The sequence below is a fragment of the Hordeum vulgare genome, chromosome 7H (genome assembly GCF_904849725.1).
Source record: "Hordeum vulgare subsp. vulgare chromosome 7H, MorexV3_pseudomolecules_assembly, whole genome shotgun sequence".
In the NCBI taxonomy this organism is placed as follows: Eukaryota; Viridiplantae; Streptophyta; class Magnoliopsida; order Poales; family Poaceae; genus Hordeum; species Hordeum vulgare.
The window spans coordinates 590,159,746-590,229,865 of record NC_058524.1 but is presented as its reverse complement, the minus strand read 5'-3'; the positions used below and the strand labels follow the sequence as shown (position 1 = coordinate 590,229,865).

Sequence of the window (70,120 nt, the reverse complement as noted above, 5' to 3'; positions counted from 1 at the left end):
TTTAATTGTTGTTTTTAATTGTTGTCACTACAAATAAACTCTGAAAAGGCTGAAAGTTGGCATGGTATCATCATTTCGGCCATATAGCATGTGATAAAAAGTTGAGAGGGTTACAGCAAAGACTGGATGCACTTCGTATACAAACTCGACCATCTCCTTCGAAGTATGAGATTTTCGGACGAAAACTCATTTGTTACAATGATATTTCATTTTTTTAACTTATTTCAATTTCAGACTTTTTGTGCATTTAATATACACCATTCTGAGCCACAACTTCAAATTTCAACCCTTCCTTTTGCTACTTTTCATGCATTTAATGATTTTTTGAGCTAAATGACTCTGAAATTAAAAAGCAATACAAATGAAATACTGAAAAGGGTGAAAGTTCGCACTTTAGTTGGTAGAATTAGTTTTTCTATATTAAAAAGTAATTCTTTTTTCCACTTAATATAATTAACTTTAGTTTCTGTTGTTTGACAATAATTTTGTTTTTGTAATTAGTTAATATTACTTTATTGCTATGTTAGTTGTTTCTAATTTCATTAAAAAAAGGGTAGTATATTTGGTTTCCTCACATTTTTCTAATAATAATGGACACATTATTTATCAAATTTTCATTTATAGATTTAAAGATATTAATTATGCCATATTAAATGAATAAATGGCAAAAAATGAATAAAATACTATTATTACTTAATTGATTTTCATTGAAATTCAATATTATTATTAATAATTAATTAATTTTGAACTTTTTAGTTATTTTGGAGTTTTTGTTTTTAGCTTTTTAAGAATTATTTGAGTTTTTTTATTTTTTGCCTTTTTTGAAGTTTTTTGGCTTTAAAATTAATTATTGTTGTTTATTAATCATTGTTGTTTATTTTAATAATTGTTTGGAATTCAAAAAATTAAATTATGTGACAGCAAGACCTAAGGGTTAATAGGATTGATAACTTATTATTGTCAAGAAAACAACAAGTGGAGACTTGAAAACTAGTGGAGATAGAACCGGAAATTTATGCGTGCTTTGGTTGGATTAGTGAGAGGACGAGTGATCGTCCGGAAAGTTAGATGATTTGAAATGAGTGGAGTGAGTGATTGGTCGGGAAGTAAGACGATTTGAAATGGGTGCTCCATGCTGGAGCAGTGAGTAGGGGTGATTAGAGATTAAATTGTCAAATAATTCAAAGATTTGAAAATCGTAAAAAGTTAAACAATGAATTTATTTAAAAAAAAATCAAAAAATTGATTTTTTTTTAAATCTTTTAGTTCGGGCTGGTAACACCAACCGGGACTAAAGCTCCTCGAGCCCAGCAACCACATGGAGGGCCTTTAGTCCCGGTTCGTGGCAAACCAGGACTAAGGGGGGGGTCTTTAGTCCCAAGTTAATAGTCCCGGTTGGAGAATTGGGACTATAGGCCCTTACCAACCGGGACTATAGCCCCGTTTTCTACTAGTGTAATATAATAAGTACTCCCTCCGGTCATTTTTACTCCACATATAAGATTTGTTTATTGTCGAACTTCGTAAAGTTTGACCAACTTTTAGAAGAAAAAAATGTAAACATTCATAATAAGAAATCAATATCGTTAGACACATCATGAAATTAATTTTCATATTATGAATTTAGTATTGTACATGTTGATATTTTCTCATATAAATACGGTCAAACTTGATGAAGGTTCAATTCACAATAACTCTTAAATGCAGAATAAAAAGACCGATAGGGAGCACTACAATTGGTTCATGTCTGGTGTGTTGTTTAGGAAAGTCCCCTTAGTTGATGATCATCCTCAGGTAAAACTCAGGCTCATTAGCCATGTTCATTTCCCCAACCGCTAATCAAATACTTGGCTCCTAATTCATGTTTGAGCTTAGTTCCGTCTCCTTGTAAGATTCTTCTGTTGTATTCTTCATCCTAACACCTATCGGGGGAGTGTCCGACACATCAGACATGCTTAGGCCACCCAGAACACGTGGCAACGCCAAGGTCACGCGGTGACCACGCGGTTGGCATGCCAGTTTGTGCGCTCCGGAGTTGGGGCCCTCGGACACCATCCAAACCTCGACGTCTTGCCACCACACCATGTATCTCTGATTAAATGGATACTTATGTACATATAAATGATTTTTGCGAAAATAAAGAGCAAACTATAATGCACCTGCAGTTCAAATTTGACCCGCTTCCTCCTAAATCGGGGGAAAATTGTCTTTTTCACAAGAGGTGTCTAAAGATTTCGACACCCAACCATTTTTTCAATTGTACATTAAATATGATCTAATATTTTAGAAAAATGATTCTGTCCAATTTTGCAACAAATATATGGTAGGTCCTTCACAAAAAAACTTATTTTGGTCACTCGAAAAATGGAAAATGAATTTTCCGTCCAAAGAAAATGAAAAATTCCTTCGACAAAATTGTTTGTCATTTCAATATGCACCCTTGTGCACAATATGAGATCATTTGAGAAAACTACACCATGAATGTGTCCATAAGATTGATCATCTCGCTTGAAAGCTATGAATCTTCACACATGATAGCTCATTTTTTAGAACACTTTTTAAAGATAATTGTCGTATTACAAGTTTATAATTTTTCCTGGTAGCTTGGTCACATATAATGACATAATGCGAAGGTTTTACAATTTTTTTATTTTTTTATAATTTTGCATGCCCATTTCAAAATGCGGTCAAAACGACGAGCATGCCCGTTCCAAGCTAGTGGTTGAATCTTGATTTTTTTGGTGTTTACGTGATTAAATGGATAATTTTGTACCTGGAAATGATTTTTGCAAAAAATAAAAAGCAATTTATGATGCAACTGCAGTTCAAATTTGACCCGGTTCCTACTGAATCGGGGAAATTTGTCTTTTACACGAGAGGTGGCTCAAAGATTTTGACACCTAACCATTTGTTCAATTGTACATTAAATATGATCTAATATTTTATAAAAATGATTCGGTCCAATTTTGCAACAAATATATGGTAGGTCCTTCTCAAAAAAACTCATTTTGGGCACTCGAAAAATGAAAAATGAATTTTCCGTCCAAAAAAATGAAAACTTCCTTAGACAACATTGTTTATCATTTAAATATGCACCCTTGTGAAAAAATATGAGATCATTTGAGAAAACTATGTCATGAATGTGGCCATAAGATTGATCATCTCGCTTGAAAGCTATGAATCTTCACACATGATAGCTCATTTTTTATAACACATTTTAAAATTAATTTCCATATTACAAGTTTATAATTTTTCCTGGTAGTTGGTCACATATAATGACACAATGTGAAGGTTTTATAATTTTTTGATTTTTTCTGAATTTTGCATGCCCATTTCAAAATGCGGTCAAAACGACGGGCATGCCTGTTCCTAGCTAGTGGTTGAATCTTGGAATTTTTTTGGTGTTTATGTGATTAACATTTTTGCGAAAAAAGAAAGTCATATGTGATGTAGCTACAGTTCAAATTTGACGTGGTTCCTACCGAATCGGGGGAAATTTGTCTTTTTCATGAGAGGTGGCTCAAAGATTTTGACATCCAACCATTTTGTCAATTGTACATTAAATATGATCTAATATTTTAGAAAAATGATTTGGTCCAATTTTACAACAAATATATGGTAGGTCGTTCACAAAAAACTCATTTTGGACACTAAAATATGGAAAATGAATTTGTTTGATTTTGTTTTTTATTTTTTCCTCATAACTTGGTCACATATAATGACATAATTTGAAGGTTTTCCATTTGTTTGATTCTTTTTATGGTTGACCTGTGTTGTTTGCTGATAATTAACAAAGTTGGGGCGTGGTATTGAGGTTAACGTGTGAAGAATACTTGCTTATGATTGGATTGGACTTCTTTGATATGTCCAACTGAATTGCATATATGTATGGTGTTGTATTATGCTTATGCTACTTGTATCACCATGTCGTCTCTCTCTGGTACCTGTGTCTTTCTTTACTGTCTTGCCTAACCTTCTACTGATATGTATTGTTTTCTCACAATTAAGTACTCCTTCTATCCCAAAATAAATGCCTCAATGTTAATACAAGTTTGTACTAAAGTTACAAAGTTGAGACATTTATTTTGGGACACAGGGAGTATAAGTTAGGCTGCCATGTTAAGGCTAACCTAAGAACACTTGCTTATGAGAACAAATTGGACTTCTTATATATATATCCAAGTGAAGATGTATTATTACTACTGCAGTGAATTTTGTCAATGTGAGATTAGAACATGAGTGCCATCATTCAAATTATGGTATCATGTTCTCTCTGATAACTGTTGACTTGCGATGAATGCATTCTTCTATCCAGCTTTAGTTGTCATTCATTTTTTTGTACTAGCATTCAGCCCCTCACCAACTCGCTCATGATGCACGACAGCAAAAACGGGAAGAAGATCATGCTAGTCTGCATCATCAAGCACACCATGGAGATCATCCACCTCCTCACCAACGCCAACCCCATCCAGATCATCATCGATGCCATCATTAACTGGTACTAGCCTATCGATTTCCTTATCTCCCTCCTTGAGATAGCTAGTATTAAATGTTGCTAGTTAAATGGATGAGAGTGGCACCGCACTAACATTTCCTCTGTTTGAATGAATTGCAGGAGAAGGCTTCCTATGTTTCCAAGGGCGAGAAGCTCAATAACCGAGCGCACCAAGAAGATTGATGCCTACAACAACCCGCATAACATTCATCCATCCAGCAGCCTCGGGCCGACAAGTTTGCCCGCGTCCCTCTCATATCCTCTCCTCCTCCCATCACCACAAGCAAAGACAAGTGGGATCGAGACTAACAATTTTCTTAAAATTTACATTGGCTGAAATTGTAGCTTATCTCTCCTCTTGTTTATAAAATTGAAGTACATAATATAGCTCCTTTGCAATGTTGTTTGATTAAGTAACAAGTGTACAACGTCCCATCTCAGCAACTGTTTGATTTAGTAACAACAAATTAGAGAGGACAAGAAACCTACACAGTTGCTCGTTCTCTGCAATTTTTATTTATGGTGATCATGCCATGATGACTCGTTCTAGTTTATGAACTAATGTGGACATGAACCCAATCCTATATATGTACTAATGGCAGCGTTCAGTTCAACTTAGAGAGGTTATGGTGTTTCCTTTTTCTGCATATGTACATTTTTTTTCTAAAACTGTTGTTGTTTGTTAACTAAAAAATTGCAACTTATCTTAGTACTAAAACTGACAGAAAATCTGATGCTTATCTCACTACTTAAACTTCTACTATTTGTTAACTTCTGAAAAAATTGTTGTTGTTTCAACCTACTCTGTAGCTTATTATTGAACTAAAAACAGACTGAAAACCTACTGTGTAGCTTATTTCCTAGTACCGTTGAATGATGTTCATGTTGTTTTCTCCGTGTTGTGAGTGTATAGAGTTCTCCCTGGTGGGTTGTGTAATCAGCGTGCTATCTCAGTCCATGTATAGGTTCCAGTTCAGTTTTCTTGAGAGCTGGCATTGTACCGACCTCTGTTTCTTAGAGGTGATACCAATTTCCCCCACTATTTGAATAAAGTTCAGCCTTGGGCCTTAGAGAATAGTATGGTGTTGTACTTTTGTTAACTAGACAAACAAAGTTTTAAATTTGGTGAACATTAGGAGCTAACTTAGTTGTGCTCGATTGATGTCCTGCTAGGTGCTACTATTAATTGTTATTGTCATGATGTTGACACTGCTTAGAATATGTTCTGTGTCGTAATTCTAGTAGTATTTGTTGTCAAAAACATGGTTGTATTGTGAGCCATCAAATTCTTGGAGTCTTCTTAGAGCTTGTTGGTATTTACCTTTTTTCCTCCAATATAATGTTTGCCAATATTTACTCATGGTTGCTACTGTTATCTGTGCCCTCATGCTTCAGGATCGACTCATAGTTGCTTGTGTATTTGTTTATTATTCTGTTCAATATTCTTTTCCTAGCTGTTTTATGTAGGAGGATATTGCTTTCATTTTGAATTGACATCCATGATAATGATCATTTCCTCTCTTTTACAGGAGCTCTAGGCTCAAGAAGTTGAAAGAAGGGAACACTTCATCTTTTTTAGCTAATTATATACTTCATAGCAGCACTTTTGTAGTTGTTCTAAATTCCTGGATGATGTGAACTATGGCATGATTGTAATATATAATATACTCATTTTGGACATCATTTGTGAAAATTTGTGTGATTGGGGCTCTGTTGACCGAAAAATTGGTTATTTATTGCCGATATGTCGAAAATGAAACAAATACTATTTGGGCCCTAAAAAGGCCACAAATCAAACAATTCAAAAAAAATGAGCAAAATCGCTAAAAAATCAATTGTGAAAAGGTGAAGGTCAAGAAATTAAAAATACATAGCCTCAAAAAGAAATAGATCACAAAAAGGCCACGACCCATGAATAAAAAGGCTGAACTGTTGGGCCTCGCCCATGTAGTTGACCAAAATTGTAAGGAAAAAAACAATAAATAGGCTGAATTAATGGGCTTGGACCATATAGACATCGAGCTAGAACGGGCTGATTCTAATCAACGACCTTTTCAGTTTGCCACGTCGGATCTGACGTGGTGTGGACAGATTGCGAGTGACCAAAAAATTGGTCGTAGAACCAACGACCTTTTCATTTTGATCGTTATAGTTCATTAGAGACGGTTAGCTTTTGACTAACTGTTTTTGGTCGTAAAAGGTCACAAATGGAAAACAATGACCATTCGATGACTAATATTGAAGGTCAAAAGTTGACATATTTCTTGTAGTGCATCACAGTGAAGGTAAAAGCCTACATCCTCCTTGTTTGATATTGATGATGAACATGATCTCGATTACAAGGGTGCTCTTTCGATACCTCTAGTCTCGAAGGTTTCTAATTTTTCTATCTCTAATGACTCCCCCCCCCCCCTTGAGGTGACATGCCCCTTCTTATATAAGTTGAAGGGGAAGGCTTACATGTAGAGTCCTACTAGGGCTAGAACTAGTCTCTTTATCTATTACAAGCTGAATCCTAGTCTGGGTCTTGCTTCCCTTTGGAGGTAACTTCTCCTCTTCTTGGACCTTATCTGCGAGCCAGCCCTCGAGGCCTCTCTCTGAGCCGCCCTTCACCGGGTTGCACATTGAGCCTTAGGCCTAGTCGTCCAAGTCGACCCGATAAACAAGGTGACCTTACGAGCCGCCAAGTGATGGATCAGGTCATACCTCCTGGCCGGGTCAAACCATGAGGAATATCCTGAGGAGTAGGGTCTCGCGGAAAAGGAGAAGGGTCTCTCGTGGGGTGTGATTTTTTGTGTTGGGATCGCATGTTGAAGGTAATATGGTGGATAATCCGAATAACCACATTTCTCTCTCACATGTGACCCCGATATGAGAGAGCCTGGAATATTCGGACAGTTGGAATTTGGGAGCCCGCTAGCATCGGTTTGATGTCCGAACATGTCCGAACATACGGGGTAGAAATAAGTTTCAACCTTAGAAATGACCTTAATTATTTGTTTGATACATTTATATGCATTGTAGCCCGTGGCAACACACGAACGCTCTACTAGTACTACTTGCTACTGTACCCCATGACGGGAATTCTTGGAAATTGTTGAGCAAGGCAGATAATATTTTACGCATTTTGCGTCAAATAGGTGCTTTTCACGCACCCGAGCGAGAGCAGTGCTCTGAATGGGCCGTCCCAATTTTAGCCAACATAGCGTGACTTTTTCGGTTTTGGATGTCTAGTCTCTATCGGTATTAAAAAATTGTAGAACCTTTGTTTTGATTTTTTGTCAATTTTTTCCTATCGTCTCGAAAAGGTTTTTTTCTACCTTTTTTCTCCAGTGGGATTTTCCCTCTTCTTTGCGGGAAAAAATCAGAAAATTTCAATCATTTCAAATTTAATTTCTGTTTTTTATTTTTTCAAAAAAAATTCGAAAATGTCAACTTTTGTTCACAGTTTCCAGAAAATGTTCATAGAACTTAAAAAAATCATATTTTAAAAAACAAATTCAGAAATTCATAAAGTTTTCGGTTCTTTGAAAATTGTTTCGAATTTAATAATTATTCTTGTTATAATGAAACTAAAAATGTTCAAATTTTGCAAAAAACATTCACAATATAAAAAATGGTTTGAAATTTTTAAAATTGTTCACATTGTCGAAAACAATATTTGGTTTCTAAAAATGCTTGTAATTCCGGCCATACTGTACAGAGGTCGTCAAAGTATATTTTTTTAAATATGCTACAGTACACTATCTGTTTAAGTCATCTCGCTGCAGTACACTATTTGTTCACATCGTCTGGCTACAGTGCTACAGTATAAGGTGAGTGTGCTGGCTCATCAACACGCACAATGTGCGTTTCGCCTTCAATTTGACGAAAGTACAGATATAAATCGCCAACGGTGTGTGGGCTGAAAAGTGTCGAGGGCCCATTTGGTGAATGGTCGTAGATAGAGGCCCGGGCCCAGTTGGTGGTAAACGCCTAGTGCTCGCTCTGAGTCGTCTCAAAGAAAAAAGTAGTGCTCGCTCTGAGGGAAGCGTCGTCGACAAATGAGTGAGCAGACCGGACTGGCTGCCGCGGCCGGAAGTACGGTTACTGGACCAGGTCGAGGCGACGGGTGCTCGCTCCAGGCAGTCGGCGGAGAAGCGAGCGGCGGAGAGGCGCCGGCGGGTGTGAACCTGACGAGGGCTCCCCTTGGAGGAGCGGCGGCCGGAGCGGCCGGAGGTGAGGCGGCGGCGGCGGCCCGGAAGATCATTTATTTTCGACTCGGGTAATTTAGCCTTCCCCACACCACCTCCCCTGTTAGGGCCCGTCACAGTTTTACTGTTACTAGCAAAAGGGCCCATGCGTTACAACGGGAGAAATAAATACCACACGGCACACGCTCTTAATTTATAAAAAATGTTTATAATTTGAGAACTTATAGTTACGATACAAATAAAGATTGTCTTATCCTACAAAAATGCAGTTCAAAATTTCACAGGTCTTCTATTTTAACACGGCTTGCATGTAGATTTAATACGTACAAAGAATCAGTCAAGTGACCTTCAGTTTCATCTCTAATCCTGATTTTGTTGACGTGTTTACTCCCAACCCGGATGAGTACCGGTATGAAAGAAAGACGAATAATGACTTATTTATTAAGATTGCACCCTAGATAATATTTTTATTAAACGTTTAATAGATAAAATAATATCATATTTAAATTCTACATATTTTTATAATCAAATTCCATGTATAATATGTTAAATTTGGAGTTACGGTTTAAAAGGTATAAGTATTTAAAAAAATATTTAATATATACTACGAGTTTAATGTCATAAACAGTAAGGGCTTTTTTGTAAAATCACCTCGGTGGGTTTTCCGACGGAAGCGATAGCCTCTTTATTATTAGGTAAAGAATTAGGGGGCTGCTACGCGTCCACCGGCGGATGTTTAGTAAACATCTGTCATCTCGAGGACCATCCGATGTACGTGTACAGTCGTCCGATCTACACGGCTCGATCGTCTCCCGCATCCAATAATTCCTGAAACAAAGGTCGAGTTGCAGAAACAACAGTTGCGTTGCAGAAGCAACGACCATGTTGCAAAAATAATTCCTGAAACAACGATCGCGTTGCAAAAATAATTTATGCAACTCCTGAAACAACGGTTGCGTTGCAGAAACAACGACCGCGTTGTGAGAAACTGAAGAGGGATAAATGGAGAGGGAGAGGTAGGAGACGGGATCCAAAACTCCTGAAACAATGGTTGCGTTGCAGAAACATTGACCACGTTGCAGAAAACTGAAAAGGAATAGATGAAAATGGAAAGGTAGGAGACAGGATCCAAAAATCCAACCTGAAGGTACATTCGAACTCCTTCCACCGACGCCTTAGCATGGGGGAGGAGCGACGAGGAGGCGCGGGTCACAGCAGGAGATGAGGAAGCAGCGGACGCCATTGCATCGGGAAGAACTCCTCGTCTCATGGTACGGAACCCAGCTGCTGCGGGAGACTGGGAGTTGAGAGAGAGGGGGAGAGAGAGCCATGGCTGATTGGGGAATGGGATCGAGCCATGCAGTGGGACTGACTAGATGAGGATAAGGATGACTGAGACATGTGGGATCAGTTGTGCTAGATGGTTTCATAAAAAAATGATTGAGCTTGTACTGTACAATTTCGTTTGATCAGACTAGAGCATGCGACGGATTCCTTGCATGTATCAGCCGGTGGAAGCAAAAAGTTTCCCAAAAAATTAAGGGGAAAGTGGATATTTGTGTCAAGTTAATTGTTCGCCTCGGATAATCTTGGAGTCCTGCTAATTTTGATCACTCCCTAAAAAAACAAATTTTGATGAAAACTCGGTTTCCAAAGCAAAACGGAATAAGAAATTTGTTACAACTCCGTCATGTAATACAATTTGAAGTCCGATACTTCTGCAACATGAATTCTTCTCTATATATATTTATACATACGTTGAATTATTGCAGTGTATTTTCCTTGTTCAGGTTACGGCTTTTCATCACCATCGTTTTATGGAACGGACTTCAACCTACGATCCCCTGCTCGGGAGCTGGAGTATTATGGCTTCTGATGGAGAAGCTCCGACAAGTGCTGTCTTGGATCGGTTCCTGTCACATGCCTCTAGGTTGTATCGGGAGGTGGAGAACGTTCTCTGTGCTGGAGCAGCCATCGGTTTATGCTGGGCAGCATGGCGGTACTATGAGCGCATTGTGTGCCTGCGCAGCTACGGCCGTGACATGACCGGCAGCAAACAGGCAGTCAGCCCGGTGGTCGGCCGCGACAGAGAAATAGATCGTGTCATCTCCATCCTCTGCCGCAAGACCAAGAACTGTGCCGCGTTGGTCGGTGCTGCGGGAGTAGGCAAGACAGCCATCGCCGAGGGCCTTGCACAGCGCATCGCTGCCGGGAAGGTCCCTGCAGCACTTGTCGGGGCTCGCGTTGTGGATGTTGATCTCGGGGCGATGGTGGCCGGGACCATGTTCCGTGGCATGTTTGAGGAACGCTTGAAAGGCGTGATAAAGCAGGCGGAGGATTCAGGTGGCAAGATAGTTCTATTCATCGACGAGATGCACATGCTTCTTGGTGCCGGTGCAGTGAGGGGGGGCTGCCAGGATGCTGCCAATATGCTGAAGCCGGCGTTGGCCCGTGGTCGCATCCGCTGTGTGGGTGCAACGACTTTTGATGATTACCGTAAGTACATTGAGAAGGATTCTGCACTTGAGCGGCGGTTCCAGAAGGTGCACGTCGAGGAGCCAAGCGCGCAGGCCACCATTGCCATGCTGCGGGCGCTCAAGCAGCAGTATGAACAGCACCATGGCCTAGAAATCCAAGATGCCGCTCTTGTTGCTGCCGTGCAACTCGCTGGCCGCTACATCACCGGTGAGGAATTAATTTTGTTCCTTTTGTTTCCAGAGGTGATAAGTAGATGCGTGGACTCATCTAGTTTATTAGGAAGTCTAATGGAACATCAAGGGAAGAAAGAGGGTTATATATGATCTTTAATTGGTTATATGGTCAGATGTCCATTCTTGTTAGGGTCCACTAGCCCACATGCTAATTAAACTATCTGCTCAATTGTTCTGCTGTGCAATTGAAGGGCAGAATTATTGCATGAGACTGTGGAGCACCCATGTTGCAGCCCATGCATTCAGTTTAATTTGATTTAATTAATGTATGCAAATCATGTTTATGGTATTGAACAAATTCATGATTGTGTCAGATGCATCCATTAATGGAGCAGGTGCTTTCTTTCTGCCGAGTTGCTCCCATGATCGGCAAGAATGTATATATGTTGGAGTTAATTGACGGATTTTATTGGTGTCTATACTGTAGGTCGTCAATTTCCTGATAAGGCTATTGACCTGATTGATGAGGCTTGTGCCACGGCAGCCAAAACAATGATTGGAGTTGGCGACCAAGAAGAGAATGGTAACACTGTGCAGTGTAGCTCTAAAAATGCAGTGAAGGAGGCAATTGTTTGCCCTAATCATGTCGCTCAAGTAGGCATTCTTTTCCTAATGACAGTTTTGTACTGTTTCGATCTACAAGATATGCTTGTTATGCAAATTTTAACAATGTTATTTGAAGGTTGTGAGCGAATGGACTGGAATTCCTGTCACTGCGCTTGACCAAGAGGAGAAGGAAAGACTAATCCACCTAGCGAGCAGACTGCGGGAGCGAGTTGTTGGCCAGGATGAAGCTGTAAATCTGGTTGCACAAGCAGTGTTACGTTCCAGAGCTGGCTTTGATCAGCCTGGCCAACCCATAGGCTCTTTTCTCTTCTTAGGCTCAACTGGTGTTGGAAAGACAGAGATTGCAAAAGCTCTTGCTGTGCAGCTATTTGACAGCGAGAAGATGTTAGTTCGCTTTGACATGTCTGAATATGTTGACAGGGGATCCGTGCTGCGTCTCATCGGAGCACCTCCAAGGTTTATTTTGTATATCTTTTTGAACATGCATTACTTTCTCATATCATACTTTAATTTGGCTGACCATAATTGCTTTATTTGTTCCTTCTTAAAGCTATGAAGGCCATGAAGACGGTGGGCAATTGACGGAGAAGATCAGGAGACGTCCATACAGTGTTGTCCTTTTTGATGAGGTGGAGAAGGCAGATCCATCGGTGTTGAACCTTTTTATTCAACTTCTGGATGATGGTGTGTTGACAGATGGGAAAGGCCGGACCGTACATTTCAAGAACACCATCATCATTATGACCTCAAATCTAGGAGCGGAGCACCTAACAGCAGGAATGGCTGGAAAAATCACAATGGAGGCTGCACGGGATCTTGTGATGCATCAGGTTTGTGTATACAAGAGACTGTTGTTGTGAAGTCTCCAGTAGACGCATGCTGAATGTCGTGTACATTTGTTCTTGCAGGTCCAGAAACACTTCAAACCTGAACTTCGCAACAGAATGAGTGAGATTGTTATATTTGAGCCGCTTTCGCGTGAGAAACTGAAGGAGATTGTGAAAATTCAGATGAAGAGCATTGTCGCCAGCGTAGCTTGCAAGGGCATCTCTCTATCTACGAGCGATGCCGCACTGGACGTGGTTTTGTCGGAATCATACAACCCAGTAAGTGCAGCTTCCTTTCAAACCTGAGGCATCATTAGGCTCACGTTTAAGGTAACGATGTTTATATTTTTGTAACCAATCCATGCTTAATTTGTCCCCCAGATGTATGGCGCAAGGCCTGTAAAGAGGTGGTTGCTCAAGAATGTGATGACTGATCTCTCTGAGATGCTGCTCAGCGGACAAATCGGTGAAGGCTCTTCAGTCTCCATTGATGCTGACAATGACAAGAGGCTCAAGTTTGAAGTATTGAAGAAGGTGTCAGATCCGCAACATAAGAGTCCGACGGTCAAGCTCCCTGTTAACTGCGAGCCTGTGTAGCTCTTTTTATAGCACGGCGACTAGGTTTTCTGGATTTTCTGTGTAGTTTTTGGTTCATCAGTGTCATGTACTACATGAAAATTCAACGGAGTAAAGTGCACTCAGCCCTTATGAACAGGGTCTCCTACGTTGGAAGGAAAATGGTAATCTCAGTTGCGTCGTGGCCACTTTGTAGTTTGTTTAAGAAAAAAGGGTTCTCCCTGTTAGTTCGAGACTTCGAGCCTCCCCCCAGTTTCTACCATATAGCTAGCTGATGGCATGATTGGCACGTGAGATAGACAGACTGGGCAGATGACTTGGCTCAGAGCAGTACAAGTTCTTTGCCATCGTAGTTTATAGCAGTAACTGCTTCTTACATCTAACGCTAAAGAATATATCAGGATGTACAACAGTGCAACTTGACAATTTATCAGGAGTTCGAATGAATAATTTGACAAAACTGTGCAATCCATTTATCATCGATCCCCGGTTTGATCTATAAAAAAGTTATGAGCACACTAATGTTTCCACCGACTTGCATTCTACTCCCTCCGTTCCTAAATATAAGTCTTTTTAGAGATTCCATTAGAAGACTACATACGAAACAAAATGAGTAAATCTACGCTCTAAAGTGTGTCTATATACAGCCGTATGTAGTTCCCTAATGAAAACTTTAAAAAGACTTATATTTAGGAACAGAGGGAGTACATGTAAGTGTTTCAAAAGTTGAGTCCACTAATGCTTGGAAAAGTTAACTACTTTTGAGTGACTGTTTGGAAGAAAGAAAAATAGTTGGTCAAATTTTTCAACCTGTGAATCAAACTGTTCTCGGTTGACACATTTGTGGGATTAGAGTTAGACCACCTCAAGCTTTTGATATCCAGGAGGAATGGTACGGTGAAGGAGGAAATTCAGGGACCAGCTTTTGATATCCTTTTATTAGAATACTGTTAGGAAATCCCATGCACCTCAAGCTTTTCACCATCAGAGTGTACTCCCACAACTACTCCAGTAACTCGAGGGCCGGTTCTTGCAATGTGCCGACGGGAGCTGCCTTGAATTATTAAAAGATTGCTACTCCATCTATATATAGTCGGCATTCAATGCATTTTAGCCTCTTTTTTATGAAAAACGTTTACCATGTTCGGACGGATCGAAAGCATCCGTCATCTTCTTTGCATGATGCGCGCCAAAAGTAAGGCCGCACGCACCATTTTTTATTAAACACGTTTACGTAACAGAGGCTATGCTTCTGAAATATATACGATGTTACAATGACCTACGGCAGATCCATATTTTTCCAACAAAACATCTCTTACGGATTATTTCGGTAACAAGATTTGAGTTGAAAATAAAATTGCAACAAAACCTCAGTTGCATTTTTTTGCTACAAACATCTGCTCTAGAAATAATTCTGCAACTGAACGTGTGTTGCAGAAATAATTCCGCAACCAGAGACGTGTGTTGCAGAAATAATTTTACAACAAGATTTGTGTTGCAATAATGAAGAGGTGTGTCCGATCGCTCGATGCTGCAGATCTGACGGCTTGTGACCTGACTGGTCTTTTAAAAAGATAAGCCGGCGAACACGTAGCATGCCCCATTTATTATCTACTCATAGTACCCATTTTTTTCTCCTTTCATCTATACGTGAAAATAAATACTCTACTTGGCAGCAAGTCAGCATTGTACATATATAGCTTTGCAAGATTCATGCCAAGGCATATGCACCTGAAATACCATTAAGATTTTACTGCTCTGGTTCCTCTTCCATCCACAAACAACCAACATGTGTTCACTCATACCCAGATGTAATTTGTATATGTTACCCTTTTCTTCTCACCTACCTAGCTAATCATTTTTGTTCGGCATGGGAGGTATTGGGACACACAAGGGAGTCGTTTCCATGTTTTCTTACCGAAAAAGGCTTTTACCCCATTTTTTTATATAAAGCAAACCACCAGACCAAGAGTACAAGTATAAGACCAAATTCACACACACACATCCAAGGTAGCACGACATCAATTACGGAGGATTCTGTTGAGGGCAATAACTCAACAAGCCCTAAAAACAAAATAAGGCAGAGGGACCACAATAGAAACATCTAATCTGGCTCTTGAGGTGGCGGTGGGGGGCGGTAGCGCCAAGCGGAAGGCCATCGTCTGAAGATCTACGGTGATGGAGTTGATGGCATCCTGATTCTGGAGGCGGCTAAGTGGTCGCCAAAGCTACATATAACCACACATTTTGAACATCGCGTCGGTCGCACGTCTGAGAGGAACTGTTGAATTACAAGCTTATTTCGGACCATCCATATATAGCGTTCAAGCGAGGACCGCAATGGCCAGCCTTTGAATATGACGTCCCGAAAGAGGGGAAGCCTGGATCTCGGCGTAAAGGTCGGGTAGGTTAGTGTCACACCAACGCCCCCTAATGGTCTCGCGGAGACAAGTCCAGAGGAACTGGGTGGACACTCACGAGAAGAAGATATGATTTGAATCTTTCGCCGTTCCACATAGGGGGGCACAGCCTCGTGATCTGCAAAGTCGTTGGGTTCCGCACAAGGGCACACCAAGTTTAAAATTTTAGTTTGTGAAACTTGTGATTTTGTCGTTGGTTTGTACCAAGTTTTAGCAGTTGAAACTTAATGAAGTTTTTAAACATGGCAAAATTTATTCAAAAGTGATTTTTATTTCAAAGCCCTAGTAAGAAAACACTAATATGCCAACGGAAATTAAATTGACTTTGGTTTTAAAGATATAACAGGTCTACTATAAAATTGAAACTAAAAAAAAGTGGGTCGGTCGGAAATTGCTTTTGGCTCCCGAGCTCCATGGAGCCCTTTAAATTTGAAACTCAAATTTAATGAAAATTCATATTTTTACATTTCAAAAAATTCTGAAAAAAAAATACAGGGATAAGTGAAGGCGTAACACACATGTGTGTAAATTTTCAGAAAAAAAAATACATTGAAATGAGGGCTGTGCAAAAAAGACAAATCTGAGGCTTTTTTACACATGACACTATTCATCATTTCAGGTCATGAATTTGTCTTTTTTATGCAGATTGTATTTTAAGGTATTTCATCCTAAATTTTTGCACACATACGCATAACATCCTTCTTTACTTCCGTATTTTTTTTCAGATTTTTTTGAAACCAAAAAATTTAAATTTTGAATTATTCAAAAATTTCGGCCTCCATGAAGGCCGAGCTCCAAACGTCCGCACTCCGGGTCGGTGCCCTATATCGGAACAGTATATATTTATAGTCTCTATATCGTTTAGATTTGGTGCGATCTCAAAGGTTGCAGGTTTGGCTTGGTTTCTTTGATCGTTTGTTGGCCAATTCTATCACATGGTTTTGGATAAGGCTCGGTCGGGCTGCATCAGGAAATGTTGGGTTCCGTCTTGACTGTACCTTCCACCCTCGGCTTGCCAACGATGATGCAAAGGATGAAACTAGAGTCGTGACTTCAGAAGTCCCGAGACTTTTTTTAAGTCCCAACTTAAAAGTCTTTAGTTCCTACCCGTTTGTTTCCAGGGACTAAATAGAGACTATAGATCATTAAATGGCATGCAAAAAGACCATGTTACCTTTAGTAATGTAGTAGTAGTTATTAAATGACATGCTAAAAGTAGGGGCATTGTTGGAAAAAGTGTCAAAAAAGTCCAAAAAAACCCTTCCATAAGGACTTCTTCAAATAGTCCTAAATACCCCCTATTAGTCCCTAAAAGTCCCTCCTGTTTGTTTCATATGGGACTTTTTGGGACTTTTTTTAGTCCCTACACCAAAAAGTTCCTGGAAACAAACGGCCTTGGTATAACTTTAAGCATCTTCAAGTCAGTTAGGATTCTGCAATGTGATACTTCTTTCAATTGTTCCATGAAATAAGACTCTTCATAAGAAAAGAAAAAAACGACCAATTTCATTTTGTAAAGTTGATTTCTTAAACCCCCGTGGAAGGATCTGTCTGCGTAGACTTCGCAGCCTAGTCAAGTGTTTCAATTTATCAGGGAATGAGATTAGCAAGGGGGGGAGTACTTACCTCCATAGACTGCAATCCTTAGGATCAGTAGTATTTCTGTTCCTTCCAAATAGCTGAAACCATTTTTGCACCTTTCATTGATAACACAAGGGATTCTTGATAGATCCCGTGGATCTTAGGCTAGATGTGTTCGGATGATGTGGTAGATTAATTACCTTGTGATGAACTCGATGAGCTCCATCCAGAGACCGTCGTGAGGTGATGACGACGGTGGGGAAGGAGAGAGAGATGCGGTAGCGGCGCGGTGGACTTCCCATCGCTTCAGTGCATCCCTCTAGATCGGATTAGGGTTTGAGACTGGAAACCAGTGGTGGCGGCGAACCTCGTAACCCGTGCCATGGTCCCCACCTCCTCTATATATAGCACTGCGCGACAGGGGCCCACCAGCCTTACTTGGGTGGACGCCCCCGATCAGGGCGTGAGTCAAGGTCCAATGGGTCGTTGGGCCCATTGGGGAAGAGATGAACCTAACATTCTCCCCCTTGATCTCAACATATACTTTTAATTTTACCCGTTTCGTAACAGATCAACACATAAGGCATGTTTCATCGTCACGCCTCAATTGCCGATGAAATCAGACAACCACAATGTACCTCTCTATTTTGAGACAGATTCTTTAACCTTGGGCCCTTTATTGTCCGGAAATATTAGACTATACTATAAAAACCCACGTCGACTATGTGTTCTCCGAACACACTGGGCGGTAAGCCTTTGATAAGCAGATCTGCAAACACTTGTTTGTTGCTTTTATGCTTCAAGCATTTTTCCATAATTCCGGACTTTCTCCTTCACAACACATAACTCTTTGTCAGTGTGTTTGGCATCAACACTTGACTCGCTGTGAGAGGAGCGAAAGAACTTAAAATGGTAACCGTCATTGTCAACCATTATCCACTCCGGGTACAGGTAGCCTTAACCATGTTGTCCGTCCCTCAGCCTCATAGCAAGCTATAACATATCATTGCATCACATTGATGACAATGGTTTCACTCATTTGGAGATTTTTCACACAAAACACCGAGTATGAAAGTTAGCGACAATTGTGGATTTCGCTATACATTTCACAAGTCCTGCCTTTGTACTCATAATCTTTTGAGAGCACTTATTTCTTTTAGCATGAGGCCGATATCTTTGACTCCATTCCATTGATTTATCTATGGACTGGAAATTTCCAAAACAACCCGGATATATACGTGAACTGTGTCAGGGTAATATCTTGAGCTTCCAACAACTGAAGCATATGGTACCATATCCGTTTACAATCTTTTCTTATTAACTTTTGGAACACCATAGTTTCCACTTCCATTACCCTTGAATATAAGAACAGGCGTAGGTTTTCTCGTATGCATACTTTAGAGATCTTTCTTAGCATGTCCATGCGACATTCCTAATACCCCCTTTTATTCTTTTGAACTTTGAGGACAAGAACTTCTTTTCTCCTCCTGCAGTAGATTGACATCACCACTAGCAAGTAGGACATCATCCACATACATAGGAATTGGGAAACGAATTTCCCATTCTATAACTTTGCATGAATGCAATTGTCCTCTCATTTTCTTTGTACAAAATCTTTCGATTTAAGTCATGTTTTACGCATTTACATATTTCCTTTGGAGTCACATTTGCCTTGTAGACCCTTCATAAAGTCTATGTTAGTGAAATTCAAATGATGGAATTTCACTAACATAGACTTTATAGTAGTCACAAGTATCTGATTTTCACATTCCTAGAGACCATCAAAATCTCAGGTACTGGCACTTCTTTCATATGGGGTAGTCGTTGCTCTGTCATTGCCAAGAGGCAATTAATTATATAGTCACCCATTTCCAAAAGGCAATAGGTTTTACAGTGACCTGTATCACAAGATCCCTTGTAGAGCTAACAACAGGTGTTGTATAGGTCATACAACATGCTCCCCCAGATTACTCCATCTTCAGTGAAGAGATGGCGTATCTTTAAACTTTCTTCTTTATGACACTTTAAGCACCACTGTTGTATTCCTTAGTCTGCTTTCGGAACTATAAAAGATCCGAAAATACAACTATTTCTTTTCTTTAGGGGTATCATAATGACGGTATTCAGATGACTGTCGTACTCCCCTTGACAATCATATTTTTCATTAATGGATCACTTTAGATGCATAATGTGCATCACATCATCTAAAGTACAGAGGAGTCATGAAATACATTACAATGTATTTCATGTCTCTTTCTCCCCCTCGAAACGTGGCAAGAACTTTTCTGCCACAATTTCGAAACCCATTCATGGCTCTTGTGAAATGAGGAAACTTCGATTATCTAGCTCATTCATCTTATCACTTCATGTAAAATGAAGTTATAAGTTAACTAGTATGGGAGTACTTTTTCCTCATTTCATTTCAGAAACTCAACAGAGTTCTTTATCATTGCCTCTTTTGCAAGTCACACTTGCATATCATTCTTGTCTTTAGGTTCGTCTGTTACTTTTATCCTTTCTGGATTTAGTGATTGCATAATGACCGTTACACATAAGGTGTACGGTCGATACTAGGAAAGCTTCATAGCTACTCCATAGTTTTCTCCCATAGTGGGACACATTAACCGCACATGAGTCATCATAACTTTCTCCTGCCATACAGGATAAGGCCTTTGCCAAAATTTCTCCCGCCATACACGGATTGTTGACATAATACAATGTCAGCTTTACCCGGTTACGCAGGCATTCTTTCCAGACTTTTCCCGCCATGCGGGTAATTCCCCTTAAGGGACATAAATGCCATAATTGGCTCTTTTGACTGCATCAAATTCAGAAATAAATCTGAATTGTCTTTGACACACATGTTTGATCCGACGTTGGTCAAATTCAACATGCATGTTGCTTGTTTCATTTCAATCATGTTGACTGAAAAAAGGAGACTTCATCATAGAGAGTACATGAAAGACATTCGTCAATCAAGACTCTCAATGATTTATCTCTTTTCTTTTCTTGAATTAATATCCAAGAGTTCTTTTCTTGTGAAGCCATTCTTTAGAGAGAATTTATTCCCTCAAGTTATGACCTTTTTTTTCCATCTTTCGGGTCACTAGTACCCAAAACATTCGCTTTCATGAGTGAAGGCTTGAATAACTTTTAGTCTGAGAAAACTTAGCCAATAAACAATGGTAATGAGCATAAAAATAACCCTACGTTGGTCTGATTAAAATCATGCACATTAAACCTTTCTGGAATATTCTAAATCACCGTTGTGGCAGAATTAGAATAAAAAATCATTCTTCTGCATTAATTCCATATCAGCGTTGGGCAGAAATGAAAATAATGCATACAACTCATAAACAATGTGATGATAGTATTCTTATTGAACAACTTTGCTAAGAAATAATCATCATCATCATTAACCATATGCATTTCTTTATCCGTGTTCCGAAAAATTGATCACTTTGATACAAAATTTATCAGATATTTAAGCTTTAAACATAAGATGACTCATACAATTATAGTATTGTTACCATCAACATTGGTCAGAGAATAACAATACCATATTTAACTTTAAAACAAACATCATTCTATTGTCATAGCGGAAACTGTTTGAATCCTATTTCACCCACAAGGGAAAAACTTTGCTAATAACAGTTCTTCCAATTAAATTTTCCCGTTGGTTTCAATTTAATTGGAGGACTTAACCTTTTTACTTTGCAGCGGAAAAACGTGAATATAAAAAATCATGTACCTTTACAGAAAAATATTCTGTTAAAATCAAAGTTTCATGAACTTTATAATTACTTTTATAAAATCGATGAACTTTTCTTCTTCTGGAAATATTATATTTTCAAAAACTTTTATTTTTCTTTGCAGAAAATTTTTGTCACTATTACAGAAAATATATTCTATCATAATTAAAAAAATCATGAACTTTATAATCCCTTTTATAAAATTCATGAACTTTTCTTTTTTTGAAAATCTTTCTTTTATTTTCAGAACCTTTTATTTTCCTTTGCAGAAAAAATATGTTACTATTACAGAAAAATATTTTGTCATAATTAAAAAATTCATGAACATTATTAATGCTTTTATAAAGATCATGAACTTTTCCTTTTCTGAGAAAACTATTTTGTTCTCAGAAATCTTTTTACTTTTCTTTTCAGAAAAATAAATTAACAATTCTGTCTAAATTGACAAAAACTTTGAACATTTTCTTTTGTACTTTCTAATCATGTTTTCGTAGGAAAAAATTCCTAGAAAGAACCTTTTAAACCTGCCTTAATAGACAGAAACTTAAAAAACCCTTTAATAGAAAAAATGGCCAACATGGGCCGGCCTATGGCCTTTTTCCTCTGGGCCTGGGAGCCTTGGGCGCCCCCAGTCTCTCTGGCAGCCAGCGCTGGCGCCCCTCCTGGCGGCCTGGGCCAGCCCAGCGCGGGCGGCGCTCACTGCGGCCCGAAGGCCCGCCCTGGCCTAGGGTTTCAGCCTCGGCCGTCGGATGGAATCCAACGGTCAGGCGTTAGGATCGGCGCATCAAAAACCGAGGCAGGAACCTCTCCCGACCGAAACCCTAAGCATTTTCGTTACCAGTCACACCGCTCTCTCTCGCGTGTCCTTCTCCTCTCTGGCGTCGGCCCCTTCTCTCCCGAGCATCCCGCGGCCAGGAATGGAACCAGCCGCCAGCGGTGAGGTCTAACGGCCTCCCGTCGAGCGCGCCGAAGGTCCTCCCTCTCGCGAGTTGTTCTGGGGGAAGGAGCTCGCGTCGCTCCCTCTGGCCTTCGGCCTCTTCCTTGCGGCCGATGCAGGCCGAACGTATACTTGCGGCAGAGGACTTCCCTCGCGCGGCGGCTTGCAGGCCCTGCCGAGCGCCCTTTCCCCTGTCGGCCCGTGGTGGCACGGACTTCTCCCTCGCGCGGTGGCCCTCGGGCCTCGCCAAGAAGCCCCGCGACCGTGGCGTTCGACCAACGCCTCTTCCCCTTTCTATTTCAGAGAGAGACACACACGGTGCACCGTGGCCTCCCCTTTCGCCGGTGTTGCCTCGTTCCTTTCGGTGCCACAGCGGCATGGCCTTTGGCCCCGCCTCCGTTCCTTTGCCGGCGTGCGCGAGCACCTTCATGGTGAACGCGCCACCGTCAAGGGGCGCGGTGGTCGTGCACTTTTGCCCCATTTGGGGTTTTTCCTTTTGCGCCGTTTCACCTTTTGCGCCGTTGCCTCCCCTTCGCCGGTGGCGCGTTTCCCTTAGCGGAAGCGCGCCGCCGTCGAACGGCGTGGTCGCGGTGCATGTTCCCCTTCTTCTTTGCCTTTTTTTGTATGCCTTTTGGATCTCAAAGGATCCGATCTTTGCCTCCGAGGAGGTAGATTCTTCTTCCCCACACCTCGGCATGCCGATGCGTGTGGGGATCGAGAGGAACAGGCGCGGCCTTGCGGCGGCGCTTCTTTGCCGGATAGGAATCCGGTTGCCTGTTACTTGTTCTTTTTCTTTTCATCTAGTCCTTTGCCCTCTTATAGGGATCATATCGGGGAGGGGGAAAACTTTACTTGTACATTTTTCATCCGAAAACACATCAAAAGCCTCGTGGCTCATGATACCATTGATAGATCCCGTGGATCTTAGGCTAGATGTGTTCGGATGATGTGGTAGATTAATTACCTTGTGATGAACTCGATGAGCTCCATCCAGAGACCGTCGTGAGGTGATGACGACGGTGGGGAAGGAGAGAGATGCGGTAGCGGCGCGGGGGACTTCCCATCGCTTCAGTGCATCCCTCTAGATCGGATTAGGGTTTGAGACTGGGAACCAGTGGTGGCGGCGAAGCTCGTAACCCGTGCCATGGTCCCCACCTCCTCTATATATAGCACTGCGCGACAGGGGCCCACCAACCTTATTTGGGTTGGACGCCTGAATCAAGGTCCAATGGGCCGTTGGGCCCATTGGGGAAGAGATCAACCTAACAATTCTGTGTCTACGTGTGTTTTTGACAGGAAGGTGATCACGGGGCGAAACGCTTCTTATAGCATCATTAGCATCATCCAACAAGACGACTCACTGGATACAAAAAGAAAAGAAGGCATCTCCTGCTCCCACATGCATAAACAAACACCATCGATCCCCTATGTCTTTAATTTCCCATTTTTCTTTTGCCAATTAAGCGTTCCAGTTAAGCTCGTCGGCTGACAGTGGCAACGATGACATGAGCTGCTGCATCTCGAGGCCGAACTCGTCGTCCGTGGTGACGACAGACGACGGACCTGGCGACCCGACGTTGGCTCCGAACCACTCACCCGATATAGCCACACCAAACATACCGGAGGTCCCGTTCTCCGTCGCCCTCCTCATTGTCGGCTTGGCATCATCTGCATCAGGTCAATTGTGGTACTTGTTCCGTGGATTAACTCCTGTCTTTATATATGAATGAATTCAAACAAGAGTAGCGGGATGAATGGATGCATGCACTGACCGATGAGGAAGTCCCATTTCCCGCCATGGTGCGGGTCCTGGCCGCCGGGAGGGAACTGCGAGGTGACGTCGCTGTCGCTCACGCTCGGGACGCCGCCGTACATGAGATCGGGCATGGAGCCCGCCTTGCACACGGCATGGTTGGGAGTCGGACGAGGCGGTTGATGTTCGTCGACGCCGAGCAGCAGCGCCTCCAGCAGGCCGTCGTCGCCGCAGCAGCTCGCCGTCTCGATTTGGTTCGAAGGGAGCGCGCGCGGCCTGGTCGGCAACGGCGGGAGCCCCGCCGCCCTGATGCCGCCGTGGTGGTGATGGAACGCCGGCTGCGGGTGCGCGTGATGAGTGGCGTGGTGGCGCACCTGCATGCCCTGCATCTGGTTGAGGAGCGGGTAGTGTTGGTTGATCAGCGGCGAGGAGTGAGGGTGAGAGGCCGATTTGATGCACGGCGGCGGCCTGGGCGGCAGCGCGAACGGGTCCGAGAACGGCGGCGCCAGGGCGTTGCCGTCCGCGTCGGCGAACGGGTTGACGTTGTGGGCGCGCATGAGGGCGATCTCCCGCTCAACGTCCGGCGGGTAGAGCGACTGGCCGGCGCGCTGCCGGCGCTTGAAGCGCGTGTTCCAGTAGTTCTTGACCTCGTTGTCCGTCCTCCCGGGCAGCTTCATCCATCACACACCGCCATGCAACGTTTTGTCACTCGTCATCGATGGATGATCATATATACAACAGAAAATCCAAGGAAGAAGAAGAGGTTACGTACCTGTGATGAGATGCGCGCCCACTTGTTGCCGATGAGGCCGTGGAGGCGGAGGATGAGGCGCTCCTCCTCGGGGGAGAAGGGGCCCTTACGGAGGTTGGGGCGGAGGTGGTTGGCCCACCGGAGCCGGCAGCTCTTGCCGCAGCGTTGCAGCCCGGTCTCCCGGCGCACGGCGTTCCAGTTGCCCTCGCCGTGGCGCCGCACGTGGTCCAGCAGCACCCTGTCCTCCGCCTGCGTCCACGGGCCCTTCTTCAGACCGCCGCCGCCTTCTATTACCCCGCTCCTCGGCATCGTCGTCTCCATCGCCGTCGCCATCTCAGCCGGTATGTCGTCTTCGTCTCCCCACACTACCACTCCTCCTTCGTCGCCGCCGCGAAGTGTCGTCGGTGGTCCTTCTGGTCTTCTCTCCTCCCCTCCCGGACCGGACAAGAGAGAGGGGGGGAGAGAGAACCACAGGCGATATCGGTGGTCGGCGCCAGCCTATCTCAGCTCCAGCGCATGGCCCGGCCGGCCAGCCGGATCAAATCCAAATGGCAGCCGAGGACTGAAACGAACGAATTGGGCGTTGTCGATCGATCGTCTGCTCCTAATTAATAGACGACGGAGCGACCCGGTGGGAAAGGAAATGAAAATGATCAGCTCAGGTTCCCGGCGAGGGGAACGCAGAGAGCTGGAGCGCGCCCTGCCTGCAACCCGGCCGGCAAGGAGAGGGGGAGGCAAAATGGGAGGGGGCAGGCGGTGGGGATGGCGAGGGAGACGGGCGACGCATGCAGCTTCCCTCCCTCCCTGATCGCCCCGCCGATCGCTCGCCGCCGCGCCTATGCGATGTGGCGCGCGCGCCTATTAATGTGCCTCGATTGGCTCATCCGCATGCATCCACCTGGGCGCGCGCGCGCGCGCATGGCGATCTATCAAGTTTAGGCATGCTGCTTTGTTTAGGAGAAGCCAGTGGTGGACTCGTTCTCTCGCCAACAAGAGCTGCATTGGACTGGAAGCTTGAAATTATTTGTTTATCCTAACAAAATAAAAACACATCCCCTGGGCGGAATGTAGGGCGAGGAGCATCTCCAACTGCGCGGCGCATAAAAGAAAATAAACGCCAAAATAGCGTTTCAGACTCGCAAAATTTAGCGCGCCACAATAGCGCTTTAACAAACGTCGTAAAAATACAACGCACGTGTTTAGGCATAAAAAAACAAATACTGAAATTCAAATAATTCATCGGTAAACATTAAAAATCAAATACAAACTAACAAGCAAATTCAAATTCGTAAAACATGCTAATAAAATAAAGTATACCTAGACTCCTCCTCCTCCTCCTCCTCCTCGGTGTTGTAGTCCGTGGACGACGGAGTCGCATACTCCCACCCAGAATCGTTCGAGTTTCACGTCGTAACCGAGTTATTTATCTAGGAAATCGTCAATGTCTTGCGACGACGCCTGTCCTCGCAACGCCGGATCATTCAAATCCTCTAGTGACACTATTTTTCATGTAATCCCGGGTCGTATTTGGAAGGCACTCTCTTTTGATTATCCTTGATCAATAAAGTGCGGTATCTCTAGAAGAAAAAAATAGCTCGCACACACACGTGAAAAACAGAACATATTCTCAATGACCAATAGAGAGGTTGTAAAAAAAAAAAAAACATCGGGTGAAGGCTGCAGAACCCGACGCTAGGCTCGTACTGTATGTGGTACACCGTGTGGCGGGCCGGGCGGCACGCGAATCAACCACCGCTCCGGCAGGCTTCCTGCTGCACCGTCTTGTACTCCACTGCATCCACCTGCCGCAACACGCGCCGAGCAAATCCAAATCCAACCAACAGCAACCGCAACTGCGGCCATTACTTTACGGCCAGTTACCACCAATCACCAATCAGCAATCAGCAGCACGTACTTTATCAAATTAAATTCACCGCAAACTTGCGTCGAATTCGCGGCGTCCAGCTCCGCTCAACTGTGCTGTCGGTCGCCGCCTCCGCCTCCGCCCGCGCGCGCACATGGATGGCGACGGGGGGAGGGGAGGTGGAGGACGACTCGGGGATTTAAGTAAGCGAGAAAGAGAGAATACCCGGGGAGCCACGCTTCCTCCTCCTCCTCCTCCTCCCCATCCCACGCGGTCCGCCGCCGTACACCGGCACATGTCCTGCACTCCTGCCGCGGCAGCTGAGTAGCTTATTATAGCTGCCTGGGACTGGGGGTGGGGGGAGGCCGGCGGCCATGGGCTGGAGGAGAGGGGACGGGGCAGTGGCCAGGCGGTGGGTGCTCCTGCTCTGCGCCGGGAGCTTCTTCCTCGGCCTGCTCTTCACCTCCGGGTATGTATGTACTATGCCACTTGTAGCCCAGCACCATTGCTCGCTCCGAGTTCAAGTTCAGCGCGCCTGCCTACAGATTCCGTGCCTGCTCCTTCAGTTCCCGCGGAATTCCGAGGGGCGTCGGCCTGGGACGGGGCTCGGGGTCAAGATCTGCCGCGCTCCTGCTTGCATTTTGCGGGCAGAGTTAGGTCAATGGGCTGTGCTCGGTCCAATCCAACTCCAGCGTCCAGCTAGCCATCCCCTTCGGAGAGCTTCCCGACTTCGTCGGCTCTTCTTAATCCGTCTGGCGTGCTCTGGTCTGGTGTTCCGAGCTTTCGATTGCGGTGTCCAGCGATTCAAGAAATTCACACCTCTGCGCGCTCGATTCCTCATTTTCTTGCTCTGTTTGAGCTCCAAAATCCGTGACCGAATCGGTTGCATGACCTCTGAGTCGACTTTACTGCTACTGTACTGCAGTATTGATTTACTTATGGGCTGTATAATTCGTCTGTGCGCTAGTTGATAAGGATTCTTCCCAGGATGTGGACGCTGCCCGAGGCAACCGAGGTTGCCAAGCCGAACGAAAGAAGAGGGAAAGAGGCCGAGCTAATCGCCCAAGACTGTAATTCTGCAAAGGTACCTCAATCTCTCTCCCGAATGGGACTATCTCCTCTCTGACTACAGTATCTTGCAGCAGCGGAATGCTGATGTTGATGCAAATCTCAGGTCGGGCAGAAGCAGGATTTCAGAGATACGCTACAGGCCTTGGACACTCACAACGCTGTACAGTACGTGAAGACTTGTGCCCCTATGGTCTGTTCCAGCAAAGCATCAAGGTGGATTTTTATCTGACTTGCGTTCAAATGGCTCCTCCTCCTGCAGGACACTGGACAAGACGATAGCAAATTTGGAGACGGAGCTTTCGGCTGCGAGGACACTGCAGGAGTCATTCCTCAACGGCTCCCCGGTTTCGCAGGAGTACAAGGCCTCCGAGTCGTCCGGAAGGCGCAAGTACCTCATGGTCATCGGCATCAACACGGCTTTCAGCAGCCGTAAGAGGAGGGATTCCATCCGGAATACCTGGATGCCACAAGGTTTTTTTTTTCTCCCACATGGAATTGTTCTTCCTTCTGTTCTTGAAGCATTTTTGTGGCATGAGTTATTCATGGTGGAGTGACCGCGGAAAACAGGAGAGAAGAGGAAAAAACTGGAAGAAGAGAAGGGCATCGTAATTCGTTTTGTCATTGGTCACAGGTGTGCAACATGATTATTTTTCAACCTCGGCTTGTCTCACATTTTTCAGTCCAATTGGTAATGATGAATGGTTATTTGGCATATTTGCAGTGCTATTTCAGGTGGAATTGTGGATAGAGCAATCGCGGCAGAGGATAGAAAACATGGAGACTTCATGAGACTTGTAAGCTTGAATTTATCTGCTTTAATAACAGTTATTAGCCGTCCCTAAAAGAAAGTTGTTAGCCACACCCATGGGAATTGCCAATGTAATTGTTACTTTGACTTTGGGTTACATTATGAGTTGTTCTTACTTCCAATTGTCTTCACTCTGTACAGGATCATGTCGAAGGATACCTTGAATTATCTGGAAAAACCAAGACATACTTTGCGACGGCTGTTGCTTTATGGGATGCTAACTTCTATGTCAAAGTTGATGATGATGTCCATGTAAATATAGGTAACTTCTTCAAATATTAATTGACCGTATGAGCTGGATAAAATAATCATCACTGTATGATCACAATCTTTAGTTCTAACTGCTAAAGCACATCTGCGTCTTTTATACCTAAATGTGTTGATAAGATGCTAAGTAGGTACCTACAGGCTAAGGTTGCTATGAACTTTAACTCTGATGCCATCTAGTCTGCTTATTTCGTCAGAAACTAGGAACTGAGAGCTTGTGTGTCAAAACGTCTTGTTCAGCTAGTGACAACCATTCTGTTTCTAACATCTAAAACTTCCACATCTGCAGCCACCCTTGGGCAGATTTTGTCCAAACATATTTCAAGGCCCAGGGTATATACTGGATGCATGAAGTCTGGTCCCGTCTTATCTGACAAGTAAGTAGTGCACTCTATTTAGATCCTCATTTCTTTGTCATGTTTCCTAGTTGTTGCTAATATACAACTGCAATGGAACAGGGATGTCAGGTATTATGAACCTGAGCACTGGAAATTCGGGGATAAGTATTTCCGACATGCCACCGGTCAGCTATATGCTATTTCGAAGGATTTGGCAACCTACATCTCCCTAAATAAGTGAGATATTACCCGAACCAGTTTTTGTTTCAAAGGACCAAATTTACTCTTCATGTTTTGGAGCATGTACTCACCGTTTTGGATGATTTGATCTTTGCCAGGCATGTGTTGCACAAGTATGTCAACGAGGATGTCTCTTTGGGGGCTTGGTTCATAGGGTTAGATGTTGAACACATTGATGACCGTCGACTTTGCTGCGGTACCCCACCTGGTAAGCATCTCTTTAACACTTATCTGAATGGGTTCTGATTTGAGTGCCTGAATTAGTCGGATTCAGACTATTTATTGATAAAAATAACAAATAACAACCTACAATGTGTTAGTGACAGGCTTTACACAGAAATTAGGTTTGAATCATGTGTCTGTTACTGACCGCAGATTGCGAGTGGAAGGCCCAGGCGGGGAACACCTGCGCGGCCTCATTCGACTGGAGATGCAGCGGCATATGCAACACCGTGGAGAACATCCAGGGAGTGCACAACAAATGTGGGGAGAGCGAAAAGGCGCTCTGGACCGCTTCGTTCTAAGCGAAATCCGGATGAAGTTCAGACTGACGAAGTTGCTCTGCTGTAGTATAGTAGTCCTAATTGTGTAGTACATTGTGCATGAAACGTGTTCAGTTCATTCTTGGGCCTGTAGGTAGGTTCTGTCGGGCGATGCCAGCGAAGCGGACCGTGGTTTTACTCGGAGTCTGCTGGTTGCCGGCTGAGGGGGGCAAGTATATGGGATGCTCGATCTGTTGGGGTGTTTTTTGGGTGGTCATTTTGTAAGGATCTCATGTACTCTGTTCATGGTTAACAAGATATATAAAGCTCTTCTTCGTTCTTCATGCTAGCGCATTTTGATGGACTGTTGAATGGGCAGTGCATTTTGATTTATTTCTATACTTGGTTTTGGGTTTTGAGCTGCTTTGATTGAATGTTTTTTCACAGAAACTTGATGGTAGGACTTTATAGTACATATGTTGAATCGTTGGAAGTATGTTGTATAAATTAATCCAGCAACTTAATGATTTTCATGTATATGTTGGATATTTTGGATGGATATATGCAACTACATTATTAATACTTTTTTTTCAAAGCCTCAGCCGGCAATGGAAGTATGTTGTATAAATTTTCATGCTATTATTGCACTAACTTGTTACCCATACTAACTAAAATACCCATATTACCAAAAGAGGTAATATCACCACTAGTGCTTAAACTTGACACCGGTGTTCACTTTAGTGCCTGAACTTGAAAAATGCATCAACCTGGTTCTAGAACTTGACACAAGGGTGCATATACGGTTATAATCTTATCCATAGACGTATAATGCGCTAATGTGGTACTATATTTTGACCAACATACACAAGTGGCATGACAATGGGCCCACATATGTCAACACAAAGGAAAACTAAACAATAAAAATTGCAGCCTTTCGGCCTCGAAAAATAAACAAAATTAGCTAGCAACTCTGCCTCCAAATTTTCTCATACTCGACAGTGATAAAGGTTCTTAATGTTCATCGAGGAAGACGTGTTAGTTTTATTAGAAACTTGTAAAAACTTTGCCAACTATGATCACAGTAATAAAAATAAATTTTAAATATTTGTGTATCATTATAATTATTGAACATTATGATTACTATTTTATATGTCAAAATAAAGGCTCTTAATGTTCGTCGAGGAAGGTTGTATGATTTGTGTAAAAATAGTACATTAATACTATTTAAAATTACTTGAATATTATGCTAAAAAATATTTTATATGTATAACATCTATAACACACCAGTATTTCAACTTTATATTTATTACTATCATTATAATTTACATAATTTTTGCAAACTTATGAAAAAACTAACATTGACCACACTAATTCGAACCCATTGAAACCACTGGAGGCTAGTTCAAATTATTTGTACAACAAATTTTAACTGGGTTTTTCCTTTGTGCTGACATGTAGGTCCGTTGGTCATATAGACATATATATATAAAGCAATCTCTTTTGTTAGAAGCGCCTCTCACACCATGTGTGCATGCTATTCAAAATGTTGTGTCAGTCAGTGCATCATACGTCATATAGATAGGATTACCACTGTATTTGAACGCCTGTGCCAAGTTCTAGAACCAGTTCGATGTATTTTTTAAGTTTAGGCACCAAAATAAACATGAGTGACAAGTTTAAGCACCACCGATGATATTACCTCTTACCAAAAATACCCACAATATCCGAGTTATTCATATCAAAAGTTGATGTATGCTCTGAATATTTTGGTATTTTAGGTACCCGAATTATCCGAACCAAACCAAACCGACTCGAACGTCCAGGCAAATGGCTCGGACATTGACCGATCATAAAATAATGACCCAGACAAACGCTTTAACTCGCCTCAAACATTCGGACCGGCCGGTAACCCCATATCTGTCTTAAATATGAGTTGGATATAGGAGGCTCGGGCGCGCCTGGGCGTGTCTGTCATGTCGGACCCAGTCCATGCTGGCCCACTTGATCCCACATTTATTCGTCCCGATCCCTTTTTAGGATCAAACCTTAGCCACTCCGCTTCACCACCCAAGCTCTTGTCCGGCGATTTTCGGTCTTCTTCGGCATGGTGGGCAGTGGATCCGAGTCCTACACCTCCAGATTCATCGACCATGAACTCATCCCACGCGGCCTAAGGAGGAGATGGCCGTTTGGCTTGCACTCCGCCGCTCCTCGAAGGAGGCCACCCGACAATAGCGCTCGGACTTCTTCCGTGAGGAATTCATTGTGTCCACACAAATGACGCATGGATCCGGCCGTAGGGGTGCCATCGTTGCCTCACGAGAGGAGGTGCGGTCCGTCGGGCGTCCGAACGCGGTGATGAGCGCACAACCTCTTCGTTGGCGCGCTGGGCTGGAGGACGCCCCCAACGCAAACATGACGACGCCATAGCAAAAATATTTCCGCATGGAGTGTGATGTCCTACCGAACAACATAAACCTCTCGCCACACATCAGCCCCGTGCATCCCACTTTATTCCGTGATGGCTGCAAGCCAACGTGGACGGGGTGAAGACAAGGGTCGTCAAGGGTCAAATCATCTCGTTTACCGATGGTAGAAGATGGATGCACGGGGTCAGCCTGACACTTGGCATGAGGAGGGTGCAGGTGCAGGAGGTAGTGACGGGCGTCGAAACTTGGCCGTTACCTCAACCCGAGAAGACCGCGTCACTATGTTATGGCAAGTGACCTAGAGCCACTTGCTTAAGTGCACAATTAATGATACACAGGAGATTCCCCAAGGATATGCCGACACCGGAGACATAGTGTGGATAATCCTCATTCAGGGGAGAAGAATATACGTGACAGTTGCGGACCATCCATAGACAAACCACCGATGCCTCTTGTCATCCCCAAATAGAGGCTATCACACTCTATGTTAGGGACCCTCTCAATTGATCTTCAAATTCTACACACCCATGTGGTAGATAAATCAAAAAAAGGGTCAACATGGATACACGGCCAAGGTGATAGAAGGTTATGGTTTTGTCCATGAGTCTCCGACATATAGAATAGATATGGCCTTTAATGAGGTCATCCATGCAAATATCTTATTTTTTCAATGCAGTCTCCCCAAAGTTAATGAGGCTGTGGGTACTTCCTAGAGCTACAATCCCCTATTCCCGCATGGTAACATGTCCTTACCTCATCCTTTTTACATGCATTGCCACAACCTGGAAAACCACAGAAGGCCAACAGGTCATCTCGGACTACCTGTTCCCGTTCTTTATAGTCAATCATCCACATGTGTACACCTTTCTAGTGCCATACTACGACAAGTAAGTCGCCAACGTTCACTAATATACTTTTAAACATATAAATGGCATTGTGGTTTGTTCTCATTAATGCTAATTTCTTCAAATTTTTGCGCAAGACCGACATTGGATCGTTATCGCACTATTGCGGATGCAGCGCTTGGCTTACTTCTTCGATTCAAAGAGACGCCCTAAAAAAGAATGGACCATGTTGAAGAAGGTTCTAAATTATGCTTTCGCCAAGTGTAAGAACTTGAGATAGACTATAACAAAACATTCAGAATGCAAATTCTTCACTAGCGCTTGTTGCTATCAAGAACAAAATGTGGAAACTCTCATTGGCCTGGATACTTTGCCATGGATATCATGGACGGCTTTATGAAGAAAAGCAAATATTTGTATAAACATAGCCAGATCATCAAGTGGTCCGAAGAGATGGAGAGGGACATGGACATAAGGGAACTATTAACAGAGCATAGCTGCCTCCAAAAGGTGTTGGCCAGAATCATCAACAAAGAGGTTGTAAATGAGGATGGGAAGTTTCACTTCCAGCTCGAACGAGATGAAGAACGACTTCACCGAGTCGAAGACATATTGTTGTAACCGATTGCGAGCGATACAATGCTTCAAAACATCTTGATTCATTGTTCATTTCATAAGTTGAGAATTTTACACATTTATTTGTTGCCCTACATTCTTATACTATATGTTCAATTCATTAATAATCTTAATTATTGTAACATAGTTGTAATATGATTGTTTAAATGCAATGGGATGATTGAGTACAAACTACTACTTCAGCGCCATTACAATGCTACCACGACAGCAAAAAGAATGTTGTCGCGGCAGCAATTTGTCTCTATGCCCACACCACTACTAGTGGCGGGCGGGAAAGGTGTCTGCCACTGGTAATACACACAACTGTGGCATACAGAGAATATGGTTGTGGCGGGCGATAACTTCTGCCCGTGACTACGGTGATGTTATTAGTGGCGGACGGCAGCCCGCCACTGATGCCATAATAGCAGTGGCAGGAGGTCAGTAGCGGGCGGCCCTGAGGGCCTGGCCCGCCACTACTAGGCTTTTTGCATCCATCATTGCTAGGCATTCCTACAATAGTGCTGATGAGGACATCAATACCGTTGTTACACCCACAACCCCAACTGCTATACATAATGGGCCAGTTACTAGAGCTCGCGCACGCCAATTGAATTATCAGGTACTTTCGTTTCTTGAAAATCCTTGTAATGTTCATGAACATATGATGCTGCCTAAGTTAGATATTTTTTGTTGTACTTATGAATGAAGGACCTAGCATGGACAAGAAGGATATCCGTTGGAGCGGGATCAAGCATGAAGAAGAAGGTGCAAGTACAGGAAAGAATAATGGAGCTTTCACTGGTAATTTTCACACTTTGAAGCCACCATAAGGAGAGCAAGAAGGCTTGGACGAAATATTCAAGAGCCATTTTATAAATTTCGTCCATAGGCTATTATAGGTGTCGCGCCACCTTATTTTTTGTGCCAGACCTATGTAATTTCGAAATACCATATTATAAGCTATTTTTAGAGTCCGTATGTGTGGGGAAACTGAGTTAGGGTCGGTTCCGGACCCCTCCTCCAAGGGGTCACGGAATTCCTCCTCTATCCCCTCATATATACAACCCTTAGGGTGCCGTTTAGACTTGGGTTTTGCTTAGATTACAAGTTCGTCATAGCTGCAACTTCGCGTTCTTCATTTGTATTCCGCGACCACACAAAGGCGTCACAGAACCCCACTTTCATCAATAAAACTTTTCTCTTATATTCGCAATACCCAGATTGCAATCTTAGTTTCTTGCTTGTTCTTCGTTGCATGCAGAAAACAGACCCTCGTGGTCAGGTTGATCGTGCTCCGGCGTGGTCAATAACCTCTCGGAGTTGGTTTAGTGATTGCTAAGGCGCGACGTCCTCACACATTCGTAGTCAGATCGTCAAAGTCTACTCCACCAAAACGATAACCACCATCTCATCGAAGATAGGGACAACTTTGCCTCTATCAAGTGTTGAATTCTTCTTCGCGCGCGCAGAAGCATCGTCCACATTCTTCTTGTTTTGGGCAGCCGTTACCACCGCCGCCATCGGTCGCTTGGAGACGGAGTTTCTTTTTCTTCACGGCGGGTGGCGGCGCGACGCCACCATGCGCGTTCGTCCGGGGCGCCATGAAAAGGTCGCGTGCGAAACCGGTGCTTGGAACTGGTGCAGCGTCAGCGGCGGAGGGGGCACGAGTGTAGGGAGGGGTTGGGTGATGTTGGTGCTGTTGTCGATCGCAACAATTTCGCTGGCGGAGGCACGAGGTGGAGCGAAGGCGGGCACGACCGGAGAAGCCAGGGCGGCGGTTGGTCACTCGCGCACAATTGTTCGTTGTCCAGCACGCTGAAGCGGACGCATCAAATAAACCGCGTGCTATGGAAATTTTTGCAGCACGCTGGTGCCTATTTATCGCGCGCGGGATTATAAAGCGGTTGTTGGAACACTATTTCTCAGCACACGCTATATGATCATTTTTATTGGCGCGCGATTTATCTATACCTAATAATAAAGCGGCTATTGCTTCCGTCGGAAAACCCACCGCGGTATTTTTATAAAAAGCCCCTTCAATTTTTTGTTATTCAACCCGCACTCCATCATTTATGTGCAACGCAAAGGAAAAAACGATTCGCTGCAAAAATTATACCCGTACGCATCGCCTCCTCCGTCGACCCTGGGCCACCCTGGTCTGTTCCCAGGACGCCGCCATACCACTCGCCGTCGCGGCCGACCTCAACCGCCACCGCTGCCGATCTCAACCCACCCGCCTCCGCGTCCGTACCTCCCCCCGCTCACTGCCCCCGTTGCGGCCCTCGAGCGCATCGCGTCGACCCTGGTCCACCCTGGCCTGTGCCCAGGCCGCTGCCACACCACTCGCCGCCGCGGCCGACCTCAACCATCACTGTTGTCGATCTCAAACCACCCGCCTCCGCGGCCGTACCTCTGCCCGTTTGCTGCCCCCGTTTCGGCGCTCGAGCACAGCTTCTGGATCAAGTCAACGCGACAGCTAGAGTGACTCGGGATGATGCGTCTGCTCGATGCAGAACGGCGGCGGCGCGGCGGAGCGAAGTACTTGCAGGTGGAGGCGGGCCTCCATGGCTCACACGGGGAACTCCGAGGTTATGGCGCGGCAACGACGACTCCTTATGGCCAGATAGAGGCGCCTAACCCTTGCTCCCCTCGTCGTATCCCGTCCTGCGGCAGGAACTCATCATCTGGTGAGATCCCCTCCCCATGCCCCCAACCATGTGCCAAGCACCGGCAAGAAATTTTGTTTTGTAGGATTTGTTTGCTGATGAATGAATGTATTGAATGTAAGATTGTATTGTTGTAGAGACAGAGAATGGAACACCACCTTCAGTTTGTCATCTGATCCACATTCTCTACCCCATGAGTGAAATAAGATAACAGTCCATTGATCAATTCACGTAGCCTATTTGTTTTGCTTTGCATGTCCCGCTCAATTTCTCATCATGGTGGAATTAACAATGAACGGGTTGATTTCTCAATAAAATAGGATAGGACTGACTACATTAGTTAGTTAGCTTATTATTTTAATAAATCAAAATGATTATAAAAAGACTAAAAGCGTGTGGTATTTTTTTTCTGCCGTTGCAACGTACGGGCCCTTTTGCTAGTTTAACGAATCCGTTGAAGATGCTCTATGGCTTGTTGTATTGACCTTGTTTAGCTTAAAGAGTGTTGGGCTCATTCCTTTTCGTTCCTTGATGTTTAGCTCTTTTCTTCTCCGGAACTGCTTTCCCTTTTCTTTTTGCGAGAAACAGAGCTGCTTTACTTGGTGATACGGATATGTCTGTGTTCTATGGCCCACAGCGACGGACGTACGGCCTGGATTGGTCTGACATGGCGGTAATCGACGGTCGTCCAATACGACAGATGGCACATACTTATCCACTGACCAACGGCTGGCCTGGCTCCACGTTCAAAGCTCCATCCGTTCTTATCCGCGCAATCCAACGGACCCAGCCATTCCCCACCACCCTCTCCCTCTCCCTCTCCCTCTCCCACGCGCTCCTCTCCCCTCCTTGATCTCCTTGCTGCACTGCACCTGCAGGACCTCTCCCTCTCCCTCTCCCACGCGCTCCTCGATCTCCTTGCTGCACTGCACCTGCAGTCCTGCACGTACATAATAGTCCCCCAAAGATTGATTCTCAGTTTCTCGTACAAGTGTCCTTCCAGTTAAGTTCATGCCTCCGCCGCGTCGATGCTTGATCGGAGTGGTTTGACGTCACCACTTGCTTCTTGATTTGAGCTGAGACAGATCATATATATCGAGGCGCCAGCGCCATGCCGGACTCGGACAACGACTCCAGTGGGCCGAGCAACGCGGGCGGGGAGCTGTCGTCGCCGCGGGAGCAGGACCGCTTCCTGCCCATCGCCAACGTCAGCCGGATCATGAAGAAGGCGCTCCCGGCCAACGCCAAGATCAGCAAGGACGCCAAGGAGACGGTGCAGGAGTGCGTCTCCGAGTTCATCTCCTTCATCACCGGCGAGGCCTCCGACAAGTGCCAGCGCGAGAAGCGCAAGACCATCAACGGCGACGACCTGCTCTGGGCAATGACCACCCTCGGCTTCGAGGACTACGTCGAGCCGCTTAAGTACTACCTCCACAAGTTCCGCGAGATCGAGGGCGAGAGGGCGGCTCCCTCCACCACCACCACCACCGCATCAACCACGCCGCCGCACCTGCCCGAGATGCCAAGGAGCAACAATGCCGGCGGTTACGCCGAGTACGGCAGCGGAGCCACCGTCCCCGCCCCGGGAGGCATGATGATGATGGGCCTTCCCACGGCACGCCGCCAGCTGTAACAGTAAAGAGTGTTCAGAGCTTGAGCAGAGCGCTTCCCCGGATCCCTTAGGCTAACCTTGTGCATACAATTTCGAGGGCGTTGGTAACACCTCTACTGTTTTCCATGCAAAGATCTAGATATTGTTGCTACGAGGTGGATACACATACGGCCGGCCTGTAGTGTAAAAAATATACAATACCAGATGAATATATGTTTTCTTTTTTATGTTTTGTTGAAGAGGGGTCTACGGAAGCAAAAGTATACATTCATATAACCTACACGCAGCTCAAATACGTAAATTACACTCTGATAATAACCAGGATGGGAAATGAGATTTATAAATAATTAAAAGGCGCTGAGATGCTTTCATCATCTCTAGGAACTAAAGTCGAAGTCTTGCGGTCTCTATTTTATGATTCCAGGAAAGGCCACCATTTATGATTCAGACTGAATGTTCAGCGATTTTAGTCGGGGGCTGAGTAGTTCCTATTTATCTTTTTGTTTTTTTATTCAAATAATTCTGGACTTAATTTTTTTCAAATGTTCAAAAAGATAATTTTGAAATAAAATACTTAATAAATCATAAAATGTTTGTGGATTCAAAAAGTTTGTGATTTTGTAAATAAATATTTGCTTATTAAAATATGTTCAAAACATTGAAAACAAATGTTTGGGGAATCAAAAAATGTTCATGATTTTTTTAAAAGTTCATGTATATTTTATTTGAAGTTGAATAAAATTTTGCAAATTCAAAACCTGTTGATGAATGGAAAAATATCCTAAAAATTCAAAAAAAGTATGTAACTTATAAAATAGTTTATTAATTCATAAAATGTTCACTGATTCAGAAAATGATTATGCATTTAATAAATGTTTGATAAGTTTAAAGAATGTTTGTTAAACCAAAAATGTTTGTGAATTTCAAAAATTGTTTCACCATTTAAAAAAAATAGAAAACTGTTCGTCAGTTCAACAAAAATGATTTAAAAATGTTCATTTTTTTAAAAATGATTGAAAATAGTATAAACTATTCACGAATTCAATAAATGTTCTTAGTTTTAGAAAGTGTTTGAAAAAAATATAAGTGTTTACAAATTTGAAAATGTTTACGATTTCAAATATGTGCACCAGTTTAAAAATATGTTCACAATTTCATGAAATTAAGATTGATAGTGTGTCTCGATGATGCAGCAAAATATGGTCATGACAATTGAATATTATGTAGTTTTTCCCGTTGCAACTTACAAATCCTTTTTGTTAGTACTAAATAAACATAATACAATTAGTACAAACATACGTGGAGACAATCAAACAAACAGGACAAAGAGAAATGTCCCAGAAACTATGCAGAAATGACCTCAGGAAAATAAATTTTACACACAGTTTTCTAGAGGTCTCCGCACATATCGAAGCCAACACCTGCCACCAAACTCCCAATATGGAGAGGAGTAGAGGCGAAAGATGAGGAGTGAGGCGGCGAGGCGCACCATTTTTTCAAAATCCAATTTGTTTTGAAATTCGGATCTTTTTGAAATCCCGATTTTGTTTTAAATAATAAAAAATAGGAAATAACTTTTGTTTTGAGAAAAAAGATAGAAAGTAAATGGTAAAAACAGTGCGCGTCCCGTCCCACTGATGGGCCTGCCCAAGAGTAGTGGCGCGCTGGCCCGTCGTTGCTGGGGGGACGTGCCCATAAACCCTGGGCCAGTGGAACCCGCGCCACCCGCGTCGACCCGGCCCAAACCACGCGTACTCTCCACGGCGCACGTACCCGTCTCTCCCCTTCGCTGCCATTCCCCTCTCTCGCTCTCTCTCTCCCTCACTCGCTGGCCGTCCTTCCACGCCCGGCCCCTCCCTTCCTCGTCGCTTCCTCGGCGGAAGCAGAGCGCGACAGCGCGGGCGGCGACGACGGGCCTCCCTCCCCGTCCCCTCCCGGAACCCGCCCCGAAGGGCCCCTCCCCGCCCGTCTCCTCTCCGTCCAACCCTACCCCGACGCAGGTGCGTGCTCCAAACCCCCCCTCCCCCGATTCGCGCGCCGCGCCGTAGCCGCGATTCGGGCCTCGCACAAGCGCCGCCCGCCGCCGCCGCCGTGATTCCCTCGCTTCGCGGAAGGGCCGCCGCGTGCTTTTATTTATTGTTATTCCCGCTCGCCCTACGGATTGGATTCGTGCGCGGGCGCTAGGTGGGCAGGTGAGTCACGGGGCCGCGCTGGTGCCGCGACGCATTACTTGGCTGGGAAATGCTAGTTTTAGAGCTCGTTTTTTTTTATCCCTCTTCCCCGCGTTAGGTGGTATGCGATGTTTGCTGGGCTCGTGATCGTCGGGTGAACGCCGTTCGGGGTCTGGAAACGAAATTCATTCTAGAAACAAACAGGAAGAAATTATATGGTAGTTGTAGAGCTCAGTTTCATCCCTGGCCCGTGTTAGATGGTGTGTGATGTTCGTTTGGATTTTGAAATTTTGGATTCCAGGAGCAGGTGCCTGGGAATAGAGGAAGAAATCATGGGAGGTTTAATGCGTTGCTTTGCCGGTCCATTGGACGCGAAAGGCTATTTGGTTGTTTGATACCCATGTAGATGTGCAAGTTCAAAGGTCGCTTGGTTGTCTGTGTTAGTCTGTCCATGTGATGTTTGTTCAGGCTGGAGTCTTTAGGGATCTTCCAGTTAGGTTTGGTCAGGTTAATGTGTTTGTGACCATGTAAGCGCGCAATTTCCACGTGTGTTTGTGTTTTGACCCTGTAAGCGCGCAATTTCCATGTGTGTTTGTGTTTCGACCCTGTAAGGCTGGTGATCTCATCTTCTAAAGGAGCTGCCTCCCCTGATTTGGGCGTGCCATAGCTGTGATTCGGCTTCGCACGGGTGCCAGCGCAGCTTTGATTTCCTCCCTTTCTGTAAGGGTTGTGTGCTTTTTTCCCCGCTTGCCCCTATGGATAGCTCGATTTTATTTTTCTCTGGCTTATGTTAGATAGTATGCGATGTTTGTTTGGCAACACCGTCTGGAGTTTGAAAAAAATAAGATTCTAGAAACAGGTGCTTGGGAATCGAGGAAGAAATTATATGGTAGTTTTGGAGCTCAATTTCTTCTGTGCCCAACTTTAGATAGTAAGTAATATTTGTTCGGTCGTGATCATCGGGTGAACGTTGTTCATAGTTTGAAAATTTGGATTCCAGAAACAGGTGCTTGGGAATAGAGGAAGAAATTATGGGAGGTTTAGTGCCTTGCTTTACTGGTCCATTGGGAGCGAAAGACTATTTTGTTGTTTGATACCCTTGTAGAAGTCCAAACTTTGCTTGGTTGTCTGCGCATGTGATTATTGTTCAGGTTTGTGTCTCAAGGAACATTCAGTTTGGTTTGGTTAGGTTAACATGGTGATCTCATCTTCTACAGGAGGATCGCGGGACGAGAATATGCGAGATCCATTCGATGCCCCTGTTGATTTCATTGGCACAGATTATCGTGCCGGGAATGAGCTCACCAGGACTAATGTGGCCTCGTCTGCTAGGGACTATGGCTTGCAAAATGGTGATGCTAAACCCTTCATTCCGAACTCCGACACTCTAGTCAGGTCCTTTACTTGTGGGAAAGTTAACTGTTCTAGGTGCACTCTTAGATTGTATTCCATATTCTTAAAAATGAGGCCATGTCGTGTACTGGCAGGCATCAGCTCCAGGGCGCATCCATCCGCAGTGACTTAATTGCAGAAGATCCTAATACTCGTTTGATGGATCCTGAAACCAAGGTAACTGTGTGGGATCCTTTCTATTTACCACATCTTCCGAACATTCCAATTTCTCACCCCGATGATGTTTCTTGCAGGAGCTTTACATTAGATCACGGACACAGGAAGAAGAGATCCTGCTGCTTCGCAAACAAATTGCTGATGCATCTCTCAAGGTATGATGTTAAAAGTTATGAATCAGTTAACCATATTTGTAAGCAAAAGTGCCTTGTCCTTTTCTTTTCTTTTACCACCTCTGTGTAATCATAACTGCAGTTATTATTTTCTGTGTTCGTAGGAGCTACAGCTGCTGGGCGAAAAACATATTCTGGAGAGGAAGCTTTCGGACTTGAGAATGGTCTATATGAATGATACGATTTACATTTGCTGCACAACCAATTTGTAAAGTCTCGTGTTAATAAAAGTATATTACTATGACAGGCTGTTGACGAGAGGCAAGAAGATGCTATATCTGGTGCTTTGAAGCAACTGAACGAGAAAAAAAACCACCTTGAAGAAAATATGAGATTGGCAAATGAACTAAAAGTATGGTGCTATTGTACATTTCAAGAATGTATGCTCAAGCCTCTTTATGATATATATCCATTTTTGCCACTACTACCACCAATATGCCTAGTCATCCAGGCGGCCCTTTTTATAAAGGGTTGGGTGTTTCAAGATTGCGTGTAATTGACTATTCATCACTGTATTAAATACAGCATTATAAACATATAAACAAGGTGGCAAAATTATACAAACGTGTGTATTACTTTCTTTAGATGTTGTAGCTCCTTTACTCTTGCTGTTGCGTGATTGCATATCTTTACCTTCCATCCGACCAAATATTTTGTGATTTAGATAAATGCTGAGTGGGTCCTGATTCCCTGACCTGCATTTCAGGGAGTTGTTGAGTGACATTTATTCTATGCCACTGACTTCACAGTGGCATATGCAGCTGTAGTCCTAGTTTGCTGTATCAGGCAACTTCAGTTCATTGTTATCAACCATTTAATATGAACTAGATTATGTGGTACATGCTTTTTTATTGTGTCTAAGAATTCAGAACTTACGGTTGAAACCTTGTAGGGTGAGGAAGAAGAGCTTTACTTGTTCACTTCTTCATTGCTTGGTATGTTAGCAGAATACGATGTTTGCCCACCTCAAATATATCCTTCAACCATTACCACTGTTACAAAGGTAACTCATATTTGGTCAATTACTTCTAAATTGTTCTTGCTAGGAAGTACATACATACTTTTGTATCTGCCCAAATTAGTTTCTTTGTTACTTGGACGGTAATAATAATAATTTGGTTCATAATCATTGATTTATTTGTATGAGCTAGGGTTGTATTAGCTTTGTTTTGCTAATGCCCAACATAATGTATGATGTTTACTGGACATGGTAGGAAATATTATTGATGTCAGTGTAGACTTAATATGGATATCATATAATGGATCCACTCCTTATCAAAAGCTCGGCAATAGATTCCCCCAAACTGGCTGATAGATACCTTCACATCGTTACATAAACCTTATATTAAGTTTTATCCCTTTTATTGAGTATAATGTTATGTCAACTTGAAACACAACAGGGAAGTTAGTGTCAGCGTGCTATATTGTTTACAAAAAATATTTTCGTTACAAGGTTTGACTTTAAAGGCCTGTTTGTTGGTGAAGAATTCAGTTCTCTTATCTGTTAAGCAAACATAATCTGCATCTTGATGTGTATGTCATTTTAACTGCCATCATAATAGCTCTATGGGGCTGAAGTTTTCTTTTGCAATCTTAGTTAAGATATCTGTTATCTGTTGTACTACCATGTTTTTCTGGTTTGCTTTGTTCTTGTGCAGTTGTGCTTGATGCAGAATGCTTAGTCTAGTATTTATGATGTAGTCGTTTACCATTGTCTTTTTCAAACTCTATGCCCAGTGGCTAACATGGATATGTGATATCTTTCTTTTGACCACAATTTCCAGCGCCTGTACCAACAGATGCAATGGAAGATCAGATCGTTAAATGTAAGTGACCTCAGCTCGCTTATTCATCTTCAAGCTGGTGAAGTATTTAACTCTGAATTATTTTGACTATTTGAAGTCCCTTGTCAGCACATATGGATTGTGTGTGTGTATCAACAAGATTGCCAAAAGTTCACAAGATTGGAATTACATAAAAAATGGCGCCTTTAGTTAAGTTGGCACAAAAAAGCAGATTATAGTCAGTTGTCAGTACCACTTTCATTTGAACAAATGCTTACTGAAGTATGCTGGTTTGCTGAATAGCTTGTATATGACTCTGCATGAGTGAATGTGTAGTTGTGTCTTTAATTGCTGATCACAACAGCCTTTTTACCTTCTATGTTACTGAGACTTATTAATAGTAATTTTAGTATCTACGAATTTATTAAGGCACTCAGTTGATTGATTATACTGATCCAGGACAGTTTAGGCGATATAAGTCAACCTGGAAACATATATAATCCCAATCCTCAACAAGCAACTCCGTTGAGAAACGACACTTCCTCATCTTACAATATGGTATGATAACATGATCCCTCAATTAGCTTGTTTAACATTGTAGCTTAACATATGATTGTTTCTTATTTACAGGACGCAGACAGGAACAATTTCCCTCAGTATGCTCAAGATCCAAATGATCGACATGCTGAGCAAATATACAATGGACCCACGTTTAATCAGTATGCTTAGTTTAGATTTTGAAATTATGTTACTTACCGGCTATCCAGTCAAATATGTTATCGACATGGAAAAATGTTGACCTCTGTTTCATGCCTGGCACTGTCTTTCAGGGATATAGTACCTACTAGTCACTCTAATTATTTTGAAGAAAATCCTGGTCCTAGAGAAGCAAGATTAGATGATGACCCACAGTTCTATAGGAATGATAATCAAGAGTACTCAGCTGATGGTAAATTAATAGCTAATATTTTAACTAAAAAAGATTCTAGATCATATCCTTTGATATATTACATACTCTTAACCTAGGTGATCCATTACCTGGTATTGAGGGATTTCAAATTGTCGGCGATCCTAGGCCAGGATCTACTTTAAGAGCATGTGGTTTCCCTACAAATGGTACCACACTTTGTAATTTCCAGGTATGTTGTGTTCTGACTCTGGATTTTGATTCTTTTATCTTTGCTGTGAATTTCCAAATGCTGCAATAGAACTTCTCACTTGGGAATGTTGTTTTCAGTGGGTTCGCTGTCATGAAGATGGCACCAGGTATTCTATTGAAGGTAAACAAGGAAATTTGTCCTACAACCCATGTGATAATGTTCAGAAAAAAAGTAGCTATACTGACTAGCTCTGTATTTTCTGCAATTCAGGTGCTACGATGTATGACTATGTGGTTACCGCAGATGATGTTGGCACTCTTCTTGCTGTAGACTGCACTCCTATGGATGATAGTGGCCGCCAGGTTGTTAACAAGTATAATTCCGGGGTAATTTTGTATCGTAGACTACAAGTCCATGTGATATAGTACTCACGTCTCGAAGATACCAAACACACTATAGAACAACAGTTGTTTGCAAATGGAGGCATCAAAGACACACCTTGCGATAGAAAAAGTTTGTCCAAGGACCCACTTAGGAAGATACTATTTCTTCTCTTTTGCACTATTCTGTTGAAACTAGCAAAGTTATTGAGGGGGGATTTTTTGCAGTACATTGAAAAACTTAAGCTAAATAGTTTGTGCAACTTTAGTAAATTGTGTTTTACTAAAAAGTTGACCAAACTGACTATGGAGGGCCAGTTCTCCCTTGTATTTACTAAAATGCCGGTCTTGTGATTTGATATATTCACATTTTTTACCACTATCTTTGATTTGGACCTGATTTGCTACCCTCAAACTTTGAAGCGTTTTGTGGCTTCTCTTGTCATATATGCTTGCTAAGTTTCCCCCATCCATCGTTATAAACTAGTTTTGGTATTTTTTTACACTCTTGGTGTCCTGATGTGCTGATCTTGTTTTGTTAATTTTGTTTCACCGCTTGATGCATCAGTGTGTGTATTTGCTTACTGAACAGCTTGTAAAGCACAACCCTATCATTTAAAGTGCTATTTCTTGATTTGATATAGGCATAAGCCCGCCACCATCTGGCCTATTTACAAAATCTGTTTATCCTGTGTTTCTTGATCTTTTTTTCTAAAACTGATAGTTTGCACATGAAGTTCCATATTGGTTTTCATTTGCAGTTCTTTTTAGCTTGCAGACTACGATATTTATTATCTAGCTGATAGAAATGCAAATTGTTTCCAAATACTTGGGTCTGAAATGAAATTATGTACAGTACTGATACATTAATCTGTTATGCTGATAGTTCTGAATTTGTTTTACTCATAGTGCTTTTTTTTTGTGATCTGAGTTTGATGAATTGCTTCTCTTGATTGTAGGGTGATTTGGTGAGGGAGTTTGCTAACAATGAGAACAAGATAACTTGTGGTAAGTTTATGATGTATATATTGTTGCCATCCCTGATAGCATGTATGGTTATATTGTCATGCTGTGCTCTAATATTATCGGATCAACGTTTGCAATTGTTCTATTCTCAATTTCATATTTTAAATTTAAAAATGTCGAGACACCACTACACTAATTAGTAGTCCATTGCATCTTGTTGGTAAAGTGGAAGTTCATCTACATGAAATGCCTTTTTCCTATGTTTTATTATGTTTGATAAATCAACCCCTCAATAACATTAAATTAATTTAAATTAACCATCGACAATATTTTAGCCATTTCTGCTGTTGCGTATTTACCACGGTACATACCCTCTTCCATGGTAGGGCTGCGGTACACTGATACTAATTTTGGAATAACACTGTTACTTTAGACATAATTAAAATTCTTCGCATTTTTGTACTTGAAAACAAAAACTGAATGGTTGTAATGACGGTACATGCTTGTGGAGCAGTTTGTTAGAAAATGAGTTACAGACTTATAGCCACCTTATAGGTAGGAAACATGTATGTTTGTATCATTATTTTGCACATCTAAAAGAGCTTAAAATGGATGACAATTCTTACTTACACATACAGTAAACCAAGGTCTAAAAAGCACAAACCTGAAGACCACCAAAGTTAGTGAACTTGCATTTTCAAGTTTTGTGGTAATATAGGGTATTAGGGTTTAATTCTTTGGGTAATATAGGGTTTTGTGGTAATTTTCCATGACTTGGCACACATGATACTATCGGGTTTAGGTTTAGTTCTTTGGGTTTTCTTGAAAATGGTGAGGTGCAGTGTACATACATTTTTAAGTTTTGTGGACTATTGTTAGAATAGCTCTGCATTTGATTTACACTTCATTTTCTTAGAATTATCCAAGTTCTGTTCTATATTATGCAGATCAAGAAATGCAGAATGATATCAATATATGTATTTCAAGGGGGAGAGCCGACTTTGATGTTTTTGTCCTGGTATGTCACGAAGTATTTATTATCCATCAATCTGCCTGAAGTAAAGTTCGATACCCTATGAAGTTGACATAAAATTCACCTGGAAGGCTTCTTGATGATGCCATCAATCATATTTTACAAGTTATTATGCGTTGTTATTGATGTAGCTTAAACTTGTGACCCTCCATATACAACTGGGAATATTGCCACAGATTAATGGTGCTTCCTGAAAGAAATGATGCTTAATCCTACCTTTTTACGCCGTCTACGGAGAGACAAGATGAGAGAGAGCTTACAATATTCTGCTGTTACATTTTGTGTTTGATAAACTACAGAGTTAGCACTTTAAAGTTGAAAAAATGTCCGGCATCTTTTTTTTTTATTAGAAGCATAGACTTAAAACAGTTCCTTGATTTGATTAAGGGTATTCTGTACAATGGAAGGGTCAGGAGTAGGGCTGGCAAAAAAGTTTTTTCATGTGGTTTGTTCAAAACTGACACCATTAAGCTCAGAACATCCTCGGCTTGTTAGCTCGTTAACGATGTATCTAGTTTACGAATACGGTTATTCTCAAAATCGACTCATTAGTTCAATAGGAAAATTGCTCCTAAACTACAAGTCAAGGCTTAGATCTGCGTTCCTTTCACAGCAGGGGTATTCTCCTGAAGAATGGGAACATGCCACGTTGGTCCTTAGACGAACTGGATATCAAATAAACTTCAGTCATAAGGATGAAGTTGTAATTGATGAGAAATATTCATCAAATCTACAGGTACAATGTCTGACAGGCACATTTATCCACTCAGTATTTATGGTTGCCCCTGAGAGATATAATTTGGATTTTCTATATATTTTTTCTTCGCAGACGAAAATTCCCAATGGACGGACTACTCAGTTTGTTTTAGTAAGTTCTGGGGGCGTAAATCTACCATTTAATACACAGGGAATAACCGAGCCAAATAGTGAGGACAATGATGTTAGGTGCCAACTGTTACCTTACTTTCTCAACATCTAACCTTTTGTTTAATGTTTCTTTTCACAAACGGTGCAAATTCGTAGAGCTGACTATCTGACTAAGTGATACTTGTGCAGGCTACGTGATCTAATCGTATTGGTCATGCGAACTTTCCAGAATAAGGTATCTCTTGTGTAGGGTATTTTGACTTTCTGTTTGCGATGCATGGTTCCTTTAACTTTTGTCCCTTTTTTGTGACCAACTGAAACTGAATTCAATGCAGGCATTAGATGCTAAAAGGAAAGGCAAGGCTTAGACGCGTTGGACAAGAGATTCCGGTCTAGAAGAGTTCTTCTCATTGGTTTGTGCAGTGTTCAACATTTTTTTTGCCATAAGGTGGAAGGTGTTCTTGATTATACACCATGCATTCAAAGATTTGTGTAGAGGCGTGAAGCAACAGAAAAAGGCTGGGTGGTCCTCCTAGGTTATCTTGTGTATAATACTGTAATTTTTTGTAGCATCTTGTTTTGTTCCCTCCAATTATTTCTTCTTAACAATTTTTCTCTCTCTCTTTACTGCCCCCCCCTCTAGGTTATTAATTAGACCCGGGACTGCACTTGCTGGCAAAACTTGAGCAAGCCGATTAATGTAATCAACTTCTGAGTTATTCGATAGCGGATATAGTTTGTTAGTAGGGCTGCTGGTACCGTCTGTGTTGCTACTCCTATGATGATGTGTGCATTGTTGCTGCTATTAAACTCCTAATGTGTTTCCAAGAGCCAAAGTACCTTGCACTTATTTGAAGAAACATAGACCTGCTTACTCCCAATGTATATATGTGAAGTATCCCTTCGTTCCCAAATATAAGTCTTTTTAGAGATTTTGATATTCCGCTATGGACAACATAGGGAGCAAAATATGGACAACATAGAATGGTTATGCTATTGCAGATCTCGATTAAATATGTAGTCCCTGAGCCTTCATGCCCCCCTCCGGTGGCCGTGGGAGTTTTCTACCGTTGTCCCTGGTGACGCCGGCGGACCACACTCATCGATTGGGGGCTCCAGCTCCTGCTAATCAAACCTGTGGTGGATGACGAAATCGATGAGGATGAAACCACGAACGTTGCTGTGGCCATGAGAGCTAGCCTCCTAGGCCAACTACGCCTTGTGCCTTGCCAATGTCCAGTTCACACCCAACTCGATCGCCAGCTACTAGCTGGCGAGTAAGGGCATGTACAATGGGGGCATCACCCTGCTACTGCCTCAGTTTTAAACTAATCAAAAAGTAATGAAGCCACTGTTCTGAGAAAATTCTGGCCAACCGAAGCCGCATTTTGTATCAGACCCACCGTCCTTCACATGCATGATACTTCCTCTAACATACTCTAGAATATAGATTTCATTCATTTTGCTTTGTATGTAGTCATCTACTGAAATCTTATATTTAGGAACGGAGGGAGTATAAGTCCTTTTAGAGGTTGCTCTGTGGGGCATCAGGTTGAGGCTACCCGGTGTACATGCCCTAACAAGTACTGTACTAACAAAAAAGGACAAAGGAACAAATCATTATGAAGTTAATCCAGAATAACATCCACCATTCAGAAATGGTCCACCAAAGGGGATCGACCACCCTACCTCACCAAGAGCGAACGAACCAACCAAGCCGTTGAGTACGTTCAACTACCAAAACAACCCAAACAACGGCATATCTTTATTTAGATGACGTCTTAGCCCAATCCCCTCTCCTTTTGCTTGTAGCAGGCAATCAAACGAAGATGGTTCTTTCAGTAAAGAACCGTCTTCTGTCCTACTCCTATATGTTGCCTTTTGAAGTCATTGTTGTTTCTTTTTTCCTTTTGCGGGGGAAGCCACTGTTGAACACTTATAATAAACTAATTAATCCATCCTGGTATTATTTCCCAACGGTGCCACCAAACTGCCACCAAAGCTGCTGCTACCAACAAACACCACTTCGTTGAACCTCCAAAACCACCACCACACTCCCACACTCATGCACGTACGTACTAATCCACGGCCAACAACAGCTACAGCTAGCTTAGCTCACCGCCGTCCGACCAAATCATACGTTCACGCTGGAAATGCACGCCGGCAGCCTCCTCCCTCTCCTCCTGCTTCTCTCCGCCGCCAACCGCTCGCTGGGCCGCGCCGGCATCTTCGGGGCGGCGCCGCCGCCGTCCAGCCCCGGCGACGAGAAGTGCAGCCGGACGTGCGAGTCCGCGTACTGCATGGGCACCATAGGTACGTACGTCCGTCCGTCCGTGCCTGCCCTGCCGCCGATTGACCGCCATTTATTTACCTCTCTCGCTCACGCCAGAGGCCCCGCTGATGCGGTACGGCAAGTACTGCGGCGTGTCCTACACGGGGTGCCCCGGCGAGCCCCCCTGCGACGCCCTCGACGCCTGCTGCATGCTCCACGACGCCTGCATCCAGGCCACCGACGACTACCTCAACATGTGGTGCAACCAGAGCCTGCTCGACTGCGTGGCCGCCGTGAGGACGGCGGCCGGCGGCGACGTGGAGGCCGCCGTGCTGACGACGTTCGACGGGAACCGGTGCAACGCCACGGACGTCGCCGACGAGATCACGTCCATCCTCGAGGCCGCCGTGTACGCCGGGAGCATCCTGCGCACAGCGCCGGCGCCGGGGCCGGCGCCGTAGCTCGCTCGCTACCGTTGATGCGCGTTTGACATGGAGTTTCTGAGGATGCGTTTAATGGTGGACCGGTGTCGACAGGGGTGGATTATTGGTTGAAGAGATTTTTGTGTGCTTCTCACTACTCTGGAGTCTGGATTCCCTCTGATTTTTAATCTTTTTGACGAGTAATAATGCTAGCGCAACGGACAAATTTTACAGGGCCACTGCTACAAATCATCCGACAGATTTTCTAAAAAATCAGTCGCGACATACGCCGTTTGATTCATCCTCACACAATCATTGGATTCGGTCAACGACATAAACAACCATGTTGACGTGCGAAGCTGTCCATCCCGGCTTCAGCATCTCAGCAACGCTCCACCAACGAGCGCCGTCCGGCGAGGCCGTGCTCCACCGCAGCACCTGGAAGGGCGCCGCATACTTCATTGCAGCCCCTCGCTGTACGGTGGTGCTCCATCGCAACACCAGCTGCCGTTGCATCTCCCGTCGTAGCATATGTTGGCCACTGGCGAGTGCAGGACCGCCACCGGCACGGTTGTATGCTTCAGTGCAGTGCCGCACCGCCTGGTGGTGTGTTTCCCTTCCCCGGCAACGGCGTCAGAAAAGAGTTGTTGACGTGCAACTATTCCTGACATGATACCTCCACGGCAACGTCGTCAGAAAAGAGTTGCTCCAAGTTGCTCAACAATTATCAATTGTCTTGCAATGACCCACCAGCGTATGGGATCGCGGCAGTTTTCGAGGGTGAAGTATTCAACCCAAATTTGTTGGTTCGACACGATGGGAGTGAAAGGATATTCTCGAGTATTAACAGTTGAGTCGTCAACTCAACCACACCTGAAAGATTAGTATCTGCAAGCAGGAGATAAGCAGCAAAAGTAGTATGATAGCAACGGTGTCAGAAACGATCTGTTGACAAGGCAGACTATTCCTAACTGTTGTATCAATGGCGTCAGAAAAGTATTGTAACAGGTAGTATCAGAGTAACGAGTAACAGCAGTGGCAAGGAACAACAATAGTGACAGCAGTAGCAAGTAACAGCAGTAGCAACAGCAGTGGCATCAGCAACAGGACAAGGCAACTAACACTAGCAGCAAGTAACAGTAGTAACAACAGCAGAGCAAAGCAAGTAACGATAGCAGCAGCAGCAGAGCAAAGCAAGTAACAACAGCAGTGGGACAAACTCGTAGGCAATGGATCGTTGAGTTGTTGGATGACATTCATCATGCAACAGTTAAAACACGGAGAGATATGTGGCTAGCTCATGTTCGTCAATGTGATGTAGACATGCATTCCGTGTGTATCATACGTGCTTAGGAAAAAAGAACTTGCATGACATCTATTGTCCACCTCTCCCATGACAGGGGTCCAAATGGATACTAGGGGATATTAAGGTTCTCCTTTTAATAAAGAACCGGACCAACGCATTAGCACTTGGTGAACACATGAACTCCTCAAACTATGGTCATCACCGGGAGTGGTTCCGGTTATTGTCACTCCGGGGTTGCCGGATCATAACACATAGTAGGTAACTACAACTTGCAAGATCGGATCTAAAACACACATATATTGGTGATAACATAATAATTTCAGATCTGGAATCATGGCACTCGGGACCTAGTGACAAGCATTAGGCATGGCAAAGGAGTAGCAACATCAATCTCAGAACATAGTGGATACTAGGGATCAATCCCCGTCAAAACTAACTCGATTACATGATAGATCTCATCCTACTCATCACCGCCCAGCGAGCCTACGAATAGATTACTCACGAACGATGAAGAGCTTCATGGAATTGGAGAGGGAAGAAGGTTGATGATGACGATGGCGACGATCTCCTTGATCCAGAGTCTAAAACGGACTCCAGATCTGCCCTCCAGGGCAAGAACGGGATGTGGCGGCGCCTCTGGATCGTGAAACACGATGAAATCTTCTCTCCTGATTTTTTTCGGGACGAAAGGGAATATATAGAGCTGAGTTTGGAGGCGGCGGAGTCACGTGGGCCCCACAAGCCCTGACGGCGCGGCCTGAGGGGTGGCCGCGGCCATAGGGCTTGTGGCCCACTCGCTCACCCCCTCCGGTGGATCTTTGCGCAGGTATTTTTCATATTTTCCAAAAAAATATCCGTAAATTTTCAGGACGTTCCGAGAACTTCATTTCTGCACAAAAACAACACCATGACAATTTTGCTGAAAACAACGTTAGTCCGGGTTAGTTCCATTCAAATCATGCAAGTTAGAGTCCAAAACAAGGGCAAAAGAGTTTGGAAAAGTAGATACAATGGAGACGTATCAACTCCCAAGCTTAAAACCTTGCTTGTCCTCAAGCAATTCAGTTGACAAACTGAAAGAGAAAGAAAGACTTTGACAAACTCTGTTTGATCTTGTTGTTGTAACTATGTCTAACTCATAACGAGAATTTCAGCAAGATCACAAGTTAACCACATAAGCAAGTGACACATAGGTCTCACGGTAAACTAATATCAATGACATAATCAGCTAGCGAGCAAGTAATAATGAGTTTCAGATACCAACAATTCAATCAAAACAAGCATGAAGCAATATGAATAGGTGGTATCTCGCTAGCTCTTTCTGAGACCGCAAAACATAAATGCAGAGCACTTTCAAAGATCAAGGGCTGACTAAACATTGTAATTCATAGCAACGAAGATCCAATCATAGTCATACTCAATATCAATCAAAAGCAAAGCATAAAAATGACAGAGGTGCTCTCTAATTAGTGCTTTTATAAGAGGAGGATGACACAACAGGAAAATAAATAAACAGACCCTTCGCAGAGGGAAGCGTTGATTTACAGACGTGCCAGAGCTCAAGCTTTGAAAACGGAGATAATAATTTTGGGTGGCATGCTTTCATTGTCAACGCAATGACCAAGAGTTCTCAATATCTTCCATGCTACTCATGCTATAGGCGGTTCCCAAACAGAAAAGTAAAGTTTTAACTCCCCCACCACCAATCAATCACACTCCACGGCTAGCCGAATCCTCGGGTACCGTCCATACTAACATCAATCCTGGGGGAGTCTTGTTTTACAGTTATGTTTTGATTTAAGCGTGGAACTGGGCATTCCAATTACCGGCCCCTTTCTCGTGAATGACAGTGAATAAACACATGTCGAGGATAACACGCCCAACATGGAAGATACCAATAGCCTCCTGTCACCACATGAGCGGTTCGGGCATGCAAAACAGATTATTTCTTGAAGGTTTAGAGAATGGCACATGCAAATTTACTTGGAACGACAGGTAGATACCACAAATAGGTAGGTATGGTGGACTCTCAAGGCACAACTTTGGGTTTATGGAGGTGGATGCACAAACAATATTCCCTCTTAGTACAAGTGAAGGCTAGCAAAAGACTGGGAAGCGACCAACTAGAGAGCGGCAACAGTCATCAAGATGCAATGAGTTTGACTAACATTGAGTGCAAGCATGAGGAGGATATAAATCACCATGAACACGAACATCATAGAGGGTATATTGGTTTTGTTTCAACTACATGCATGAACATGCGCCAAGTCAAGCCACTTGAATCATTCAAAGGAGAATACCATCCTATCATACTACATCATAGTCATCTAAAAATCTATGTTGGCATTCAAGACAAACCATTATAAGCTCTAGCTAATTAAGCATGGCATCAGAAACTATGATCTCTAAGTTGTCATTGCAAACATGGTTCCCTCTCAACAAAGCTGAATCTGGGATGACAAGCTAGTCATATTTACAAAAACAAAATAGATAGAGTTCAGACCATCTTTTCCAGTCTCCTCAGTCACGTCATCATATATCATCATTATTGCCTTTCACTTGCACGATCGAACGATGTGAACAATAATAAGAGTGCTCGTGCATCGGACTAAAGCTGGAATCTGCAGGCAAACACAAAGGAGAAGACAAAGTAATATGGCTCTTTGAAAGCTAAACAGGTATGCACGCAAGAGCCACTAAACATTGTAACCAATATCTTCTACCTTGACCCAAAGAAAAAGAAAACTATTTACACGGGAAAGCTCCCAACAAGCAAAAAAAGAAAGGAAAATCTTTTTGGGTTTTCTCAAAAGGACACAAAACAAGAAAACAAGAAAACGAAAATAAACTAGCATGGATAATACAGTGGCAAAGTGTAAACACCGACTAACAAAGTGAAAGCATAAGCATAAATGTAAAGTTGGTGCAAACACGTACTCCCCCAAGCTTAGGCTTTTGGCCTAACTTGGTCTACTCCCAAGGAGGGAAATAACCAGCTCTGGGATACTCCGGAGTGGACTCTGGATGCCACTGTTGTGTGAGCTCCTCTGGCTCCCACTGATAAACTGGCATCTGGTACTCGACTGGCGGCTCGGGCACGGGCACTTGTGGTTGGGCCAAGCCCCAATACGCGTAGATGTCCGAGGGCATAATAATGTACCTGCCTGCATAAAGGTTGAACAAATAAGGAGCATGCAAAGTAATAGTTTCTCGAGTACCCTGACTAAACACCAGGTTATAAATCATCTGTCTACTAGCATCTCTATCCGGAAAATCATGGCGAACCATGCTGTCATAATCCAGATATTTCTCAGGAAGAAGCATTTCTTCTTCCTCGCGAAGTCTAATAGGTATCTCAAAGTGTCTAGCAAGACGAGTAGCATAGATACCTCCATAGACGACACCTTTGGAACGGTTTGTGTTCAACCGCTGAGCTACTATAGCACCTAGGCTATAAGTCTTATTGTTATAAAGGCCTTCGCGCAAAACCGCAAGGTCTGGAGAGCTAAGTGATCCAGCCTCCCCACGGCCAATCAAACATTTTCCCACAAATAATGAGAAGTACCGAAGCACAGGAAAATGTATTCTAACAATTCTAGCGCGAGACACTCCTCTCTCCTCTCCAACAACAATAGTACCTATGAAATCCTCCAAGTCCCGTGGACGAGGATCTTGAATATCCCCAACATAAGGTAATTTGCATACATTGCAAAAATCCTGTAGTGTCATGCACTGGGGGATATCGTATAACATGAACTCAACCATAGGAGGATTCTTCCTCGGATAAAAGTTGAAGCTTTGAACGAAAATATTGGTGAGGAGGAGGTATTGTGGGCACTTATCTTCAACGAACGCGGTAAGACCTGCGTTCTCCACCAAGTAATAAAAGTCTTCATAAAGCCCAGCGGCGCACAAAAATTCATCACTTGGCCACTCACACGCTCGAACTTCTATGACTCGAGGAACCACGTACCTGGGGTGGTTCTTCTCATCCTCCTTGGGGTTACGGCTTGAAGAGCCTCTAAAGAACCTCCTCATCTTTTCCTTTTTCTAGCTCTGAAAAATTCTGAATTTTTTAGAGACTTCGAAAGAAAAGTGAGTAAGGATTAACCCAACTCGTAGCAACTACTCCTACTAGTGACTAGAGACCTTATCACGCGTTAAAACTACTTGGGACCAGCTAAAATCAACATTTCAAGCTCAAGAACAGGGTCACCAAGGTAGCAAGAATACGCGAAGGATAAAGCACTAGAGTAGAAACTAATTGGACCAATGGAGGAGTCACTTACCCAGGAGTAATTTCCCCAAAACAGCTCGGAGAATGGTGCTTTGAGCAAGGAGATCGAAAATCACAACCAAATGAGCAAGAACACGGGTTTGAGCTGCGAAACGATTTTTTCTGGAGGTAGAAGAAGAGGATGGGAGCTGGAATGAGTGGAGGGGGTCCCTGTGGGCCCCACAAGATTGGTGGCCGCGGCTACAGGGCTTGTGGCCCACTGGTGTGTCCCCTAGGCCACCTCTCAGTCCCAGTATTTTTCAAAAAATCCAGAAAAAATCATATTTGATTTTCAGGACCATCGGAGAACTTTTATTTTCAAGGTACTTTTCTCCGGGACGCTAAAACAGAAAACAGGAAAAACTAAATAAAATCTATCATTTTTCTTCTAAGCAACAGAAAGTGAAAGCTTAAAACAGAGGTATGTGACTCTTTGATTCATCCATTTCATGGTCATCGAAAGAAATCCGTCAATGGGGTTGATCAAATCCTCATGACAAAACTTTTTCAAATCGCAAAAGGAAACGAAGAATTGTCGAATAGCCACTAAGTCACCTCAATGGGGATATGAATCTCCCCAACAAGCAAATCATACTTCATCTTGACACGAGGAATAAGGCATTCAAATCTCCCAATAAGAATCGATGAAGTTTTTTTGATAGCATTGATGCAATGTACTTGATATCATTTCTTCGGAAAGTGCACTATATGCTCATTACCGTTGACATGGAAAGTGACATTGCCTTTGTTGCAATCTATAACAGCCCTTGCAGTGTTTAAAAAGGGTCTTCCGAGGATGACAGCCATGGCATCGTCCTCGGGAATATCCAAGATAACAAAGTCTGTTAAGATAGTGGTGTTAGCAACCACAACACGCACATCCTCGCAAATGCCGACACGGAAAGCAGTTGATTTGTCGGCCATTTGCAGAGAGATTTCAGTGGGTGTCAACTTATCCAGTTCAAGTCCACGATAAAGAGAGAGAGGCATAACACTAACACCGGCTCCAAGGTCACATAAGGCAGTTCTTATGTAGTTTCCTTTAATGGAGCAAGGTATAGTGGGCACTCCGGGATCACCAAGTTTCTTAGGAGTTCCACCATTGAAAGTGTAATTGGCAAGCATGGTGGAGATATCAAGATCTGGCATCTTCCGTTTATTGGTCACAATATCTTTCATGTACTTGGAATATGGAGACATTTTGAGCATATCAATTAACTGCATCTGCAGAAAGACGGGTCTTATCATTTCAATAAAGCGCTCAAAATCATCATCATCCTTTTTCTTGGATGGCTTAGGAGGAAAGGGCATAGGTCTCTGAACCCATGGCTCCCTTTCTTTACCATGCTTCCTAGCAGTGAAGTCATTCTTATCGTATCTCTTAGGTTGTGGGTTATCAGGATTAACCGTAGGTTCAATCTCCACATCCTTATCATTGCTAGGTTGAGCATTATTATGAACATCACTGTCCATATTGTCACCAGGTTCATGTTCATCACCAAATTGTGTTTCTGCATCAGACGCAGAAATATCTTTTGGTTCTTCAGGCGTGACAGTATTTGGTGAACTGACATGTAGGTTTCTATCATCCTTCTTCTTATTCTTAGGATGACTGGGTGTATCAGCATTAATTCCTTGAGAATCTTGATATTCTCTTAGGATGGCATCAGGATACAAAGGTTCCTGAGTCATTTTGCCTCCTCTAGTAATGACTCTAACTGAGTTGTCATTTAATTCATTGAGCAAGTCATTCTGAGCTTTAAGTACTTGTTCTACCTGAGTAGTAATCATAGAGGCATGTTTACTCAGAAGCTTCAGATCATTGACATTTCTGTCTACACAAGCACTTAAATGACTAAGCATACGAGTGCTTTGTTCCAATTGTCTGCTAACATAATCATTGATCTCTGTTGTTTGGCAACAAAGTTGTCAAAATCATCAAAGCATAGGCTAGCAGGTTTGTCAAAAGGAATATCACTCTCATTGAATCTACGCAGAGAATTCACCTCTACAGCTTTTATCGGGTTATCGAGACCATGGATCTCTTCGATGGGCGGTAGATTTTTGACTTCTTCAGATCTAATGCCTTTCTCTTGCGTAGATTTCTTGGCTTCTTGCATATCTTCGGGATTGAGGAATATAATACCTCTTTTCTTAGGAGTTGGCTTAGGAGGTGGTTCGGGAATAGTCCAAGCATTATCGTTGATCAAGATGTTATTCAGTAGAATCTCAGCTTGTTCTATAGTTCGTTCCCTAAAAACACAACCGACACAACTATCTAGGTGGTCTCTAGAAGCATCGGTAAGTCCGTTATAGAAGATATCAAGTATCTCGTTCTTCTTAAGAGGGAGATCAAGCAAAGCATTCTGTAGCTGGACGAGCCTCCCCCAAGCTTGTGGGAGACTCTCTTCTTTGAATTGAGCAAAGTTGTATATTTCCTGCAAGGCAGCTTGTTTCTTATTGGCAGGGAAATATTTCTCACAGAAGTAATAGGCCATATCCTGGGGACTACCCACACATCCAGGAGCAAGAGAAGCGAACCAAGCTTTAGCGTCATCCTTTAGAGAGAAAGGAAACAACTTAAGGATATAGTAGTGGTGGATCTTCTCCTCACTAGTGAAAAGGGTGGCTATATCGTGTAGTTTGGTAAGATGGGCTACGACCGTCTCAGACTCATATCCGTGGAAAGGATCAGATTCGACTAGAGAGATTATCTCACGATCGACAGAGAATTCACAATCCTTATCGGTGATAAAGATAGGTGAAGTGGCAAACTTCGGGTCGTATTTCATCCTAACACGCAAGAAAATCCTCAGCTATCCCTCCCTCCATAACATAACCCTCAGGTATATCAGGCAATTCGTATATAGGAGAGCTAGATCTAGCAGGAGCAAAAGCAGGTTCTATCTCAATAGTATCGGCAGTTTCAGAAGCATCACAAGCATTGGCAGTAACTCTAGCAATATGAGCATCAAGTAATACCCCTAGTGGCATATCAGGCAAAGTAGTATCTCTAGCAGTATCAAGCATAGCATCATCAGGCAAAATAGCATCTCTAGCATCATCAGGCAAAGCAGTATCAAGCATAGCATCATGGATAGCAGTATCAGGCATAGCATCTCTAGCAGTATCAGGCATAGTAGCATCATAAGCAGTATCAGGCATAGCATCTCTAGCAATATCAGGCATAGCATCTCTAGCAGTATCACGCATAGTAGCATCATAAGCATCATCAACCACAGGCGACATATCAAGATTTCTAGCAGGAGGTGGTGTCGCAAACTTACTCATAACTGAAGGTGAATCAAGTGCACAACTAGATGGCAGTTCCTTACCTCCCCTCGTAGTTGAGGGCAAGACTTTGGTTCGTGGATCTTTCAGATTTTTCATAGTGATCAGCAGATATAAATCCCAAGTGACTCGGAGAATAAATCCCAAGTGACTCAGAGAATATAGCTATCCTCCCTGGCAACGGCACCAGAAAAGAGCTGTTGACGTGCAACTATTCCTGTCTTGATGCCTCCACGGCAACGGCGCCAGAAAAGAGCTGCTCCGAGTTGCTCAACAATTAGCAATTGTCTTGCAATGGCCCACTAGCGTGTGGGATCGCGGCAGTTTTCGAGGGTAGAGTATTCAACCCAAATTTGTTGGTTCGACACGATGGGAGTGAAAGGATATTCTCCAGTATTAGCAGTTGAGTCGTCAGCTCAACCACACCTGAAAGATTAGTATCTGCAAGCAGGAGATAAGCAGCAAAAGTAGTATGATAGCAACGGTGCCATAAACGATGTGTTGACAAGGCAGACTATTCCTAACTGTTGTATCAATGGCGCGAGAAAAGTATTGTAGCAGGTAGTAGCAGAGTAACGAGTAACAGCAGTGGCAAGGAAAATAGTAGTGACAGCAGTAGCAAGTAGCAGCAGTAGCAACAGTAGTGGCAACAGCAGCAGGACAATGCAAGTAACAGTAGCAGCAAGTAACACTAGCAGCAACAGTAGTAACAGCAGCAGAGCAAAGCAAGTAATAGTAGCAGAGCAAAGCAAGTAACAACAGCAGTGGGACAAACTCGTAGGCAATGGATCGGTGATTTGTTGGATGACATTCATCATGCAACAGTTAAAACACACGGAGAGATATGTGGCTAGCTCCCGTTCGTCAATGTGATGTAGGCATGCATTCCGTGTGTAGTCATACATGCTTAGGGAAAAGAACTTGCATGACATCTATTGTCCATCCCTCCCGTGGCAGCGGGGTCCAAATGGATGCTACGGGATATTAAGGTTCTCCTTTTAATAAAGAACCGGACCAATGCATTAGCACTTGGTGAACACATGAACTCCTCAAACTATGGTCATCATCGGGAGTGGTTCCGGTTATTGTCACTCCGGGGTTGCCGGATCATAACACATAGTAGGTAACTACAACTTGCAAGATCGGATCTAAAACACACATATATTGGTGACAACATAATAATTTCAGATCTGAAATCATGGCACTCGAGCCCTAGTGACAAGCCTTAGGCATGGCAAAGTAGTAGGAACATCAATCTCAGAACATAGTGGATATTAGGGATCAATCCCCGTCAAAACTAACTTGATTACATGATAGATCTCATCCTACTCATCACCGCCCAGCGAGCCTACGAATAGATTACTCACGAACGATGAAGAGCTTCATGGAATTGGAGAGGGAAGAAGGTTGATGATGACGATGGCGACGATCTTCTTGATCCGGAGCCCAAAACGGACTCCAGATCTGCCCTCCAGGGCAAGAACGGGATGTGGCGGCGCCTCTGGATCGTGAAACGCGATGAAATCTTCTCTCCTGATTTTTTTCGGGACGAAAGGGAATATATAGAGCTGAGTTTGGAGGCGGCGGAGTCACGTGGGCCCCACAAGCCCTGACGGCGCGGCCTGGGGGGTGGCCGCGGCCATAGGGCTTGTGGCCCACTGGCTCACCCCCTCTGATGGATCTTTGCACATGTATTTTTCATATTTTCCAGAAATATTCTCCATAAATTTTCAGGACGTTCCGAGAACTTTCATTTCTGCACAAAAACAACACCATGGCAATTCTGTTGAAAACAACGTCAGTCCGGGTAAGTTCCATTCAAATCATGCAAGTTAGATTCCAAAACAAGGGCAAAAGAGTTTGGAAAAGTAGATACGATGGAGACGTATCATGGTGCACCATCGCAACACCAGCTGCCGCCACATCTTCCATTGCAGCACCCAATGCTGTCGACGAAGCTTCAGTGCAGCGCCGCCGCACGCACCGTGGTCGTCCATTGTAGCACCCCGACAGCCACCGCATGCTTCACTGCAGCGACCCACGACGTGGGCGTTGGTCCATCGGAGCACGGTGCAGCGCCGCCGTCGGCGCGGCGATGCTCCATAGCAACACCGACTGTCTCCTCACCCGCATAGCAACAAGCCCCTTCGCTGGCGCTTCAATTCCGCTCTAGCAGCAACCGGTGGCTGGCCTTGAACAAACCCGTCCTCCACCGCCGACGAAGGCTGCATCGTAGTGCCAGTGCCCAGTGTGTCGGCCAGACTGCATCACAGCACGACCATCGTGGTCAAGTTGCTGCATCACAGCACTCGTGGCCGTGGTCGAGTTGCCGCGTTGTAGCACCAACGGGGGAGTTGACGAGCGGCGCATCACATCGCCGGCGAATGCTGCTCGTCCTCCTTCGTGTTGCGCCGTAGGAGTCGTCGTGCGTCGCACAACAGAGTTGCAGCATCACAAATGGTGTGCGTGGTGGGGTTGCAACCACGTTGTGGGCACGCTGCTCATCGCTCCTCCTTGGATTGCAATCGTGTGATCAGCTGGGCGACCTCGCCATGGGAGCCGAAGATTGAATTTGGGAAAAAACAACGCATGGAAGACGTGTGGGGGTGAGGCCATGAGAAGAGATAAGGTAGGCTCAAGACCACGAGAAGAGATAAGACTGGCTCAGGAGTAGCGGTGGATGGATCCAGGAGTACACGTGTCGAGCAACGGTCACGACTTACGATCCTATTTTCATCCGACTGATTACAATCGTTTTCCATTTTACAGACTCAACGGGTTGATTGAAGATTAAAGAGTTTGATGGTAACTAAGACAATTTGTGAACGGGTTTGTGTAAAAACATAGAGAGATTGGAGTCACACATCAAACTGCACTGCATCGTGCCTCCACTCCATCGGATCATAGATCCACTTCAACCGCACAAGCCTCTCCACTCACTGAATCATGCGGCATGGTGGCTCATGAAGGGGAATGGGAGAGGACGAGAGTCGAGGTGTGCGCATAGTTGTCAAATTCCCGGGTCGGTGGGGTTGAGGGACGAGAACAAGAATCACGGACCGCAGGTGCCAAATAACACGAAATGCTAGACCAATCGGTGCGGGGGAATGCATCCCACGCAATTTGAGAACGATGACCGGGAATGGCACCTGTGTCGAGGTATGAAATGAAGATTTGGTCCATGCGTCTGTTACTAGCGATCATGCCTCGGCGCAATAACACATCTAATGTATTATAGGCTTTGTAAGGCATTGTTGTGGCTCAGTATATCTGAGGTGCTCATAAAGATAGGATGTGCGTGCGTACGTTCATAGGGACCACGGTATTTGCTACTGAGAGCTTGTTTTTATTTGTGTCACTTCAAGTTTGCTCTTCTTTCTTTTTGTCATCTTTTGAACTTGGAGTGAGCTTGGAGTGTTCCTTTCCATATGTTGTTTCTTGTGTCTCCAACCCAAGCCCTTCTCATCTAGAAACTCCTACATTGCATAAGCCACACTTTTAGAGCTAGTATTGGCATCTCCTGATCGCCTAGGCGGTACTACCGCTTATATAAGCGGTACTATCGCCACACTCGTGGTACTACCGCTGGAGCGGTACTACCCGACCTCCTGCCGCGTTGTAGTACCGGTGCGGTACTACCGCTCCCCTGAGAGGTACTACCCGACCTCCTGCCACGTTGTAGTGTCGGGGCGGTACTACCACTCCCCTGAGCGGTACTATCGCTTGTCAGTGCGCAAAGTATGTCATGAGCTGGGTAGGGGGAGTTCGCACTCCCCCATACCCACTCATCCTTTCCTCCCTCGTGGTTCTCTCTCTCCAGGCGACCTCGTTCCTCCAGTGACCGCAACCGGACCATTGTTTCCGATAATTCTTTCGCGATTTCGACCGATGAAGTCGATCCCCACCCTATCCTCCTGCCATGGATGTCGGTATTGCCCTCGTTCTCTGCTCCTATGGTTCTATTTCTTGGATCTAGGTTTTAGGGCAATATGAGATGCATTCATCATTTTTTGGTCAAATCGAGGCATGAGAAGGACGTAGAAGACTGCTAGTGAGTAGATTTGTTGTTCTATTGGAAGAGTTTTGGGTTTGGCATCATCGGTAGTACCGGATCTGATCTGCGGTGCTAGTTGCCCCGGCGACCTCCGCCTCGGCCGGTACTACCACTCCTCCTAGAGTGGTACTACCGCTTATGGGGAGCGGTAGTAACGCACGTGCTACCAAACTCACACCTCTTTTGATTCAACTTCAAGTCTACTCTTTCTTTTTTCCTTTTGGCTCATGCAAATTGTGTGCACCCGCTTTTCCCTCTCTATCTATTTTATGGGTTCCACGTGGTGGTAGTGGTTCTGGCCAGGAGCACCGTGTTAATCCAAATCGTGCTACTAGTTCCAAGCGTTTCCGCAACATAGATGATGATAGTTCCAACCCCAATACCAGTGCATCGCCCAAGAAGAGGACCAAGAAGACTCCTAGCAAGTCTCAGATGGCCCAGGCAATGAGTGATCTGCCAACCAAAGAGTTCTATATCGTCCGTCGTTGCAACCCGTATGTCGAACCTCAAGAGCAAGCTCTTCGCAATCACCCCTTGTTCACCAGGCAATACGGTTCTATTTATCATGATGTTCTCAAGAAGAAGAAGAAGTGTCACTAATGTCAAGTCTATTGATATGGACCACTTGTAGAAGAATGTCTGCTATTTTGGTGCGGCTTTTGAGTTATGTGAGAAGCTGGATATTGTCAAGATCATGCAGTTAAACAAAGATTTTGATGTAGATATAGTGGTTGTATTCTTTGTCACGGCCCACTTCGGTTCGGATGAGGACCATACCTTGACCTCGATGACTCATGGTAGGAGACTGTCAACTAAATGGAAGGAGTTCATCGATTTGCTAGGGTATGATAATAAGGGGCTCCAGACCCAATTATATTTCGTCCTCACACGGAGGTTACTTCCACTCACAAGAGTCATCTCTCGCCTCTCGTTACTAAGAAGGTCTCCTCCACCACTCGCAATGCAACCTATGTGCTAGAACTGTTTCTTGACATCATGCACCGCATCTTCAGGCACACTCTCTTCCCCCGTGTTGGGAACTTGGATCAAGTACACTCCTATCTGGTGGATATGCTGCTAGAGGCTCTGAAACTCACTCATCCAGACATACTCATCAAAGAGATCTCCCGAAACTCCGTGTGCAAGCATCCGAACAGTTGCAACACATTTCTTATAAAAGGAGAAGCCAATCTTTCCGAGGGCATCCTCCTTGCCCTCGAATACTTATCATATGTCATAATCCCCTTCCAGATACGGTTGAACACATGTTTTTCCATACGAAAACGACGTCGGAATAGGTAGGGTGGAAAGAGTGATTTGGGGTTTTGGAAGTAGTTCTTCTAGAGTAAGAAATGCCCGCTCTCTCGGTTGCGATTAACGTTGGAGTGTGCCCGGGGATCAAGCCCATGAGCATCGGCCGCTCCCTACTAACATGGTCATGGACGACCAACACAACAACCACAAGATCCTATTCGTCGGATGAAGAATCATTCGAGTCGCAAAGGAAATTATGGAAAAAAGAACTCATCGGTGGAGTCCATTTGTACCTTATGGGCAAACCATCAAACAACTTGCAGGCATCGTCGAAGAAGCTAACTGGTGAAGAGCCTTGTGCCTCCCCTGTCCGATGAAGCTAGTGGAGAAGCGTCCGTCGAGCGAGGTCACCGCGCTTGGTTACTGCAGGCAAGGGGAGATGCCAATGATGCCGGGGTGGTGCGGCGTCGATGGGACGAGGTGGCGGTGGCGGCGACGTTGGAAGGTGTCGTACTGCGACTGGAGGTATGTAGGCGGGGATGGTTGACCTGGACACCGGAACTGGGCGGCGGCAACGACGAGTGAGGCAGCCGGGCGTGCTGGCTGTCGATGGGAGGAACATGGAATGTCCAATGTGCCACTGACTTGCGAGTCAAGGGGAAGACGAGTCGGACGTCGTGTGCATCTGTTTCGTCTATGCGCCGATGCAAACACATTTGAAATTTGGGTCTAAAATGGATCGCGCGGCAGACAAAAAGGGGACACGCGTCTGTTTGGGTCGACACGTTAGGTCGACTTTTGCATCCTTTTGGACCAAAACAGACACATCCGGACGGGATGAGCACATGCGTTGGAGCTGGCCTAATCCAGCGGTCGGTGCCCTTCTCAATCTTATGCATGTGTGACTGGATTTAAGCATCATGTGTGTAGAACCGCTCGCCCGGTCGTACTCTTAGGCCAAGTCTAACGCGCGATCCCAAACGGACATCTGTTCGTCTGCTTTTGTTTGTTTCGGACAGGAAAACAGACACAACCGTCCGCTTGCGGTCGTGCGACCATCAGTGTGCCCAATGGATCGGCTGCACCCCAAACGGTCCGTTTGTTAGGCCGTGAAATAAACACCAAAACCCCAAATTAAAACATTAAAAACAACTCAAAAATATTACCATGTGCATTAAAACATCCACATTACCCCAAACCTGCCTGCGACCGCGTGACTGGGGCGCGCTGGGAGCGGGCGCGCGGTGGTCAGCGTGCGGGCTCTACGGGCGATCTGCAAAGTAGGTCTGCCGCCGGATGTCGTGCTCGCCACGGAGCCACGTATCCCAGAGCGGCAAGTCCACGCGTACCTCCAGTCGTGGATGAGGTCCGGGGGCAGGTGGGCGCGGCGACGATGGATCTCCTCCAGATGGGCGCGACCGCTCACCGGGACCGGCAAGACATGCACGTGTTCCGCGGAGAGGTGCCAACTGTTGGGGAGGTGCACGTCGCCCCACGGCAAGGGTGTGTGCGTCTCCCATACCGCTGGCACACCTTCACCTTGACATACAGCCGCCGGCGATGTGGGGCGCCACCCGACACGATATGAAACGCGGGCGATGGAGGTGGAAGTGGAGGTGAAGGCGGGGTGGGGGAGCGGCAATGGCGACCGGACGAAAACCCACCTCGTGGTCGTGCCCAGTCTTGCGGCCGGGGAACCATCGCCCCATCATTGTCGCCAACGGAGAGGTAGAGGGAAATTTTGGGGAACGTAGCATGGGAAACAAAAAAATTCCTACGCACATGCAATACCTATCCATGATGATGATCTACATACCCTTGTAGATCGCTAAGCGGAAGCGTATATAACACGGTTGATGTAGTGGAACATCTTCGCGATCCAAATCGCAGCCCGTCCCGCGACCTCATCACGATCCATCCCGCGATCCCATCATGATCCTTCCCGATCTAGTGCCGAACGGACGGCACCTCCACGTTCAACACACGTACAACTCGATGACGATCTCCACCTTCTTGATCCAGAAAGAGGGGGTGGAGAGGTAGATGAGTTCTCCAGCACGGCGGCGTGGTGGTGGTGATGGTGGTGCTATTCCAACAGGGCTTTGCCTAAGCACCGCTGAAACTAGAGGAGAAACAGATCTAGAGAGAGAGGGCACCACATGGCTGTTTTTCTGTTGTCTCTAAAACCCTCAAAACCCTTAGTATATATAGGAGGAGAGGAGGGAGAGGGCTGCGCCCTAGGTCATCCCTTTCTTTCCTTGCGCAATGAGGAGAGGAGGAGTCCTCCTCCAATCCTATTTGGAGTAGGATTCCTCCTTCCCACTTGGAAACTCTTTCCACTTTGTGTTTTTTCCTTCTCAAACGTTATGGGCCTTAGTGGTAACTTATTCCAGACCACTAGGGGTTGGTTTATCTCTTCCCACAGCTCATGAGGCCCCTTGGGGCGTGACACCCCTCCCGATGGTCCCCGGCACCCCTCCCGGCACTCCCGGTACACTGCCGATGAGCCCGAAACTTTTCAGGTGACCAAAACAGGACTTCCTATATATCAATCTTTACCTCTGGACCATTTCGGAGCTCCTCGTGATGTCCGGGATCTCATCCGGGACTCCGAAAAACCTACGGTCACCAACACCTATAACTCAACTATACCGAAATGTCACCGAACCTTAAGTGTGCAGACCCTACGGGGTCGAGAACTATGCAGACATGACCTGAGACACTCTCCGGTCAATAACCGTTAGCGGGACCTGGATGTCCATATTGGCTCCCACGTATTCTACGAAGATCTCTATCAGTTGAACCTCTATGTCAAGGATTCAGTTAATCCTGTATGTCGTTCCCTTTGTCCTTTGGTATGTTAGTTGCCCGAGATTCGATCGTGGTATCTCCATACCTAGTTCAATCTTGTTACCGGCATGTCTCTTTACTCATTCCGTAATACAAGATCCTGTAACTAGCTCCTTAGTCACATTGCTTGCAAGGCTTGTTGTGATGTTGTATTACCGAGTGGGCCCCGAGATACCTCTCCGTCACACGGAGTGACAAATCCCAGTCTTGATCCATGCCAACCCAACAGACACCTTTGGAGAGACCTGTAGAGCACCTTTATAGTCACCCAGTTACGTTGCGACGTTTGATAACCCACAAGGTATTCCTCCGGTGTCCGGGAGTTGCATGATCTCATGGTCATAGGAACAAATACATTGACATGCAGAAAACAGTAGCAATAAACTGACACGATCATATGCTACGTTCATAGTTTTGGGTCCTGTCCATCACATCGTTCTCCTAATGATGTGATCCCGTTATCAAGTAACAACACTTGTCTATGGCCAGGAAACCTTGACCATCTTTGATCAACGAGCTAGTCAACTAGAGGCTCACTAGGGACAGTGTGTTGTCTATGCATCCACACATGTATTTGAGTTTCCAATCAACACAATTCTAGCATGGATAATAAACGATTATCATGAACAAGGAAATATTATAATAACCAATTTATTATTGCCTCTAGGGCATATTTCCAACAGTCTCCCACTTGCACTAGAGTCAATAATCTAGTTCACATCACTATATGATTGCAATGAACCTAACACCCATATAGTCATGGGGTTTGATCATATCTTGCTTGTGAGAGAGGTTTTTAGTCAATGGGTCTGAACCTTTCAGATCCGTGTGTGCTTTACAAATCTCTATGTCATCCTATAGATGGTGCTACCATGCACCATTTGGAACTATTCCAAATGACTGCTCCACTATACGCATCCGGTTTACTACTCATAGTTACTCGGATTAGTGTCAAAGCTTGCATCGACGTAACTCTTTACGACGAACTCTTTAATCACCTCCATAATTGAGAAAAATTCCTTAGTCCACTAGTTACTAAGGATAGCTTTTGACCGCTGTCCAGTAATCCATTCTTGGATCACTTATGTACCCCTTGACAAATTCATGGCAAGGCACACATCAGGTGCGATACACAACACATCATACTATAGAGCATACGGCTAAGGCATAGGGGACGACTTTCGTCCTTTCTCTTTCTTCTGCCGTGGTCGGGCTTTGAGTCTTACTCAAATTCACACCTTACAACACAACCAAGAATTCATTCTTTGCTGATCTATTTTGAACTCCTTCAAAAACTTGTCAAGGCATGCATTTCATTGAAAGTTTTATTTAGCATTTTGATCTATCTCTATAGATCTTGATGCTCAACGTTCAAGTAGCTCTATCCAGGTTTTCCTTTGAAAAACTCCTTTCAAACAACCCTTTATGCTTTCCAGAAATTCTACATTACTTCCGATCAACAATATGTCAACCACATATACTTATCAGAAATTCTATAGTACTCCCACTCACTTCTTTGAAAATACAAGTTTGTCATAAACTTTGTATAAACCTAAAAGCTTTGATAATCTCATCAAAGCGTATATTCCAACTCCGAGATGCTTGCACCAGTCCATAGAAGGATCGCTGGAGCTTGCATACTTGTTAGCATCCTTAGGATCGACAAAACCTTCTGGTTGTATCACATACAACCTTTCCTCAAGGAAACCGTCGAGGAAACAATGTTTTGACAATCTATGTGCAATGTTTCATAAATAATGCAGCAACTGCTAACATAATTCCAACAGACTTTTAGCATCGCTACGAGTGAGAAAGTCTCATCATAGTCAACTCTTTAAACTTGTCGGAAACTTCTTTGCAACAAGTCGAGCTTTCTAAATAGTGACTTTCACCATCATCGTCTGGCTTCCTTTAAAAGATCCATTTGTACTTAACAGTCTTACAACCATCAAGTAGTTCTTCCAAAGTCTACACTTTGTTTTCATACATGGATCCTCTCTCGGATTTCATGGCCTCCAGCCATTTGTCGGAATCCAGGCCCACCACCGCTTCTCCATAGCTCGTAGGTTCATTGTTGTTCAACAACTTGACCTCCAAGACAGGGTTACCGTACCACTCTGTAGCAGTACATGACCTTGTCGACCTACAAGGTTTGTAGTAACTTGATGAGAAGCTTAATGATCACTATCATCAGTTTCCACTTCAATTGGCGTAGGCGCCACAAGAACAACTTCGTGCGCCCTGCTACACACTGGTTGAAGTGACGGTTCAATAACCTCATCAAGTTCCACCACCCTCCCACTCAATTCTTTCGAGGTAAACCTTTCCTTTAGAAAGGACCCGTTTCTAGAAACAAACACTTTGCCTCCGGATCTAAGATAGGAGGTATACCCAACTGTTTTGGGTGTCCTATGAAGATGCATTTATCCTCTTTGGGTTCGAGCTTATCATGCTGAAACTTTTCCACATAAGCATCGCAGTCCCAAACTTTTAAGAAACGACAGTTTAGGTTTCCCCAAAGCATAGTTCATACGATGTCATCTCAACGG

The 70,120-nt window shown here is 44.1% G+C and overlaps 6 protein-coding genes across 9 annotated transcripts; 5 read left to right on the top strand and 1 right to left on the bottom strand.

The window, feature by feature from the left end:
• Window positions 1-10,521: 10,521 nt before the first annotated feature.
• Window positions 10,522-13,503, top strand: LOC123411017 (chaperone protein ClpB1-like). Its single transcript, XM_045103931.1, has 6 exons — window positions 10,522-11,373; window positions 11,827-11,993; window positions 12,082-12,422; window positions 12,517-12,796; window positions 12,875-13,072; window positions 13,175-13,503. The coding sequence occupies exons 1-6, from the start codon at window positions 10,554-10,556 to the stop codon at window positions 13,388-13,390; spliced, it is 2,022 nt and encodes a 673-aa protein (XP_044959866.1). The 5' UTR covers window positions 10,522-10,553; the 3' UTR covers window positions 13,391-13,503.
• Window positions 13,504-23,360: 9,857 nt separating this feature from the next.
• On the bottom strand, window positions 23,361-25,391 carry LOC123410432 (transcription factor MYB97). Its single transcript, XM_045103377.1, has 3 exons — window positions 24,585-25,391; window positions 23,832-24,483; window positions 23,361-23,727 (listed from the first exon to the last, which is right to left on the bottom strand). The coding sequence occupies exons 1-3, from the start codon at window positions 24,894-24,896 to the stop codon at window positions 23,519-23,521; spliced, it is 1,173 nt and encodes a 390-aa protein (XP_044959312.1). The 5' UTR covers window positions 24,897-25,391; the 3' UTR covers window positions 23,361-23,518.
• A 1,154-nt stretch (window positions 25,392-26,545) lies between these two features.
• On the top strand, window positions 26,546-29,977 carry LOC123410431 (probable beta-1,3-galactosyltransferase 2). The gene is made up of 11 exons (XM_045103376.1): window positions 26,546-26,896; window positions 27,415-27,511; window positions 27,602-27,663; window positions 27,758-27,969; window positions 28,066-28,129; window positions 28,220-28,292; window positions 28,448-28,568; window positions 28,863-28,950; window positions 29,032-29,148; window positions 29,250-29,359; window positions 29,527-29,977. Exons 1-11 carry the CDS (start codon window positions 26,802-26,804, stop codon window positions 29,673-29,675), a joined length of 1,188 nt encoding a protein of 395 aa, XP_044959311.1. The 5' UTR covers window positions 26,546-26,801; the 3' UTR covers window positions 29,676-29,977.
• Window positions 29,978-37,089: 7,112 nt separating this feature from the next.
• LOC123410429 (nuclear transcription factor Y subunit B-8-like) lies at window positions 37,090-38,030 on the top strand. The gene has a single exon (XM_045103375.1). It carries the CDS (start codon window positions 37,303-37,305, stop codon window positions 37,822-37,824), a length of 522 nt encoding a protein of 173 aa, XP_044959310.1. The 5' UTR covers window positions 37,090-37,302; the 3' UTR covers window positions 37,825-38,030.
• Window positions 38,031-39,596: 1,566 nt separating this feature from the next.
• Window positions 39,597-48,656, top strand: LOC123410428. 4 transcript variants are annotated; one of them, XM_045103371.1, is made up of 20 exons: window positions 39,597-39,803; window positions 41,192-41,369; window positions 41,462-41,543; window positions 41,621-41,698; window positions 41,821-41,880; window positions 41,964-42,068; window positions 42,609-42,719; window positions 43,501-43,542; window positions 43,960-44,058; window positions 44,131-44,219; window positions 44,331-44,449; window positions 44,527-44,639; window positions 44,738-44,780; window positions 44,871-44,962; window positions 45,940-45,988; window positions 46,894-46,964; window positions 47,593-47,715; window positions 47,809-47,924; window positions 48,036-48,081; window positions 48,182-48,656. In XM_045103371.1, exons 2-20 carry the CDS (start codon window positions 41,212-41,214, stop codon window positions 48,212-48,214), a joined length of 1,629 nt encoding a protein of 542 aa, XP_044959306.1. In that variant the 5' UTR covers window positions 39,597-39,803; window positions 41,192-41,211; the 3' UTR covers window positions 48,215-48,656. The 4 variants fall into 4 exon arrangements, with proteins under 4 accessions (XP_044959306.1, XP_044959308.1, XP_044959307.1 ...); XM_045103373.1 differs by having other exon boundaries at window positions 39,611-39,803; window positions 47,596-47,715; XM_045103372.1 differs by having other exon boundaries at window positions 39,801-39,995.
• A 1,211-nt stretch (window positions 48,657-49,867) lies between these two features.
• On the top strand, window positions 49,868-51,099 carry LOC123410427 (probable phospholipase A2 homolog 2). The gene is made up of 2 exons (XM_045103369.1): window positions 49,868-50,159; window positions 50,236-51,099. Exons 1-2 carry the CDS (start codon window positions 50,000-50,002, stop codon window positions 50,577-50,579), a joined length of 504 nt encoding a protein of 167 aa, XP_044959304.1. The 5' UTR covers window positions 49,868-49,999; the 3' UTR covers window positions 50,580-51,099.
• The last annotated feature ends 19,021 nt before the right edge of the window (window positions 51,100-70,120 follow it).

What these genes read in the sequence shown, in the direction of transcription:
- LOC123410428 (XM_045103371.1), top strand. Translation starts at nt 41,212, where the DNA reads ATGCGAGATCCATTCGATGCCCCTGTTGATTTCATTGGCACAGATTAT. An exon ending in CTTCCTCATCTTACAATATG is followed by an intron (nt 44,059 to 44,130) that starts GTATGATAACAT and finishes TCTTATTTACAG; the next exon opens with GACGCAGACAGGAACAATTT. An exon ending in AGTGAGGACAATGATGTTAG is followed by an intron (nt 47,925 to 48,035) that starts GTGCCAACTGTT and finishes ATACTTGTGCAG; the next exon opens with GCTACGTGATCTAATCGTAT.
- LOC123411017 (XM_045103931.1), top strand. Translation starts at nt 10,554, where the DNA reads ATGGCTTCTGATGGAGAAGCTCCGACAAGTGCTGTCTTGGATCGGTTC. An exon ending in GCCCTAATCATGTCGCTCAA is followed by an intron (nt 11,994 to 12,081) that starts GTAGGCATTCTT and finishes TGTTATTTGAAG; the next exon opens with GTTGTGAGCGAATGGACTGG. An exon ending in GGGATCTTGTGATGCATCAG is followed by an intron (nt 12,797 to 12,874) that starts GTTTGTGTATAC and finishes TTGTTCTTGCAG; the next exon opens with GTCCAGAAACACTTCAAACC.
- LOC123410432 (XM_045103377.1), bottom strand. Translation starts at nt 24,896, where the DNA reads ATGGCGACGGCGATGGAGACGACGATGCCGAGGAGCGGGGTAATAGAA. An exon ending in GGGCGCGCATCTCATCACAG is followed by an intron (nt 24,484 to 24,584) that starts GTACGTAACCTC and finishes TGATGGATGAAG; the next exon opens with CTGCCCGGGAGGACGGACAA. An exon ending in GAAATGGGACTTCCTCATCG is followed by an intron (nt 23,728 to 23,831) that starts GTCAGTGCATGC and finishes GACCTGATGCAG; the next exon opens with ATGATGCCAAGCCGACAATG.
- LOC123410429 (XM_045103375.1), top strand. Translation starts at nt 37,303, where the DNA reads ATGCCGGACTCGGACAACGACTCCAGTGGGCCGAGCAACGCGGGCGGG.
- LOC123410427 (XM_045103369.1), top strand. Translation starts at nt 50,000, where the DNA reads ATGCACGCCGGCAGCCTCCTCCCTCTCCTCCTGCTTCTCTCCGCCGCC. An exon ending in GTACTGCATGGGCACCATAG is followed by an intron (nt 50,160 to 50,235) that starts GTACGTACGTCC and finishes CGCTCACGCCAG; the next exon opens with AGGCCCCGCTGATGCGGTAC.
- LOC123410431 (XM_045103376.1), top strand. Translation starts at nt 26,802, where the DNA reads ATGGGCTGGAGGAGAGGGGACGGGGCAGTGGCCAGGCGGTGGGTGCTC. An exon ending in ATGGAGACTTCATGAGACTT is followed by an intron (nt 28,293 to 28,447) that starts GTAAGCTTGAAT and finishes CACTCTGTACAG; the next exon opens with GATCATGTCGAAGGATACCT. An exon ending in TTGCTGCGGTACCCCACCTG is followed by an intron (nt 29,360 to 29,526) that starts GTAAGCATCTCT and finishes TACTGACCGCAG; the next exon opens with ATTGCGAGTGGAAGGCCCAG.